General features: G+C 44.4%; 2 protein-coding genes across 3 annotated transcripts; one reads left to right on the forward strand and one right to left on the reverse strand.

Moving 5' to 3' along the window:
• The first annotated feature begins 7,487 nt into the window (after nucleotides 1–7,487).
• PTGR1 (prostaglandin reductase 1) lies at nucleotides 7,488–34,874 on the forward strand. Of its 2 annotated transcripts, none has more exons than XM_060237163.1 (10): nucleotides 7,488–7,654; nucleotides 14,454–14,569; nucleotides 15,129–15,174; nucleotides 15,816–15,875; nucleotides 24,811–24,978; nucleotides 25,909–26,026; nucleotides 27,902–28,057; nucleotides 30,158–30,263; nucleotides 33,557–33,675; nucleotides 34,619–34,874. In XM_060237163.1, exons 2-10 carry the CDS (start codon nucleotides 14,464–14,466, stop codon nucleotides 34,727–34,729), a joined length of 990 nt encoding a protein of 329 aa, XP_060093146.1. In that variant the 5' UTR covers nucleotides 7,488–7,654; nucleotides 14,454–14,463; the 3' UTR covers nucleotides 34,730–34,874. The 2 variants fall into 2 exon arrangements, with proteins under 2 accessions (XP_060093146.1, XP_060093147.1); XM_060237164.1 differs by lacking the exon at nucleotides 7,488–7,654 and adding an exon at nucleotides 7,983–8,094.
• A 6,980-nt stretch (nucleotides 34,875–41,854) lies between these two features.
• On the reverse strand, nucleotides 41,855–64,347 carry LOC132570504 (thioredoxin). The gene is made up of 5 exons (XM_060237165.1): nucleotides 64,163–64,347; nucleotides 48,380–48,484; nucleotides 46,237–46,296; nucleotides 42,914–42,979; nucleotides 41,855–42,071 (listed from the first exon to the last, which is right to left on the reverse strand). The coding sequence occupies exons 1-5, from the start codon at nucleotides 64,268–64,270 to the stop codon at nucleotides 42,009–42,011; spliced, it is 402 nt and encodes a 133-aa protein (XP_060093148.1). The 5' UTR covers nucleotides 64,271–64,347; the 3' UTR covers nucleotides 41,855–42,008.
• Nucleotides 64,348–71,249: the final 6,902 nt, after the last annotated feature.

Consider the following 71,249-nt stretch of genomic DNA (forward strand, 5'->3'; position numbering starts at 1 on the left):
GTTCCCATATTCTCGTTTCCAAGCATTGCTACATAACAAAGGAGAGGAGGGGGGGAGGGAGAGTTTAGCTAGCAGCATCTGAATGAAAAATGGCTTTTACCCAGGATCCTTTTCCTGAACCACTGTTTGGGACTAAACTACTCAAGCATTATAGCAGACTTGACACATAATCCATTAATCTTTTTTTCAAATTAGTTACAATGCCTTTTAAAAGTGTTTCCCAAGGAAGGCCAACAAATCGATGATTTTCTACAAAATCTATATTTTTGTAGCTTTCTGAAGTAATTAATTCATTAACTTTTTTTTCATATGGACCCTTTTCTTTTTCAAGCATTTCAAATGCTTTAATAGATCGTATCACAAGTTTTTCAGCCTTTATTATGTCTGTATTTCTTGCTTGCAGTGCATTGGAAAGCAGAGAAATTTCGTTTAAAATATCAATCATCAATGCCAAATCAGTAAGAAAAAAAATATTTTTAAGACGGGTAGCCATACCCAAGTACTTTGCATTTGAAGAAAAATAGTGATATAGCGCAGGATAAGCGCACCATACAGCCAGGGTTGACCTTAAACTACAGGCAGCCCATCTTGGTCCTAAAACTCTACCAATCTTTATAATTTCAATTCCAAGTTGTTCGGATATTTTGGTAAGTTCAATCTGGTTCTTATTGGATTGATGAAAAATAGTATATATCTTATCAAGGAATATTTTGAAATGATTTACTTGCTTTATTCCATAACTGAAGAACATATTGTCTCTGCATCTTGTTTTTCCAATTCAACTAGCTCAACAAAAATTGTTGGAGATGAAACTTTTAAGAAAAGTATAATAACTGGTTTGCAAGATATCGTTGAAGCTTCGTCAATAATCAAACATATTTTCTTATCATATTCAGTAATTTTAGAAAATATTTCTTTTTTAATTTCCTTTGCAATAAAATCAACTATTTTCACAGCAGTTTTACGTGAATGCAATCCTATTCCCATATCTAATCCATTTTTCATTTGCAGTTCAATCTCATCTTCTATGTCTGAAAATGGCTTACATCTTTTTGTCAGGCTGTAAACTGTATTAAATACTCTACAAGTAGCACTGAAATATTTTTTATTCATTGTATCTACTATGTTTGTTATAGTATCCTGCTCACGAATTTTGAAGTTGTCTTTACAAATGTTATGAGCCTTTGATGAAAAATGATCTTTCATTTTTTTCCTTAAAGAAGCTTGTTGTACCACTCTGTTTTTCCCTGATGGCTCAATCTGAAAACCTTTCCACTCTTTTGATGCATGAACACTTTTCTCTTTTATGAAATCATATTTTGCACAATATTCACAACCTAACTTTTTGTTAGAAATTCCCAGTCCTTCATATTTTTCTTTAAAATTTTTATATTGTTGCACTGACCAGCATTCAGGAAGACTATTTACAATATTGGAGTTGTTGTTATTTTCTATTTCAATTGACGTGCTGCTTTCTTCAGACTGGATTGGTTGTGGTAGTGACTGTGTTGAACCTTCCAAGGCCAATTCTGATACAACAAAAGAATCTGGCTTTGTTTTCTTATTGAAAAAATCTGTCAAACTGTGTTTCCTTTTCATCTTTAGTTTCAAGGGCTAAAATATAATAATGACTGTGACGGAACCGGCCCGATTCTGCCTTCAGACCCGGTCCCGTCAACTCCCTATTGAGTCACCAACTCCTGGAGGGAGTTATTTCTCCTCCTGCCACTTGGGCTTGCTGCCACCACCTGCTCAGTCTAGGGGTTCAGATTGAGAGGAACAGGACTCCCAATCCCCCTCTCCAGCTATGAGGCCAGGCCTCAGGGCCCTCTGCCACCCAGTACTTGGGTATCACAGAGACCACAGCACTTCTTCGGGGAACCCCTGGAGGATTGGTACCTTATCCTACTGCATGCCTTCCCCCTTCCCCGGGGCCCCCTTCTTAAAGCAGCGTGGTCTAAGGCGGTTGGGGATCTATGTGGTACAGAGATTGACTGCCAGCATTCAAAACAGCAAAAATATTTAATTAAAAGAGAAAAAGAAAAGAAGAACAAAACAAAACCAGTTGCATGTAAAAGGTTACACAGCACAGCACCCGCACAGCAAACAGCATGACAAAGAAAAGGAGGTTATAAACGCATCGTATTGTCCCTGGTCTAAACTTGCCCTGCCTTGAAAATGACTTACTTGGTCTGACTGCCTGGGGGCCTTCTTTTCCTGAGTAGGCCTATATTACAGTCAGGAGCCGCCATGCTCCCAACCTCCTCCTTTTAGCGCCAGTTGAGGACTGCCTTCTCTTCCTGCCGCTCTAGGAGGCTTTTCCCCCTAGAGTTGCTGGTTTGGCTCTGGAAGGGAGGGGGGGTTGGAGGGAGGCTAGGCCAAAGCCTGCTTATCAGTTTCATGTTCCCTCCCAACTAAGATGGCGTTTCTCCACAATGACATTTACTTACATGTTCATACTGCGCCATTTTGATGCCCCCCTCCCTCCTCCACCACTGCAGGCTAATTATGGCTCCTCTCCTCTCTGGCCGGCCCAGCAACCGAGTCCAGCCATACTGGCTCCTCTGAGTCATCTCTCAGTCTCTCCCCAACAGCTGCCTGGCAGCCCCTGAGCTACTCATCCTCGGCAAGCTAGCAGCAGCCTCCCTCCCCACATAACTGCGCCATTTTGATGCCCCTGGCGGGCCCGCCCGGCCCCTCACTTGCCACATTAAACACTGCAGTGACAGGCTCAGCACAGCAGAATAACTCACCCAGATGCCGACGGCCGGTGACCCAGTACTGTCCGTACTCCCGTCGCTGCCACGTGATGGCTGATGGTGGCTCCGCGGCCTCCGCCTCTGAGTCCTCTCTCCTCTGCACAGACGTTCAGAACACGTGTGCAGGAGGAGCCAATCCTTGCCAACAACAAGGGAGGCAGAGTGGGGCTTACACAGGCTGACTGACAGCTGGCCAGCCCAGCAGAGCCCAGCATAGCAGAGCCAGGCAAGCAGGCAGCCATTATATTAATTTATAATCATTGTCCAGACCAGGGCAAGCTGCGGTGGACAAAAAAAGTAATAAAAATTAACAGCAGGCGCCTGGCCAACAAACGGTTCTGCCGAACCAATAGCACATTAGGTATCGGTTTGGCAGAACTGGTGCGAACCGGCTGAATCCCACCACTGGTTCAATCTTATCTTTCTTGCCCTTAGTGATGCTAAGAGGTGTAGCTTTCTTTCCATCCAGACAAATGGCCAAAATACAGGTAACACGTGAACTTTCGTAACCAGTGGAGGGAATGTAGATTGAGGAGGCACCCCTCTGTTCAATTGTTGTTTGGGCTCCTTGACCCATAAACACTGCAGTTTCATCCATAGCAATCATGTTGCAAGGTTGATATTTAGAAAAGTCGATGCCATCAACAAAGGACTTGAATGCAAGTGCTTGCTTAATAACTTCTGCATCTTCCAACTTAAACAGTGTTGTTGATTTTCTTAGAGACAGTTCATATCGCTGAAGGAAGCCATCCAGCCAGTGTTGTGATGCTTTGAATTCTGGGGATATTTCGAACTTTAGTGCCATTGCAAGGGCAAATGCTTGAATGTCAGCTCTGCGCACAACCAAAGCCTTTGCTCTCCTGTCAGCAATCCATTCACAGATTATGTTTTCCAACTCAGGAAATAAAGGTTGCTGACCTGAACCACACTTGTGTTTCTTAGCATTTCCTCTGTCCACATGTAGACTGAGGTTATCGTATTCTGCCCGCCATTTTCGGACCATTCAGATATCCAACTTATCTTTGCAGAAAGCCGTGAGATTCTTGCCCTGGGAGTCCTCAACAATTCCTTTCTTGTACTCAACAGAATAGCTCTTTCTTTTTGCACTCATCTTGTCTAGGGGTACAGATACTCAGGAAAAGCAGAGATAGGCCATCAAAGCAGATGTGTAAGGGTTGAATTATTTTTTTTGGGATCCAGCAAGCACTGAGTCCAATCTGCACAGTGGAGCAGGGATGATCTCTCTGGACTCAGTAGCAGACTGCTTGCTGAAGCTTTTCCCCTATCCCCTGGTGTTTGTGGTGGGGGGTGAGAGAGGCCCACAGACTGTTGTTGATCGGTGCTGGGGAGCAGCAGCTTTACTGGTGTTTCTGTAGGGTGAGGAGAGGCCCACAGACTATTGCTGGACTGGTGCTGGGTAAAATAGCAGCCACAGCTTTTCTTCTTCCCCCTGGGGACACACAATATGGTTAAAAAGCAGAGCGTCCTGCTCCTCATTTCACTAAGGAGACTTTCACTGTAGAGACCTCCAGTCTCTATGTCTCCATCTCCACCTGAAGCCTCAGCGTGTATAGGATGGCCAGGACCTGACAGGGGGAGCCGACTTTGTTGGTGGGGCTGGTGCTAGTGATGTTTGAACTCCTTTCCCCTAGCCGTTCGCGCGTGTGCAATAGGATGCCTGCGACCGCAGTTACCACACGTGCACCCGCGCATGCGCTAACGGCTAGGAGAAAGGTGTGATGTGGTTGCCACCTGCGCAAGTGCGAACGGCTCGGAGAAAGGAGTTGTAGCAGATAAAAGGTATTTCAGTCTTCCTTACCACTCTGCGCCGAAATGCATGGCGTGGCTATGCAGATACGCTGCATAGCCACGCCCATCACTAGGTCTTATTATCGGGGTAGGGCTTATATTTAACAAATGCATAGAAATCCTGCTAGGGCTTATTTTTGGGGTAGGTCTTATTTTCAGGGAAACAGGGTATTTCGAACACTGTGTCTGTTACAGTAAGTTGTGATTGAGAGACCAGTAATGACAAGGCCTGTGCCATATGTTTAATGAAGTTGCCATATGCTCGCAGGTCTTCTGAGGGCAAGATGGGAGAATCTTCCAGTAGGTGCTATGGTGGGGATGGTTCCATGTCAGTATTGGAATGTGTGAACAAATGCCATTTTGGCTGGTCTTTTACTGGGACTTGGCTGAAGGAGTCTATTAAACTCTGGAAGCAGGCTTTGGGGCCTAGTCTCCTCCTCCCCCTCTCCCCTCCTGTTTGACAGCAGGAATTCTGAGGAGGCCTCCTAGAGAGACGGGAAGTCTTTCAAGCTGGTCTCCCAGAAGGCTGCAGGAGGGAAGACCAGTTCCTGGGCAGGAACTGGGTTTTATATTGGAGATTTTGGGCGGGAAGCCTTCAGTTTGAGTTCAGTCAGTTCAGTTGGTGAGTCTGTTCTGGAAGGGTATGGTCAGGGCAAGTATTAAAATAGGGAGAGGAGTGTTTTTTCCATAGTATGATTTGTTGCTTCTGTTCATTTTTTTAAAAATGCCTGTAAATAGTTATATAATGTAAATAAATATTTGTTTGTTATAATCTTGAGTCCCTCTGTGTCACATAGTTTCCCCAACCACCTTAGACTACGCTACTGTAAGAGAGGAGTCCAGGAAAGGGGGAAGGCATGCCGTTAGCAAGGTGCCAATACTCCAGGGGTCTCCCATAGAAGGACTTTGGTCTCTGTGATAACCAGGTGCTGGGTTGGCAGAGGACCTTAAGGCCAGACCTCAGAACTGGAAAAGGGGATTGGGAGTCCTGTTCCTCTCAGTCAGGAACCCCTAAACTGAGCAGGTGGTGGTAGCACGCCCAAGTGGCAGGAAGAAGATTAGCTTCCTCCAGGAGTTGCCAACCAAAAAGGGAGGTGACAGGACTGGGTCTGAAGGTTGAATTGGGCCAGTTCTGTCACAGGATGTTTGGAGCAGGATGCGTCAGACTCGGAGTCAGAGTGCCGATGAAACCGCTTCTCCTTCGGAAAGGTCCAGAGGGGGTCGGGGGGGGGGGTTGCAGCTTAGGCTGTGGTTTTTTCAGTGCCAGGATCCCTGGGGCTGGTCTCTTTGCAGGTTTTTCAGTGCCAAAGGCTCCAGAGTCTAGTGGCAGTCCCTATGGCAAGAACACTGACATCATGGAGCATGTATCCCAGTCTGGTGGATGGCATCCACGGGAATGAGGGCATGGGGTAAGCTCTGTACATGTAGGGCCAATGAGGTTGCTCCTGGTGCGGGGGAGGTGGTGGTCTCCAGTCATCAGGTAGTTTTGGTATTGAACAGTCCAGTGGTGGGATGGTCTGTCCTTCAGGGGTTGTCGACTGTTCCACCTGCATGGGAACTGGTTAGTCCTGAGGGTTGCTCTCCGCTCCTGAAGAGGGGGAGTGTGAGGTCTGTTGAGTAAGGTCAATCTCAAAGTCGGAGAGTGCAGTGTCCTGTGTTTAATCCTTCGATCCTGTGAGTTGAATGAGTTGGATAGATGGGATGATGCCTGGCTCTGGAACGTATCATGGGGTAGCTAGTTTATTGAGTTGACAGTGAGGACTTTTGTTGGAGTCCTTCTTGTGCCACTTTTCCTTGTCTTTCTTCTGCTCTTTAGCCTCCCTGCTTTTCTTTGCAGGAGTGGAGATGTCCAGATCGGATGCTGGGGTTGGGCATTTTGACATTGACTGGTCAGCGTTGGACCAAGTGATGGCCATTAGAGAGGGTGTCAATGTGGAAGGGGTCAACATAGAAGTGAGGCCCGAGTTGGCCTGCAATGTAGCCATGTTGGGAGAAGTGAGTGCGGCTTCCAAGAGGGCTTCTTTGAAGCCTAGCAGCGGTGTTTTTCTGGGTTTGTTTGGAGAACTTTGAACAGTGTGGGCAGGTCTCTGGGTGGTGTGACTCCTCAAGGCACAGGAGACAAAGGTTGTGGCCATTGGGTGGGGGAAGCTTGCTGTCACACCACTTGCAGAGCATGAAAAAGTCCCAAGGTTTTTCCATGAAGTGGATGAGGCTTTTTGCTCAAGGGGGGGGGGGGTTCTCTCCGGAGAAGGGAGGGAGTGGAGAAGAACTCACCTTGAGGTTGATTATAATCTTTTTCTTCTCCACAGAACAAAGTCCAGGCAAAGTTGGTAACAAAGATGAAGGTAAGTACCAATGAGGGAAGGAAAGGAGAACCGATCCACATGGTGGTCAGAAAGGAACCAACGGGATCCTCATGCCTGTCCCAATGGGCATGCGCAGTGGCACCCCTGCACATGGAGGCATGGAAGATATTTAGACAAGTGGCTGAATAAAGGCTGCCCCTGCCTTCTGCTCTGGTATTCCAAGGAAATCACCCTCCAAATACTTGCTAGAGTCAACCGTGCTTAGCTTTTGAGTTCTGGTGAGATTGGGCTTGCCTGGGCTATCCAGGTCAGGGCAACGCATTCTAAAGCTTAAAGATAAATTGCAGAGATGAATGGTGTTAGAAACATTAGAGCCATCACTAGTATCCATATCTCTCTGCTGCTCGCCTTGAAGATTCCCACCCTGGGGCAGACTTATTCAGGATGTTTGATGGGAACTGATCCCTGCCCCCAAATGCTTGTTGATTCAAAGTGCTGACTTGGCCCCTTTCAGGGCACAGGTTCTGTGGTTTGACATGTTGCTGCTGCTGCTGCCTTTGGCTACAGTCAGCAGGGATGTACTCCACCAAAAATAAAGTATAACAGCAAGACTGAGAATCCCCCAAGGCTTGGTGATGGCACTTCCTTATGAGGTAAATAGTTAACTAGAGTGGGAGAAAAGGAAGCAGAGGCAGCTGCCTAGAGCTTATTTGCCAGAACAGTAGGTGAGCTCCCACTTCCTGGTCACTTTGTTCTCCTGAACTCTGTTGTGCATTTGAGGTAGGTACAGAGAACTGTATGAACATGTACATTTTGCTTTTCAAGGGTTAAGCTGAATTAATAACGACTCAACAACTTTTCTTTTTTCCCTCCCATTCTTTTACTCTTTTTCTTTTCATGTAGTTCTCTACATAAATTTTAATGGTTCTCATTATCTGTTCTTGACATGGGAGGTCCAGGAAACATGTTTCCCTAGAAAAGTTTGTAGCTACATGCCCCAGTTTTCCAGCTGCTCTTTCTTTTGGCAGCTTTTTCTTGTAGTTTTGGCAGCTTTTACTTGCAGTTTTGCAAGGATTCAGTAGGTGGTAAGTGACGCAGCCTGCAAGTTATACAAATACAGAAACGTTCTTTTCGAACACAGAAGTGAAACGGAGCAACTTTGCTTTCCTAGCTGCCTGGCAGAATTCACAGCTATTGTACGGGTTTGAGGTGGTCAGAAGGTGAGTAGACAGTGGGAATAGAGAGTCATGGCATTTCCTTGGCATGCAAACCATTTAAGTCTGGACATTTTTTACTGCTGTTCCTTTGGAAATACATTTAACGTTGTAGGTCAAAGTTCAGGCTCTGCAGTGAAAAAAATGGATTCTGAACTAAATGACTTTCTTGAGCAATAATTTCTGCCAGGTTCTTGTAGCTGACAATTTCCATATTTAGCACTTGTTTGCCTATTTCTGCTTATGAAGGAGTTTTGGAGTGGCTGTCTTTTTAGCCTTTTTGTTAATTTCCAGGAGGATAAAAACACTGGGACAGCATTAATTCCAATGTATCTTCCTTACTTTAAACAGTAGTGCAGGTATTGGGTGAATCAATCTGTGTATGTCTAAACTGTTTTAACGTTCTGTTTTCTTTTATCCTTCGTGCAAATTGAATGTTGCTGTTTGCTATTGGATGGTCATTATGTATATTACCAGTTTTGGCAAGGGGGCAACAGCATCATTTTTATAGTCCATTCTTACCTTCCCCCAGTACACCCAAATCCTGGATTCTTTACCTTTCATTTCTAGAAGCACCAGCTGTATGAAAGTTGAATATTGTTGATTGTTGCTTCATCAGCACAGTAGTAAAGCTTTGCAACATTATGAGTGCTACAGTTCTGGCACCTTCATCTTATCGCATAGTCACAATTGCAGGTTCAGGCTTGGGGTGTTCAGGCTTGGGGTACTTAATGCATCAGAGCTTGAAATGGGCAGCTTCCTTCTTTGGAATATTGCGTCAAAAGGTGTTTATGGGTTTAAAACTGGGGAGTTAAACATTTAAATTCATGTGTGATGCTGATCTCTTCATCTGCTATCAGAACAGTTACTTCTGGCATACTGGTATTCTAATGTAGGTCAGAGTTAAAAGCACCTATAGCTTTTAGTGGTTTTATGTTTTGCACCATGAGAAGTTGTATGTGTTGGTAATAGGCACTGCACACACTTCCTCCTTGCATTGTCTTGATAATAAAAGAATTCTGATAATAGAATTGATTGCTTCCTTCTTGTCCAGAGTGAAAAATTACAGCTATGTAATGAGTACCCAGTTTCTGGGGGTAAACAGCAAACCACCCTGTAAAAGTCTGCCAAGAAAATGTCCTGATGTGATGTCCACCCCATGGCTCGATAACAACCCAATGCTTGCACAGTGGACTACCTTTACCTTTAATTTACAGGTTATATAATATGCAAGGGAAAGATTAAAATTTTAGAGTGAGTACCACAGGGGTTTTTTTTATTACAACCAGTAAAAAGGTCAAATAAAAGGTGCTAGGAGTTTGCAAGCCCTGCAGCTTGCCCAATTAAAAAAGGTGGTAGTTTACTGCCCATACATATTTTGTTCTAATGACCAGCATGTCTATCAGAATTTTTTAGATGGACACATTCAATTTAAGTGATATAGAAATTAGGATTCCTAAACCCCCATGAAGGGTTTTAGAGGTGGGGTTTGATGCAGTGTGCTGGAAGTGATATAGAGGAGTGAAGCTCAGGAAGTGACATCACTTGACCTTTGACTTGGAAGTGATGTCACTTCTTTGCTCCTGGCTCCACCCCCAAAGTCCCCAGATATTTCTTAAATTGGACTTGGCAACCCTAGCTCACCAGCAGCCACAGACCAACCAGGCCAGTGTGTCCCCCAGGCTGTTTCAGCACTGCAGTGGCCCCCAGGCTCTCTGGAAGCCACTGTTTGACCTGCTACTGACCCTAGGCCTCTTTACCACTGTCACTGCTGTTACTGGGGCTGCCACAGCTCCCAGGCTCCGCCATGCAGAGGTAGACAGGAAAGAGATAGACTGTTTTATGTTTCAGGGGATTTAACTCCTTTTTCAGTGGGTTTATTTGCATATTTCAGATTTTTCTGCAAATCTGGGGAATCCCCTAAGTTTGCTGGAAAAGTCTGTTTAGTGTCTGTGTGGCCGCCATCTGTGGATTTAGATGGGGGCTGCACTTCACTAATAGAGTATTGATATTAGCTAGAATGTTCTTTGGGAGCTCTCCTGTGGCCTATCCCACATTAAGAAAATCCACATTAGATGTAGCATTCTTGATTTGAAATGGAAGTAAATAGATGTTTATACTGAATATGGATTAATTATAATGGTGTCAGGCTTTTAAGAATCAGCAAAGGGCAGCATTTTGGTCTGTACTGTGTGGAGAGCACAGAAATCATGCTCAGCTGATATATAGGATCCAACCCAGCTTCCCCTCCTCACTTACTTTAGTGTGAGGTAAGTTAGGCTGGGAGAGACTGTTCAGGGTGGAATTCAAATCCAGTTTTCCCTGGTTCTAGTTTATCACTGTAACCACTAAGCTCACTGGCTCTTATTCTGACATTTCTGCTGCTTTATTTTTTATAACCTGCCTTTTTCCCCAGTGGGGACACACAAAGTAGCTTACATTATTCTCTGCTCTTCCATTTTATCCTCAGAAGTTAGGTTAGATGAGAGTGCATAACAGGCCCAAGGTCACCCAGTTTCCATGACAGAGTGGAGAAATGACCCTGAGTCTCCCATATCCTAGTGTAACCACTACACCAGAGCGGTTATCTGAAGTACTTTAAAATTTATATGTTCTCAGGGCAGCAGAAGGGTTTTCAAGTGTTCTGTGCTTAAAATCACATCTTCACCTTGAGTGTCACCAGATATGGCTGCTGGGGGGGGGGGGGGGGCAGCATCACAGGACAAAATCTTTTTAAAATGTAGCCTCATGTACTTACCAGAAAAGACAAAGGGTAGCTCTAGGAATTACGAGATACTCTGTGGTAAAACTGTGGTTTCTGGCAATTCCTAGAGCTATCCTTTGTCACCTGTGATAAAAATTTCTGATAATTGCAAAAGGTTACATTAAAAAAAAAATTCTGTCAATGCTTCAAAAGATGATGGGCGAAGGAATCTGGAACTGGGGGATCCCCTGCCCCCAACAGGAGATAGGAAAATCAGAGAATTAATAAGGCCAAGTAACTACTAGCCTAAAACACAAGGAATGGCATTTAATATGATGTAATTTAAATGCTGAATCACCATGATTCTTAATCAGCACCATTGCTTAGTAACAATGGTGTATAAATATTGTGCATGGGACTCTATTCCAGTACAAGCTGTATTTGCTCTCAATCTCTGATAAAAACAAGTTTCTGCCAGTCCTGCCAGTTGACTGTGAACCAAAATTTTGTATTTCAGCAGTTAAAATAAGACTGGTTTTAAACATCAAACCAGTCTTATTTTAACTGCTGAAATATCCCTGCTTGCAAACTTCTAGCTCTTAGGAGCAAACCAGTCAAATGAGATTGGCAGTTCTGTGTTTGGAGCTGTTTTCCACACCAGAAATTGTCCCATAGAGCTGCTGTTCCCTTCATTGGTCTTGATATAAGTGCCAACCTCTGCCTCACTTCACTGGCAGATCTCAAAGATCAGGAGAGCTCATTGAATTTAGATGTCAAAAAAGGAAAAGTAAACACCTTATTGTTGAATAGCATTCATATTTCTGTTTGTTCTCAGGGAAGTGTTTTATAGCTGTCTTGGATAGCTGCCTCCTGCGGATATGAGTATGATAAGGCCAAAGATACATTTGCCGGAAAAGGTGGAGACAAAGAGCTGAATAATTGTGGGCATTTTTGTGTAATATTTTAATCTTATCTCGCAAGCATTCCCCACTCCCACTTTGCCATATGAGCAAGCAGAGACTTGTTGCTTCAGAATTAGCAGGTTGCACGCACAGAGACACACTGGATTAGATACACAGAGTTTAAGAAGTTGAAGAAACTTAACCTGGTATCACGTGCTTGAAATAAACGGGAGAGCTGCAGATTACATATAAATGTGTGCAATTTTTTTTTAAATGAAAGACCATTTTGGGCAGTTGGCATTTAGAGCCCAGAACTCCATATCTGCCATTTCTTTGGTCCAGGTTACCACCAGTTAGTTTCCCTCCCCCCCAGTATGGGATGATGTATAGCAGGGGTGTCAAACTCATTTGTTAGGAGGGCCAGATCTGACAGAAATTGGACTTTGGGGGGCTGAGCCATGCATGATCTAAAATGTAATGCCAGATAGAGGAGATATTGACTTTATAAAAGACACAGGCAAACACAATTAATTGTATTATTTTAATTTAAAATACAAACATGCTTAAAACCCTTGCAATAATTTGTTTAAAATGGAAAGGTAGAGGAATAGTGGGTTTTTACAATGCAATTTTAAAAATAAAACATCAAAGAAAAGTATGAGGATCACACAGCAGAAAACTAAAAATAAAATGAAATGCTCTCAGCCTGGGAAAACATGAAATGGCAAGGCATTGCAAGCTCCCCCCCTCCCATCTACTCAGATTAGCAATGGCTCTTCTGTGTAATATCCCCTTGGCTGTGGGTTCCCAAGTTAGGGTACTCACTAGGCACTAGTTCTCACTGCACTGAGAAGAGACAAAGCTGACTCAGAACATCGACGCTTGATTTGCATCAACACAACTCTAGTAAGCTTCAGCTGGCCATAGGAACGCTGAGAAGTTAAACCTCTCAATTGAAATAAAGTTGCAAGGAAAACATGGAGTGGATTTCTCATTCCGGTCTACTCTGCCAATGGGCCGGAGTGGTAAATCCATTCCACATTTTCTTTGCCACTTTGCTCCTGCTTTAGCCTCTACCAAGAGAAGGTAGAAGGAGCTGGGAGTTGGCAGGTTTGGCGCTTCTCAGGGTGAGAACAGGAGGACGGGGAAGGGGAGGGCTGCACAGGCCTGATTGTGAAGCCCTCCAGGGGCCAGTTTGGCCCGTGGGCTGCACGTTTGACACCCTTGATGTAGAGCAAACAAATGGAAAGTTACCAACCAATGACAACTGCTGTGGGGCTAGTTTCAGCAGACAAGAGAAGTGCATGGGGAGGAGGGTCTTCAGCCTTCTCTCCCATGCCATTTTCTTAAGCTGAAAGAGCAATGAAGGGGCTGGTCGCCCAACTCTGTGGCTTCATGTGTTGCAATCAGTACATATTGAGCCTCAGAGCAGGGCAAACTGGCCCACTAGGGTCACTTCAGCTTAAGTAAATGGTATCGGAAGGAAAGCTGAAGCCCGTTTGCATATTAGGCCACACACCTTTGATGTAGCCAATCCTCCTGGAGCTTAAATAGGCCCTGTTCTAAGAGCCCTGTAAGCTCTTGGAGGATTGGCTACATCAGGGGTGTGTGGCCTAATATGCAAAGGAGTTCTACCAAAAAAAAAGCCCAGGGTACACTGTACTTGGGAACAGTAGTATACTGCACATTGGGTCAGGTGAGCTCCAACTTGAGACACACACAATGTTTAGTTGAGCCATCAACCTGCAGCAGAAGTAATGGGGGCACAATCTTCCTGTCCCCACTCTGGCTCTACAGTCACTTGATTTGTGTTAGGTCAGCTGCAGAATTTCCCTTCAGCTGCAAATTAAAAGACCCTGGAACAAACCAAAACCAGCCTCTGAAGCATGCAATTTTGAGTGAAGGAATGGTAGATGAGAGAGAAAGCAAGGGAGGAGGCGGCTGAAACTTTTCCCTGCCAGTTGTTTTTGTTGTTTAAAATTTCCCTCATCTGCTTGTGTTTACATCTGGAACTCTGCAAGGAGGAAAAGCAGTTTGATTAACTATTTTTATTAGAAAAACTGGTTACGAAAAGTTAAATGCCACTTTAACCTTGCGCCCCCCCCCCCCCCAGGTGTATTACTTCATTGCAAATTGTATGGCTCGCAAATGATGTTATACATATCCAAATGACCTTTGACAGAAAAAAGGTTCCCCACTCCTGGTTTATAGCTTTGTTGATTATGCATACAATGTTATATAATTTAATGATAAAACAAAAGGTTTTTTGTTTGTTTTTTTAAAGAAGTAGAAGCAAAAAACGTGCAGGGCAGCTGTTCTGAGTCCTGGGTAATTTGCTTTATCCATTAAGTGGAATTTAGCAGCAGAAATCCTAGATTTTAATCTCAGATCGCACAGTAGTAGCTCAGTCTCCTTTTCATGATGCACAAGTATTTGATCTTTGATGCAGTTTTCTCCATCTTAAGTGTCTTAATGTGACCAATTATTCAAGCCTTGTAAAGTCCTGGAAACACCTCTGAAGATCAGAGGCAATATTTCATAGCTGTTCAGTGTATTTTTTATTGTAGAAGGTGTTTATTTTTTATTTTTGTGTATTGTGTGGGTTTTATTCTGCAAAGAACACATTGGCAAGCAAATTTTCATCAAGCAGAGGGGGGAGACCACTTTGCCTCACAAATTAGTTCAGGAAACACTGCATTGGAAGTTTGTTGACTTTCTGATCAGTTTATAACATCAGATAATGCTTTATAATTATTCAGATTTTGAAACATGGTGCAGACATCATTTTGGGTTCTGAAGAAGCATTTTGAAGGCTTCCCTAAACTTAGTGATTTTGAGTTCAAAGGGGCAGAATTACCAGCACTGAAAAATGGAGGTAAGAGAAGCATCTGTCTTATTCTGATTTTATCTTTGTAGTGGGTGATTGCAGGAATAAAGCTGAGAAACAAACCAAACTATCTTTGTTCCACCCTTAAAGGAAGTCACATTGGCTAGGGAAAAGACCCTGGTTGATATCCCCCCCCCCAATTGAATTCTCTGCTCCCCGCAAAAAAAAAAAAAAAGTAACTCTAGCTGCTGAATAAGCAGATCTGATCAAACAGATTTTCCTCAAAAACTCTGAATTGTTCTTTTTCCCAAAGCTTGGTTCCTTTGTTAGATGTACTGGAAAAGATCCTTAGCCAGAGTAGCCAAGCTTGGGATACTTACCACTTATACACACACATGCAGACATACAACCTCTGGAAGCAGGCATCCATGTATTCCCTGAATTGGTTTGTGCACTAAATCAGATGATATGGTGGTGCAGGCCACTGGAGATGAGGTCAGTTTGCCGGGTGGGTCAGAAGGCAAGCAGCATTCCTTCTGCTTGTCGCTGTGACATGGTGCATTACTTCATTTCGAATTGGTCTAATTGGACACCCTTTCCATTTCAGATGTGCTGCTCGAATCTGTGTTCTTCAGCGTTGACCCTTACATGAGGTATAATTTTGAGGAAATATATTTGAACTGTAATTCTGAAAGCACTACTAATTGTATCCATCCAATTAACTCTTTGATTATGTAACCCATCCATGCCAGGGTTACAGTACATTGGTTTTTGTAGTTTGTGTAGGAGTAGTGTCACCACAAGGTTCATGATCCTAGCAATTCTGCCATAGTTAATGAGTCTATTATACTGTCATAAGATACAGTTGGCTAGCTGTAGGTAAGGAAATTCATAATTATGTTTCTAGTATAATGTACAGAGGCATATTTTAAAATAATTGTAGTAAGAAGGCATAGATTCACACATTAGTGCAATGCATTCAGCTGCTCGCTACAGGCTCTTAGTAACAGCTGGCCTGCAGTGTGTAACAGATTATGGTATTTACCCTCTTGTTGGGAAAAGTTTAATGATTCCTGCACAGACTGTTATCAATCAGGAATGAGAAGAATTGGGGGCGTTTTTTGTTTGTTTTCTTGGTTTTTAAATTGGCAATAAACATTATTATATCATTATTATTATTTTCCTTGGTCTAGGTCTAAAGACCATTGTAGCTAACCTTGACAAGAACAAATTGCCTTCATCTAAAGAGACATCTTCAGTCAAATGTTGTCCTTTTTTTTTTTGTTCTTTGCAGACCCTACAGCAAGACAATGATGAAGGAAGGGGATATAATGATAGGAAGCCAAGTGGCAAAGTAAGACTTGTTCCTGCACACTCCCAAGATGTGCACCATCATGTACTTCCATCACAAATTAGAGTTTTGCATTTGGCCTGCATTTAAAGAACCCTCTAGCAACAATTATTATGGAACTCTAGCAACAATTATTATGTTATTATGCTAATAGCAAGTGCACACACCTCAGTTCATTATCTGTTATGAAATAACATGTATTCCATTGAGGCATAGGGATGCATATGACATTCTGTCTTCCAAATTCTTCTCCGAATTCTGAGATTTAGAATTTTTTGACTACAGTTTCCAAAGTGAATATAACAATAAAAATTCACAGTTCCTCATTTAAAAGATAAATTTCTTCAGAGCATTCTGCATGCACAGTTTGTACACAGCTTTCAGTTGTTTCTAAGACATTATACTGCCATTCTGGAAGCAAGCCAAGCTCCAGCAGTGCCACTCAGTCAGGCTTGGCTGAGGCCTGGGTGGTAGCAGAGCATTGACCATGAGATTTCTGTAACAAATGGCAATAATAGCTTTTGCAACTTAAGCATCCCATTAAGTTGCATCCTTTAAGCATCCCATTAAGTTGAATAGCATCCTTAAGATGGCTACAGCACAGACATTATCTCCAGATTTTGATGCGATAATTCAGCGCAAGTGGTGTCAGTTATCACAGACAGTTAAATAAGCAAAATATTGCAAGAGAGCTAATGTTTTAAGCATGTTTTATTTTAAGTTTTTTTTTTTAAAAAAATTGTGTTTGTTTGTACTCTTTATAAAGTTTACAGCTCCGCCACTTGGCTTTACGTACTATGATGACACATATGGCCCGGCCTGACAAGGTCTTATGTCAGATCCTGCCCTCATAACAAATGAGTTCAACACCCCTGGGCTATAGGCTATGCCCCTTGCTTCCTCCTGCACCATGGCTAGCTGAGAACCCTAACCTTCTCTTGAGTATTACAACCAAGCTTCCCTTTAGCATGTGCTGGACTGTACCTGCGCACAAATTCTAAGAGTCCAGAACAGGAATTTTTCTCCCAGCACAGCTGCTCCAAGGAGTTGGTGGCCCTGCCCACCCACCAGCCTCCCTCTATCTCCCCTCTGGCCACCTTCCTGCTTCTGAACTGACCCGGTGGCTTGGCTATTCATCAGCCACCAAATTCAGTGGTCAGCATCACTGGAGGAAGGGGAGGGGTTGGAGGAAGCTGGCTGTTGGCTGTACTGTTTAAAGAGGCATCAGAAGAAAGGGGACCGCGTGGTCTGGTTGGAGCTGTCTCCTGAGTCGGGAGAGCGAGGGGTTCCCCTTCCCTCCCCCGAGGCTCTTAATGGGCCGCCCGCTGCCTATGCTGTCTTCAGGGATGCAGGGGAGGCCTCAGTGCAAGAGGGGGAGATAGAACCCCAGCCCCTTCACCCGCCTGCCCACGTGGTTCCTTTCCCCTTCCCAAATGCCCCTCTAAATGTAGTACTAGTGGTGAGTGTGGTGGAACCGGCCCGATTCTGCCTTCAGACCCGGTCCCGTCAACTCCCTATTGAGTCGCCAACTCCTGGAGGGAGCTATTTCTCCTCCTGCCACTTGGGCTCGCTGCCACCACCTGCTCAGTCTAGGGGTTCAGATTGAGAGGAACAGGACTCCCAATCCCCCTCTCCAGCTATGAGGCCAGGCCTCAAGGTCCTCTGCCACCCTGTACTTGGGTATCTCAGAGACCTCAGCACTTCTTTGGGGAACCCCTGGAGGATTGGCACCTTATCCAACTGCATGCCTTCTCTCTTCCCCGGGGCCCCCTTCATACAGCAGCGTGGTCTAAATGGTCGGGAATCTATGTGGTACAGAGATTGACTGCCAGCATTCAAAACAGTAAAAATATTTAATTAAAAGAGAAAAAGAAAAGAAAAGAAGAACAAAACAAAAACAGTTGCTTGTAAAAGGTTACACAGCACAGCACCCGCACAGCAAACAGCATGACAAAGAAAAGGTGGTTATAAACGCATCGTATTGTCCCTGGTCTAAACTTGCCCTGCCTTGAGAATGACTTACTTGGTCTGACTGCCTGGGGGCCTTCTTTTCCTGAGTCAGCCTATATTACAGTCAGGAGCCGCCATGCCCCCAACCTCCTCCTCTGAGCGCCAGCTGAGGACTGCCTTCTCTTCCTGCTAACTCCAATACAAAGAACAAAAGAACTTCCTGCCTCTCCAGGAGACTTTCCCCCTAGAGTTGTTGGTTTGGCTCTGGAAGGGAGGGGGGGGGGGGTTGGAGGGAGGCTAGGCCAAAGCCTGCTTAGGAGTTTAATGATCCCTCCCAATGAAGCACCAACATTGACTAAGATGGCGTTTCTCCACAGTGAGTAGCCAATGAAGAGCCCCGCCGCCATGTGCTTTTTAAAGAGACATTGGTGTGTGTGGGGGGGGGGGGGAGGAAGGAACTGTGCAGTCGGGAGAGAGTGTGATTCCCTTTCCTCCCCCACCCCTGTCCCTTTTAAAAGCATGGTGGCAGCGAGGCTCTTCATGGGCTATTGCCAGTACCGCCATGGGGGGGGGGGGACGGTGGAGGGGGAAGGCCTCAGTTGGGGGAGGGGAGCGAGAGAGAGGGTTCCAACCAGCTGCGCCTTAGTGTGTATTTGTGGTGTTTTGGGTGTAGGGGCTGTTTGTGTTTTGGGTGTAGGGGCTGTGTTTTTGTGTTTTGGATGTAGGGGCTGTGTGTGTGTGTGTGTGTGTGTGTAGGGGCTATGTGTGAGTTTTGAGGGTTTGGGCTCTGTGTGTGTTGTAGGGGCTCTGTAGAGGGGCTGTGTGTGTTTTGAGTGTAGGGGCTGTGTGTGTGTTTTCAGTGTTGGAGCTGTGTGTGTAGGTGATGTGTATGTGTGTTTTGGGGTTTAGGGGATGTGCGTGTGTGTTTGGGGTGCAGGGGATGTGTGTGTGTGTGTTTGGGGTGTTGGGGATGAACCTAGGGGACATAGCTTGGAGGTGGGGCTTTCCTCAGTTGCTTCTCACTTCTTCAGAAGGTCTCTCATCTTTTCAGAAGTGAGCAGTGACTCATAATAATAATAATAATAATAATAATAAATTTATTTTTATATCCCGCCCTCCCCCGCCAAAGGCAGGCTCAAGGTGGCTAACAAGACATGGCATGCACCATGATTACAGTAAAATACAATAATTACTATAAAACAATTAAAATAGTTAAATTACATTCATAAATTAAGTTCAAATTAGATAGACAGTTAAACCATTATAAGTTATATAAGTATGAAAGCTCATACCCTGTTACAAGTTTTGTTAGTCCTCAGGGTGCTACTGGCTACTTGTTTTGAAAAAGGTATCTCTGTTATATGCTGTTATTCTCTAAACCAGGAGTGTCAAACTCATTTGTTATGAGGGCTGGATCTGACATGAAGGAGACCTTGTCGGGCCGGGCCATGTTGGACCAGGCCATATGTGTTCCTATTTAAGATTACGTAACAGAAATAGAAACTTTATAAAGGACACCGACAAACACAATTAAATATATTTTAAGCAAACTTAAAACATGCTTAAAACATTAGCACTTGTTGGTCTTAAAGGTGCTTTCTTTGTATTTCTCCCATGGGATCCAGGGAACTGGTCCTTCCTTCTACAGGGGACCAGGAATGGGAGGAGCCTCAGACAATAGAAGGAAGAGAGGCTTGGCTCAGCAGCTCTGCTGTGTGATTGAGGGAGCCTGGCAAAGCAAATTCCCTCTCCCCCCAAGGAGGTTCACTCAGTGGAGAAAATAGGGGTTTTGTGCTGAGCAAGCCTTGCAAAGCAAGCTGTCATGCAGAAGGAAGCAAGAGAGAGGGAGTAGGAAACAAATTATGGTCAGTTGCTTGGGGGCCTGATTGGAACCCTCTGTGGGCCTGATTTGGCCCTCAAGCCACATGTCTGACACCCCTGCTCTAGACCAGGGGTCCCCAACTCCTGGGCCCTGGACCGGTGCCGGTCTGTGGCCTGTTTCACCGTTTGTATAAATAGGGAGTGATTTCACCGTTTGTATAAATAGGGAGTGATTTCACCGTTTGTATAAATAGGGAGTGATTTCACTGTTTGTATAAATGGGGAGTTGCCCAAAAAGACCGCCACAACCACGTTTAACTTTAAAAGGGTTAAATACACTGAGATGAGGAGGCATGTGAGGAGGAAACTGAAAGGAAAGGTAAATACGGTCAAAACCCTTGGGGAAGCTTGGAGACTATTTAAAACTATAATCCTAGAAGCTCAGATAAAATATATACCACAAGTTAGGAAAGGCACAAACAGGCATAAGAAAAGGCCTGCATGGTTAACAAACAAAGTAATGGAAGCTGTAAAAGGTAAGAAGGACTCCTTTAAGCGGTGGAAAACCAGTCCAAGTGAGATTAGTAAAAGGGAACACAGGCTGTGGCAAATCAAATGCAAGACTGTGATCAGGCAGGCAAAAAGCGACTATGAGGAGCATATTGCAAAAAACATAAAGACCAAAAATAAAAATTTCTTCAAATATATTAGAAGTAGGAAACCATCCAGGGACGCAGTGGGGCCCTTGGATGACCATGGGGTAAAAGGATTACTGAAGGAAGATAGGGAAATGGCTGAGAAGCTAAATGAATTCTTTGCCTCCGTCTTCACTGTGGAAGATGAGAACTTTTTGCCCGCCTCAGAACCACTAATTTTGGAAGGGGTGTTGAAAGACCTGAGTCAGATTGAGGTGACAAAAGAGGAGGTCCTACAACTGATAAACAAATTAAAAACTAATAAGTCACCGGGTCCGGATGGCATACATCCGAGAGTTCTGAAAGAACTCAAAGTTGAACTTGTGGCTCTTCTGACAAAAATCTGTAATCTTTCATTGAAATCTGCCTCCGTTCCTGAGGACTGGAAGGTAGCAAATGTCACCCCCATCTTTAAAAAGGGTTCCAGAGGAGATCCAGGAAATTACAGGCCAGTCAGTCTGACTTCAATACCGGGAAAGTTGGTAGAAAGCATTATCAAGGACAGAATGAGTAGGCACATTGATGAACACGGGTTATTGAGGAAGACTCAGCATGGGTTCTGCAAGGGAAGATCTTGCCTCACTAACCTGTTACATTTCTTTGAGGGGGTGAACAAAGATGTGGACAAAGGCGACCCGATAGATGTTGTTTACCTTGACTTCCAGAAAGCTTTTGATAAAGTTCCTCATCAAAGCCTCCTTAGAAAGCTTGAGAGTCATGGAGTAAAAGGACAGGTCCTCTTGTGGATCAAAAACTGGCTGAGTAATAGGAAGCAGAGAGTGAGTATAAATGGGCAGTCTTCGCAGTGGAGGACGGTAAGCAGTGGAGTGCCACAGGGCTCGGTACTGGGTCCCATGCTCTTTAACTTGTTCATAAATGATTTAGAGTTGGGAGTGAGCAGTGAAGTGGCCAAGTTTGCGGATGACACTAAATTGTTCAGGGTGGTGAGAACCAGAGAGGATTGTGAGGCACTCCAAAGGGATCTGTTGAGGCTGGGTGAGTGGGTGTCAACGTGGAGATGCGGTTCCATGTGGCCAAGTGCAAAGTAATGCACATTGGGGCCAAGAATCCCAGCTACAAATACAAGTTGATGGGGTGTGAACTGGCAGAGACTGACCAAGAGAGAGATCTTGGGGTCATGGTAGATAACTCACTGAAAATGACAAGACAGTGTACATTTGCAATAAAAAAGGCCAACGCCATGCTGGGAATTATTAGGAAGGGAATTGAAAACAAATCAGCCAGTATCATAATGCCCCTGTATAAATCGATGGTGCGGTCTCATTTGGAGTACTGTGTGCAGTTCTGGTCGCCGCACCTCAAAAAGGATATTATAGCATTGGAGAAAGTCCAGAAAAGGGCAACTAGAATGATTAAAGGGCTGGAACACTTTCCCTATGAAGAAAGGTTGAAACGCTTGGGACTCTTTAGCTTGGAGAAACGTTAGGGTTGCCAAGTCCAATCCCAGAAATATCTGGGGACTTTGGGGGTGGAGCCAGGAGACACTGGGGTGGAGCTAGGGGGGAGGGGGGAGAAATGGCGCCGGGGAGCGTGGCGAGCCGCCCCGTCTCGGAGCGGGCGACACCGCTGCGCGGCTGCCACCTCTTCTCTGCTCGCAGTGGCTGCTCCTCCGAGATGGGCTAAGGCTGAGCCCATCTCGAAGGAGCAGCTGTGGTGGGGCGGGGGGGGGCGGCGGCAGCGGTGCAGCGGCCTCGCCCACTCTGCTCCGCCTCTGGGGTGGAATCGGAGGGGGGGTGGAGGTGGGCAGGGGGCGTGGCGAGTCCGGGTCCTAGAAGGGCCCGGATTTGCGGCTCGCCATGCTCCTGGCCTGCCTCCGCCCTCTCCTTCTCTGGTTTTGCCTCGCTGGTTTTGCCTGCGCTGCTGCCGCCTCTTGGCTGCTCCTCTGAGATGGGCTCAGCCTGGGCCCATCTCGGAGGAGCAGCTGCGGTGGGTGGGAAGGGGGCGGCAGCGGCGCGGTGGCCTCGCGCGCTCCAGGATCGGGCAGCTCGCCATGCTCCCCGGCGCCGTTTCCCCCCTCCCCCCGCTTCCGTTTTTTGGGGGAGCGGAGGAAAAGGGTGGAAATTCTGGGGTCCCCCGTCAGGGCGGGAGGGTTGGGAAGCCTAAGAAACATCGACTGCGGGTGACATGATAGAGGTTTACAAGATAATGCATGGGATGGAGAAAGTAGAGAAAGAAGTACTTTTCTCCCTTTCTCACAATACTAGAACTCGTGGGCATTCGATGAAATTGCTGAGCAGACAGGTTAAAACGGATAAAAGGAAGTACTTCTTCACCCAAAGGGTGATTAACATGTGGAATTCACTGCCACAGGAGGTGGTGGCGGCCACAAGCATAGCCACCTTCAAGAGGGGGTTAGATAAAAATATGGAGCAGAGGTCCATCAGTGGCTATTAGCCACAGTGTGTGTGTGTGTGTGTATATATATAAAATTTTTGCCACTGTGTGACACAGAGTGTTGGACTGGATGGGCCATTGGCCTGATCTAACATGGCTTCTCTTATATTCTTAAGTTTCTAAGTGGGCTGCGCAGCCGCCTGCGTCCCCCTCCCCCATGCAGCCTCGTTGTCCTCTTTATACCACTTTAAGGCCAGGGAAGGTGCCATGAAGCGCTTTCCAGGCCGGCCTCCCCTGCCCCCTGCTGATCAGCTGATCCAATCAGTGGGGAAAACCGCTGCAGCGGTGGCAACTGACCGCTGAAACAGCCGTGCTGCCAGATCAGCTGATCGGTGGGGGGGTGGGGAGAGGTCGGTCTGGAAGGCGCTTCTCCTCAAAGTGATAAAGTGGCCTTAAAGTAAAAACAGAAGGCGGTGAGGCTGCGTGGGGGGAGAGGCAGAGGAAGGAACAGGGGGAGGAGGGGGCGCCGCAGGGGGGCAGCTACTGGCTCTGGGGCTGCGGTGGGCTGGCCAGCCCTGGGGCCAGTCCCTGGGATAAAAAAGGTTGGGGGCCTCTGCTCTAGACCCTTCTGCTCACAGTTTTAAAACTCATAGGAAAAAAATTCTGCTCACAAGGCTGCAACCCGAACATGCAAAATGGGGGAGGTAACTCAGCTCCAGCAAATTGGGAGGGGGGGGGAGCAGGAGCCTCATGTCACAGTTTCAAGCCAAAGTGGGCCAAGCACCAAGAATACAGAGCATCACTGCCCCAGACAGAGAGTTCCAACAATATGCTGTGGCTAATAGCCAGTGATGAACCTCTGCGCCATATGTTTATCCATAAGAAATGTTCTACCACTGAGCCATAGCTCTGCCCTTCATTGGAGGATGTCTTGAATAATGGAGCATGTGGTTGCCATTGATATCTGGCCATTGACTGCCATTATCCCTTGAGCTTTATAAGGTAGCTTCGTGCCAAAGAAGACAGGTGCTATGAAACAATAGGGGATTCCACACTGTTTTCCTCTAACGAGGATCTATTCTTGACAAGTTTGCAATCCCCAACAGGAGCGGATTCACACCTCAGTCCATGCTTTCAGTTGAAGAGACACAAGTGGGCTCTCGCCAATTTTTAAAATGGCATTCTCTGTGACTGCTGTGGGGCTGAGGGAAAATTAGTTAGATCTGGGTGGGGAGGGGGATTATTTTGTAGTTAGGCTGTAATCCTTCTATGTCAATCTCAACACCCACCGTTGCTTGGGAAAGTAGTTTCCAGGAGTTGTCATCTGACTGGAGAATGAGAGTTGAGTCAGGAAACACCTGACCAAACTTGTTTTAAAAAGTGACATTTGGTTTATACCCAAGATTGCAATCTTGTGTACTCATTACTTCTGAATAAGCCCCATTGAATCCATTAAGACTTGCTTTGACTAGATCTGTGCAGGACAAGGACACATTTTCTGTGTTCCATGCTGGAGAATGGTCCTGTAGCACAGTGGCTCCCAACCTTTTTGGCACCAGGGACTGTTTTCGTGGAAGGCAATTTTTTCACGGACCGGTGGTGGTGGTGCTGAGGGTTTTGCCACTCCAAGCTGCCCCCCCACCAGGGTAGGTGAAAGTTGCTGCCACATTGCCCCTTCTGCCCGCCCAGGACCCAGGCAGATGAAAGAGGTGGTACTTCAGAGCAAGGCTGCGCTGCCTCTTTCATCTGCCTGGGTCCTGGGTGGGCGGAAAGGGCAGTGGAGCTGCTCTGCCTCGCTGCAAGGCTGCCTCTCCTGCAAGGGGAGATAGCCTCGGAGCGAGGCCTCACTGCCTCTTTCATCTGCCCAGGTCCCAGGTGGATGAAAGGGGTGGTGCGGTGCCTCTGCCTTACTCTGTGGCCTGGTTGCTAACAGGCCACAAACTGGCACCAGTCCATGGCCCAGGGGTTGGGGACCCCTGCTGTAGCACATCCTAACAGTTCAGTGTAAGAAGTCCAGCAATCTCTTTGTGCACACAAAAAGTATGCGATGTTCAAGTGTTCAGATAAAGACGTCTGATGTTTTTAGTCTGTAACTTTTAGGGTGCGTTCTGTTACAGGGTTCTGGAAAGCAAGGATCCTAAATTTCCTGTAGGAACCTATGTTGTGGCTTCTGCAGGCTGGGTTACTCACTTTGTTTCCAGTGGCAGAGATTTACAGCCAATGACCCATGACTGGCCAAATGAACTTCCCAGATCTCTGGCTCTTGGAGCAGTTGGCATGCCTGGGTGAGTAGGACTTCTGTATAATTAAGTGGCTGCTGTTGTGTGTGCAAGTGGTGGTTTGGGGGATTTTGCTACACCACACCTCAGTATAATCTTTAAGAACTTTGGGATCCTGGTTCCAACATATTGTGGGATTCACAGGCAAAGGGCCCCAGACACCAAGGATTGTGAGAAATGCCATTTTCCTTCGATATACCTGAGAACCTTATAATGAATACCAGATTCCCTGGGAGCCACTCATCCCAGAATTCCTTGTAGCTGGTACACTGCTGGAGCACGGGGTCACAAAGAGCACTGCTGGAGCAGTGTTCAAGTTGCTGGGTGGTGGGAGGAGGAATCTTTCATCCTGTAGCCATAGAAGCCACAGCAAGGTTGGGGTGGGGGCTTAGAAAGGGTTTCTGAAGCTCAAAATTAGTTTCAGAACCCTGAAACAGTTTCTAATTGAGGTGGTTAACTTCCAAAAGAGCTGGAGAAGATTCATCCATCGCTGGCAGTAAGGCAAAAGAGAGGTTTAAGGAAGAACCATGTTATTATGGGCTCCTTGGAAGAAGGGGGAGATAAAAATGAACTGACAGATAGGTAATTTTTCATCTCAGAAACAGTTGTATCAGTCAGTCCTGGATAATTCTTGCTGTTTTGTAGCATGATTTACTGGGGAGCAGTCAAAGGCTGAGGTGCAGGTACCTTTCAAGAGCTGGATAGAAGAAGGACTTTCAGCAGCTTATAAAGCAAAAGGAAGTAAAGCTGCACCAACCAAAATTCCCTCTTCTCTGCAGCTCTTAAAGGTACAGATGCCCCGTCCTTCTGTACCACTGTGGCTGATCTTTCATTCCTCCCTCGGGCCATTTTGATTTCATCATTTGGGTCTATGCCGAGCATAACTTTGCATCAGGATTTTGCTGAACATGCCTTTTTCCTTCCCCTTGTCTACAGGCTTACTGCGTACTTCGGCCTTTTTGAAGTTTGCAAGCTGAAAGCAGGAGAGACTATTTTGATCAATTCTGCAGCTGGTGCAGTGGGCAGCATAGCTGGGCAAATTGCTAAAATAGCAGTAAGTGATAACAACAGGACATCCCAGTCATAAAGACCTGTAAGGAAGAACAGGGTCACGTACCCCTTGAGCACATGAAGTTGCCACATATTGAAACAGACCTTTCAGTTATCAGAGTCAGTATTATGCGCTCAGCTTGGCAGTAGCTCTTCAGGTATTTGGGACAAGGTGTTTCGCATCACCTTCTACCTGATTCTTTTAACTGGAAGTGCTGTGGATTTAACCAGTGACTTCTATATGTCAAGCATAAGAGAAGTCATGTTGGATCAGGCCAGTGGCCCATCCAGTCCAACACTCTGTGTCACACAGTGGCCAAAAAACCCCTAGTGCCATCAGGAGGTTCATCAGGACACTAGAAGCCATCCCACTGTTCCACACACACACACACACACACACACACACACACACACACACACACACACTTGTTTGCTTTATATGCAGATCCCAGGTTAAATCCTTAGCATCTCCAGTTTAAAAAAAATCAGGTAGTAGGTGATGTACAAGATCTCCACATAAGCCCCTGGAGAGCAAGTGCCAGTTAGAGCAGCTAATATTACTTTGATTGGCCAATGGTCTGATTCAGTAGAAGGCAGCTTTATGTGTCTTCACATTAGCAGACTTTTGTTGGTGTACCAACTGCAACCCTTCCATGAGCAATGCTGTTTGGTTCTGGTCAAATTCAAGGTTGGATATTACAAAGTGGGGCTTCTTCCTGCTAAAAATCAAGAGTCTAGTTACTACTTGCAAAGCTTTAGACCAGAGGTGGCCAAACTGTGGCTCAAGAGCTACGTGTGTCTCTTTCACACATATTGTGTGGCTTTCAAAGCCTCCACTGGCTTGGAGAAGGCATTTGTCTCTTTAAATCACTTCGCCAAGCCAAGTCAGTCGCTTGGCAAATACATATAAAGTTGCTTTCTTTCCACCTCTCTGTTCCCCATCTATTTTCTTTCCTTCCTGCTCTCAAACATCTGACATTCATGTCGTGCAGCTCTCAAACATCTGATATTTATTCTATGTGGCTCTTACATTAAGCAAGTTTGGCCACCCTCTCGCCTTAGACAATCTGGGACCAGGGTATTTAAAGGACTGTCTCCTCCTAGGTGATTTGCAAGACAGTGAGATCTGCACAGGTTCTCATATTTGCCCCAGATTTGATGCTGTTGGGAAGCAGGTGTTTTCACCACAGCCTCATTTGTGCACCTCCTGGGGTTCCCCCAGCTTTTCTCCAATCTTTCTAAATGTAAATGGGAAAATAAAATGCAGTTATTTTGAAAAAAACAAAATAAAAAGCTGGGGAAGAAGTCGCTGCCACAAGGGAAAAATAGCTGCAATGTATGTGGGAAAATCCAAACTTTCCTACTCACACAGCAGCCATTCAGGCTTTACTGAGATCTTTCTTAAAACTTCATAGTGAAGTGAGAAAGACTGGAGAAAAGCTGGAGAACCGCAGGAGATTCACAAATGATGCTGTGGTGAAAACATCTTCCCCTTAAGTATGCCGAGATCATTTCCACTCAAGTGGATCAGCGGCACATGAAGCGGAGGACCTGTCCTTTCCTCAAACAACAGTGGGTGGCATCCTGACCCATCACAGGCCCCAACACCCCAACCAGTCCACCTTGGGAGATAGTCTCAATCATATGTGCCAGGCATATATATTTTGTCTAGACAGATAAACTCACCTTCCTTGTAGCAGTAGGATTCTGGATATTCTGCAGGAATTTTCGGAAAAGATGAACAAGCATGAGATACGGCAAAGTTATGTTTGCAGTCCTGTCTTGTAAGAAGCATTATGCTTGAGATGTGTAAAACCTCTTTTGTGCTGCAACTGCTAGATGTGGATTATCTATGTTTAATCCTGTTTTAATCTTTCAGGGTTGCAAAGTGGTGGGCTCTGCAGGTTCGGATGAAAAAGTGGCCTTTCTAAAAAGTCTTGGCTTTGATGTTGCCTTTAACTACAAGACTGTCGGATCCCTGGCAGAGGCTCTGAAGAAAGCATCTCCCGATGGTTACGACTGCTACTTTGATAATGTAAGTTAACAGTTTGGGGATATAGAATATTTTGCCAGCATCATAAACTTTTTTCAGGGGCCAGATTGGACAAACATCACAGATCCATCCTGATCTGAAATTGTGAATTGTGTGCAGATGTAGCCTTGATTTGAACTGGGGGAGGGATGAGAAGATCAATTTAACCCATCAGCCTCTGCTCGATTTCACTAATTGAAAAGAAGCTGCCCCACGGCAGTGTTCAAAATAAAACAAGACATGACCATTAAAAGACCGTCTTTTGTTCCTTTTGCAGTAAAAGTGCAGGGATCCCAGTTTTGAACAGCAAATCCAAGCTGGAGTTGAAGAGTTAAATATCTTCATGCACACCTTTTTCCAAACAGTCGCTGCTGGCCCAATTTACCTTTTATAGACAGACAAAAATCTGTTGTCTTTTTCATGTCCATTTGTGCCTTTTCTTGTTTAGTCATCCTTGCTGTGCTTGAGCAAAGACTTCGCTGTTGTGAAGAAAATGTCTGCCTGTCTATCTGCTTCTCTGTTTATCTATCTACCATATCTGTCCTCCAAGGAGTTAAGGGCAACAAACAAGATTCTTCCCAGTTTCTTCCTCTGCAAGATGTTTTCAGCTGAGAGATGCTGACTGGCTCAAGGTAACCGAGAAAGCTTCAATGCACAATGAGGGTTTGTACCAGGTCTCCTAAATCCTAGGCCAGCACTCAAGTCAATACCGCCCACCAGTTCTAGCTATCTCTTACATCTTTGGAAAAGCAGTACAGTTCCCAGGTCTACTAAGAGACCAGGGTGATAGTGGTGGGGAAATGAGAGGGGGAGGGTTTTACTGGAGTGTTCCCAGCTGTTCTATGAGACGTGTGATATCACTTCCAGGCTTTTCTGGAAGTGACATTACACCATGATCTTGACAGCCTTTTGACCACAGAAGTGTTGTGAAAGTGTACACATAATCAATTTTCTTTGTTTTGGTTGTTTTTTTTTTTTAAGCCATTTGGCAGATAAAGAGTCTCCACTTTTGGACTCAGGGAAGGCATCCCCACTGCAGACTCTTACTTTGACCTCTTTCCACACAGTGAAATCACAGTTCTCTTGTGAAAGAGGCGGTAAAGCATTGCCCATTGAAAACTGATGCAAAGTTATGTTCTGGTTACTCTGCCAAAGTGCTTAAACCTCTTTCCAAAGAGGTTGGCTATGGAGAAATACTTAAAAATGCTTTCCCAGAAGCGGACAAACATTAGCACAGCTGGATCAAGTCAGAATGAAGCAAAGCATGTTAAATAGTTCTGTTTTGTTTTCAGTATAAGGATTATAAAACTTTAAAAGTTAGCCTATAGTAGTTCAAGGCCTTGAGTTCATCCTAATAGCTTTCTATTAGATTACTGTACAGTAAACCAACAGCTATAGCTGTTTGAAAGCATGACTTAGGGAATGACAAGTGGGAAACCAACGTATGGAAGGGAAATCCCTGGCCCCCACTGCCACTTTCCCTCCCTTCTTGCTCCTCCTCCACTACCATTTCCTCACTTTTCTGAACCTTCATTGTTGCTTTCTCTCCTTTTTCTTGACACTGTTCTGTCACTGTTTCCTCTCCTTTCTTCATGTGATGGTTCTAAGTTCGCTAGCATCATAAGGTTTACAGGTAGTTCAGTTGCAGCGCCTGTTTTGGAGGGTTTCTTAGACCCTCCCCCTTAGCCCTCCATTTTAAAAAATGTTTTGGAATAACCCACAGGGCTTGCAGAAGTATCCTGTGTATACCTGGCTCCACTGTGTGGGTTTTGTGATCCACAATCTGGGGTCCTGCTTCAGAATTCAGTAGAAGATGTTCTGTCTGAACCAGCAAATGTGGGGTACTGGGAGACGCCAGTCTGGATGGAACCAGTAAAAAGGAACAAGGCTCAAGGTTGAATTTTATTAGATCTTCTAGATCCCTACACGTTTTGCTAATTGCTTCACCAGGGTTTTTGTATAAAGACTTCTCAGCTCCCACTTTGAACAATTGGAAGTAGAAAAGCCAGATTTAAATAATAGTTCCTTCTCTTTCATTGTTCTTGCATGTAACTCTGGTGTTCAACTCTGGGTTTATTTTCTCTCTTTAATTGCTGTGTCAAGGTGGGAGGCGAGTTCAGCAGTGTTGTTCTGCAGCAAATGAAGAAATACGGGAGAATTGCAGTGTGTGGTGCTATTTCGTTGTACAATGACCAGGAAGCCCAAAAAGGTAGGAACCTTTTTACTTTTGGGGGAAGGGGAGTGTCTGTTGGTGGTGGGAAGTGCCATCAAGTCACAGCTGAGTTTTGGTGACCCTGCAGAGTTTTCAAAGCAAAAGATGAACACAGGTGGTTTGCCATTGCCTGCCTCCACATCACGATGCTGGTCAGGGCCAGCCCTCGCCCTTCTGGGCAGCACAACTCCGTCCCAAGTCACTGGGCCTGCCACCTACTCATGAGCAGCAGGTGCGGGGCTACTTGCGAGTAGGTGGCAGGTGCAGAGCTACTCGCAGGAAGGGGCAGCAGCAGGGAGGGAGAGGCAGGCAGGCAAACTAGGGGCCCCCCACAGAGCACGGTACAACTTGGCCCGGCTCTACCGGCTTCAACGCGACTGGCATCTTATCCTTCTTTGATGAACACACTGGAGGAGGCTTCTCCCCGCTCTCCCTTCCGGAATTGATGTGGACGTTGTTCACCAAGAAAGAGTCAGTAGGAATGAGAGTGACTTGTCGTGGATGATGATTTGTTGTATGATTTCTCATTATTTGTATGGACACATTATTTATACTGAATTTTGAATTAATACTGAATATGGAGTGTTGATGTATACTGGTCTAGTTGCCTTTGATTTTTTGCACGGAGATTTTCTGTTGTGCTACAAAAAAGTGAGCTGAGGCATCACCTCTTAACAATATACAGGAATCCTGAGACAAACAAGGGAAATTTGAAGAGTTGCAGAATTCGCTGTCATGTAACCTGATGGGAGCAATTTGGTGGTGTGCAGCAATTCAATGCAGTTCATTTAATGAGTGGAGCAGAGCAGTTGCATACCACCAGAGGGCAGTAGATGATTAGCAGACACTTGTTTTCTTCTTGCCAACCAACAGTTTGAATAGTTTTCAGTGTTGAGTAATCGTAGAGGTTTTCTTTACTTGGTGACATTTATTCTTTCTGTTAAACTACTGCCAACTCAGAGCTGCCACTCCCAAATTCTCTGAAGTCACGGAGCTGTTGGAAAAAACGGATTTATTATCTTTCTCTATTGTCTAATACAGGGGTGTCAAACATGCAGCATGGGGGTCGAATCAGGCTCCTGGAGGGCCCCCAAGCAACTGGCTGCCATCTGCTTCCTTCTTTCTATATCTTGCTTGCTTCTGCAGAACAGCTTGCTTTGCAAGACTTGATCAGTCACACAGGAGCTACAGAGCAAAACCTCTATTTTCTCCATTGGATGAGGAAGGGGAGGAGGCAAAACTTGCTTTGCCATGCTCTCTCAATCACACAGCAGAGCTACTGAGCCAAGCCTCTCTTTCTTCTATTGGCTGAGGCCAAGCCTGAGTTACTTAGCCAAGCCTCTCTTCCTTTCCTTGGTTCCTCATCATCTTTGTCTCCAGGTAAAGTTGCCAGGTCTTTGTGCAAAGTAAGAGTCCTGAAGGTCTTTTGAGTCACAATAGCTATGGGAAATTGGCTGCTTTTCGTGAGCTTTGGTGGTGGTGTAGACAGATCCAGAAGTTCAGCTGATACCAGTTGAATGTTGGCTTTTGATCTCCATCTCCAAACTTCTTAATAGGTAGGCCCCCGCAAGGCGGGAACTCCAAAAGAAGTTTAAGAGACAGTTTTTGTTTGGAAGTCATTCAAGCTGTTCATTGGGAACAGATTGGGTGATCGGTTCACCTGTGTTTGGGACAGCCAAGCATACTGTATCTGGCTGTCAAACAGGTCCATTATGAAATTCACAACATCTCTAGTCCAGAGTGACATCTCCTCCCAGAAAATTCATGACTAAGTATGGATATGAACTCATATTTTCAGGTCCAGATCATGTCCCCTAGCTATGGAATTCCTTTAATCTCTCCCTTTCTTTGACATTTTATTTGCTTTCAAATTATATAGGTTGGTTTTAAAAAGTTTTTAAAAAGTGTCATCGGTTGCTATCCACAGACTACAATTCACACACAGTTTTTAAGGGTCCCAGAACTGGTTGCCTAGACAAGATGTGGATTAGTGACCTCAGTTTGGTAATATATTAACTAGCAGTGTTACCAGTCTAAAGTTCAAAGATCTTGCCATTAATTTTTCATAGGACTTGTACAAGAAAACCTCCTGGTGGATTGGGCTCTGTACATTACAAGACATAAACATTTCATCTTAATTTTGAGAAACTTTTTACTTTATCCCGCTTCATTCCATGTTGTTCAGAAATCTGTCCACTTTCCTTGTTTTCAGGTAGAAGTAGTGTTGGGGGAAGGGGTAAGGTTAAATTAAGAGCTTGATAAAAATTTAAAAAGATAGGTAGGGAAAACCAATATGGAAGGGGAAAGGAAGAGATGAAATTAATAGTGCAGGTGAAAACTCTTGTTTGCATATTTAAGTCTGTGGGGTGGATCCAAAGCAAGCAGAAGAAAGCTTATGAAACAGGATGTGCTTACCTCTAACCCATGGAGCCACCAAAAATTCTCCTTGTGGACCCCTGAATTGTGAGGTCTGGGAATGGGGAATCAGCAAAAGCCAACTCCTCCAACAGCCTTGCTGTTCCATGGACATGAGCTTTAATCCTGACAAGCATGCCTTTTTTTGTAGCAGGAACTCCTTTGCTTATTAGGCCACACACCCCTGATGTAGCCAGTCCTCCAAGAGCTTACAGGGCTCTTAGTACAGGGCCTACTGTAAGCTCCAGGAGGACTGGCTACATCAGAGGTGTGTGGCCTAATATGCAAAGGAATTCTTGCTACAAAAAAAGCCTTGCTGACAAGAGTAACTTTGGATCTAACCCAGTGTGTGAGAGCCAGTGTGGTGCTGTGGTTAGAGCATCGGACTGGGGTTTCGGAGACCCAGGTTCGAATGCCCACTCATGCCATGGAAGGCAAGTGGGTGTCCTTGGGCCAGTCACACACTTTCAACCTAGCCCACAGTCTCACAAGGTTGTATGTTGTGAGAATAAAACGGAAGAAGAGAGGCCAATGTTGTGAGTCACTCCAGGTCCCCATGGGGAACAAAACTGGAGTATAATTGGAATAAATGAATAAAATATGTGAAGTTAAAGTTCATAAACTAAAAGACACCAGATTATTATGGATTGGTTGTGAAGGGGTAATGGCCAAGGGAGGAAGGATATTGGCTAAAAAAAGCCATAATACATTTTTCCCCCTTGATCAAATAATAAAAAAAGAAACTAGAAAATAAAGCTTTGGTAGAAATAGTTCTTAGGATAGTGAGAATGTCCCTAAATACCGTCTAGGTCCTGGAACAAACATAGTCCTTGGCAGGAGATATTTCACCTGTGTTTTCTTGATGTATCTTACAGGACCTTATATCCAGTTTCCTATGATCCGTAAAGAGCTCCGCATGGAAGGCTTCCTGGTAACACGGTGGGAAAACAGGAAGGATGAAGGTGTGAAAGCTCTGTTGAAATGGATCATGGAGGTAAGGAGGAGAGGCCTGACTGCCCTGTGTTTTCTTTGGACCTGCAAGTGGATGAGGACAGCTATCTATCATAATATGCATTTAGTCATAGGGGGTGGGGTGGGGGTAGTTGTGAATTTCCTGCATTGTGCAGGAGGTTGGACAAGATGACCCTGGAGGTCCCTTATAATTCTATGATTCTATATCAAGCCTAGAACAGAGAATAAAATTGTGACTCTTGGTGTGACCTGTACCCAGTTGCCAAAATGCCGCTGTTTGGATTTCTTCTTTTTAAAAGGATCATGTAGGATGAATACTAGACATCAGAGGCTGTGGAGCAGAAATAACCACTTTAATACTATTTTACAGGCTTCTTTTCTTTCTCATCCACAAACATTGTAAGGTAGTTGAGGCTGATAAAGTTATCTGAACATGGGAGGAGAGTGGGTACTTGAGGGAGGAGAGGTGTATCAATACTTACTAGACGTGACTAAAAGAAACCCCCTCCCCTCATGTTTAGAGGCAGTAAACCTCTGAATACCAGTGCTGGGAGGCAGCGTCAGGGGAAGGTCTCTGTGCCCTGTTGTCGGAGCTCCAGAGGAACTGGTTGACCACTGTGTGAGACAGGATGCTGGACCACTGGTCTGATCCAGCAGAGCTCTTCTTATGTTTTTAGAAATTCCTTCATATGCAACAGGTCAAGATCCTTCCATGTTGCTTACATTGATGATATGGAAACAGATTATTGTGAGATATAAAGTGAGAGCATGAGGCTCTAGAAGCACACTGCCTTTTTATCCTTGACTATATCCACGCATGAACCTTTAAGCCTTGATCAGTGTGTTCTTCTCCTTGCTAAAGTCTGATGGGCATTGTAACTTAAAAACAGAAATCAGGCATGAGGAGAAATTGCCCAACATTATTAATTACTTTTCAATCTCTCTCTCTCTCTCTTTTTGCACAGAGGAAAATTAAGTGGCAAGAACATGTCACCGAAGGATTTATGAACATGCCAGCAGCATTTTTAGGAATGCTAAAGGGAGACAACACTGGCAAGGCAATCATAAAAGCATAAAAGGCACATGGCTCTTCTTTCCATTAAATTTAGCACGCTGAATTCCTACCCGCACCTTCTTTAATTGCACACTGTCTTCTGGCCAGAGCTCATTCATAAACATGTGTGATTTTGTAATAAAACAGACGTAAGCTAATATAACACAGTTATATTTAGTTAGTTTATTGCGTCAAAGCCAACAGCCAAACTCGATACAGTGGAAGCTGATGGGTGCGTTTAAATGTGAATCCACTGTGGTCACCTGAGTCCCCCTTGTAACTTTCTATGGCTGCTGTCTGCATGGAAAACAGGAAGCTCCCACATTAATGGTGCTCATTCCAAGACCAACTTGGGGTGGTCCCAGGTAGGGATGCCAGCCTCCAGGTGGGACTCAGGGATCCCCTGGAATTTCAGCTCATCTCCAGTTTCCAGTGATTAGTTCCCACACAGAAAACAAATGCTTTGTGGCACTGAACCCTACTGAGGTCTCTGTCCTCCCCAGGCTCCATCCCCAAATCTCCAGAAGTTTTACAACTAGAATCTGGTATCCCCACCACCAATTCCCTCCCAGTGGCCAGGGGGACCTGGCAACCCTAGTACCAGATTTTTCTCTCTTAAAAACTGGATTAAAAATAAGCCTTGGATAAATAATCCATCCCAAACGGGTGTGGCTGTGGAGGAGAGACCATGAGGATAGTCTCTTCCTCGCCACTACTGAGTTGGGGGATGGAGCTAAGTTACTGCATGTCATTGTCTAGTTTTTAACCAACTGAAGAGCTTTCTCCTCTTTCCCTGCCAAGCCATGTGTTAGCAGTGCAGCATAGCTCAGTAGGGAAAGTGAGGGTAAAAGAGGGATTATGCACTTTGGAGCATCCCGATAAAATAACATCACACTTGTGCTTTTGGGTAGATTCAGTAGGAAAGGGGGGGGCAGGTGTTAGCAAGCAGCAGCTATTTCTATCTGTTCCTCTGCCACTTGCTGCTATGGTGAAGGTGTGTAGAGAGGACTGCAGACTCCCCAAGTGCTTGCTTTGCCAAAACTTAATTACTCCAACCTTGTGCAGCAAATTACACTTTGGTTTCATCAGAAGCAAGAAGTGTTTTTTTCCCCCAGTTGTGAATTACTCTGGTTTTTAATAAATGGGTGGACAGAAACTGAGAGGCTGCAGTAAGGAAAGGAAAGTACACACCCCACACCTTACCTCTGCGTTGATTGGCCTCTCTTAGATCCATTGACTGCTTCAAGAAGGTAGGTGGGCCTATATTACTGAGCTGAATATCTCCCTTGTGCACCATAGCTAGAAATGGTCATTGCAGACTACAGTAGTACGGAGAGAAAACAACATCTCCCTGCCTAGCAGCAGAGTAGATCTTTGGAACAGATTTCTGTATAGCATGTCACACATGCCAGTGCAAATCTTTAGGGGTAGGATCCTAGAGCAAAGTTTGTATCAGGAGTTGGTGAAATTGATCTTCCTTGCCTTGCTAGTCCTCTGTCAGCCCCGCCCCCCCAAACCCTCTGCAAATAAAACACATGGTGAGGGGTGGTGGGATTGCTGCTGCTTCCGCTGTTCCACCATTTGCAGCTGAAGCCTTTGACCCCAGGAGATTTTCAGGATGGGGGTGTGGTGTGCCGGGAGACAGCTGCAGAGCAGAGGTTTTGTTCCATTCCTTCCCCTTCGGCTGGCATTTCCTACCTCACATTGGTAGCAAAGTAAATAGACTTTTTGGCAATGTTGATGCTGCATTTGGATGTTGGGTTAACAAAGCACACACACATCCCCTCTTCTGTGATTCTATATACCAGAAGTGTTAGGCGCAGAAAACAGGAAGGGCTTCATTGGAAAGTTTGCATGGAGAACTGCCCCTCCCTTTCTTTTGCTTTCGTTTTCACAGCAAGTAGAGTTTTGCAGGAAGAAGATCTAGTAAGTATTTGTGTGTGAGAGAGAGGGAGGGGGCAGGGGATTCCCTGGTTTGGAGGCCTCCCCCCCCCTTTAGAAAGCGTGGGGGGGAGGGAAATGTCTACTGGGCACTCTTATTCCCTATGGAGAACAATTCTCATAGGGAATAATAGGGAATTGATCCGTGGGTATTGGGGGCTCTGGGGGAGCTATTTTTTGAGGTAGAGGCACCAAATTTTTAGTATAGCATCTAGTGCCTCTCCCCAAAATACCCCCAAGTTTCAAAACGATTGGACCAGAGGGTCCAATTCTATGAGCCCCAAAAGATGGTGCCCCTATCCTTAATTATTTCCTATGGAAGGCAGGCATTTTAAAAAGTGTGCTGTCCCTTTAAATGTGATGGCCAGAACTCCCTTGGAGTTCAGTTTTGCTTGTTACACCCTTGTTCCTGGCTCCACCCCCAAAGCCCCCAGATTTTTCTTTAATTGGACTTGGCAACCCTACTTGGGTCATATGAGGGGGTCACTCCCAAGCCTGCTTTCTGCCACCACCAAAGTTGGTTTCAGCCATTCCCTGCAAACCGGCTTCCTGTGGATGCTGGAGAAGACCGCAGGCTAATGACTCTCGGGTGTGTACCTTTTCTTAGCAGGCAGGGCTGTGCCCTAAACCAGCAGGGGCTCTTTCCTATAGCACAGGGGTGGCCAAACTTGCTTATCGCAAGAGCCACACAGAGAGCTGCAAGACGTGAACATCAGATGTTTGAGAGCCACAAGGAAGGATGGCAGGCAGGCAGGCAAATAGATGGTGGAAGGAGAGGTGGAAAGAAAGCAACTTTTAATTTAAAATGCATTCTCCAAGCTGCCAGCTGGCTTGGTGAAGTGATTTAAAGAGACAAATGCCATCACTCAGCTAACTGATGGGGGCTTCAAGAGCCACACAATGTGTGTGAAAGCCACATGTGGCTCTGGAGCCACAGTTTGGCCACCCTGGCTCTAGCACAATCGCTCCTGCTGTGTAACATGAGTGGCAGCCAGAATTGCCAGCCCTGGTTGGGAAATATCTGGCAATTTTGGAGGTGGAACCTGAGGACAGACTTCAACAGAGTCTAATGCTGTTGATTCCATTTTCCAAAGTGGCCATTTCCCCCCACAGGTGAGCTGATCTCTCACCTAGAGATCAGTTGTAATCCCAGATCTCCAGCTACCACCTGGAGGTTGGCAACCCTAGACTGGCAGCTGTTCTTAGTCATGTCGCATTTTTCATGCCTACTTGTGTGTGTTCTCTGCACAAGCAGAGCTGACTTCTGGAACCTGTGTGAACTTCTACATAATGTTTGCACAGTCTTTTATTTGGTAAATTACTCAAAAGTGAAGCACAATGGAGGACAGTTCCGTGAGCACTTCCTCCCTCCCCCCCCCACACCAATCACTATAAATCTTATTCAGCAGGCCTGTCTGGCTGAGACTTTATTGCTTCATGCAAAATACCCTTTGGGCACAGATACACCTTGAACTGAGAGTTGTTCCAGCAGGCATGCCATGCAGATGAAACAGTGTGTGTGTGGGGGGGGGGTGCTGTTTGTTCCTTTTTTAAAGGAGACACGTGATACAGTAAGTTGTACCTCAATGGGAGTTTTGCCCACAGAAGTCAACAGTTCAATTCCAAGCTTGTCCAATTAAATATTGACTTCTGTTTACATACCACTTTCTCCATGGGGGTGGGAGGGAGAGTTTTACATTGTTATGTTTGCCTTCATTTTATCTTAAGAAGTCTGTGAGGTGGGTTTGGCTGAGTGCTTGTGACTGGCCCAAGGTCACCCAGCAAGCTTCAATGGCAGAGTGAGAATCTGAACCTGGGCTTCACAAAGTCACACACTTTGACCACCACAGGCTCTCAACAGGCAGCAGGTGACTCAAGCAATTCATAACTGAAACCCTGAAAAAAGCTGCTGCGAATCAGAGTTGGCAATACTAACCTTGCTAGAACAATGGTCAGATTTAGTAAAAGAAACATACACTGTCTCAGAACAACCAGCAAATTCCACAGAACAATCAGCACAGTCAACAACCATCTTCCTTATCCTCATACCCCTTCCAACCCTCCCAGCAATTAACACGGAACAATGGTCACATTCAACAGCCAGTTTCCTTATCACTACCCTTCCAGGAAGCCCCACCAAACAATGGGCAAATCCACAAACTAATTGCCCTTTCATCACATCCCCTCCAGCCTAGAAATAGCAGCTCTCCAGCAGCCCTGGCCCCACTCAATGCACAGCAGCCAAGAAGGTCTGAGTGCCTGCTCCGGCTGCAACGCCACTGAGGATGTTCTCTGCAGCTGAGAACGAAACGTCTGGAAGGAAAACTTTCTCCAGTAGAACACGGCACTTGATCCCGAAAGATTCTACAAACCCTAATAAACATACACTGTGTTTCCCTTTAGAAGGAAGTCACACCCCATTAAAAATAGAATTAATACTGTATTTCTTGTCTAAGATTAAATGTAATATTGTAATTGTGCCGTCCCATTTTTCCCAATAAAAACATGAGAATCAAATTTGGTGACATTTTTGGTCAGTCTAGTTTATCTGTTCCTTCTCTGACAAGCAGCAAGTCTCCATGATCTCAGACTAGGGAAAGTCTTTCCTTAACATCCCCGAGGTCTCATTTTGGGCAGGAGCAGAGCTCCAGAACCTCTTTCTTTCCCCCCAATACTTGCTTCCGGGCTCCGTTGTTTAAGTCCCCTGTGAGAATTTTTAACTCATAAGATTTGACAAATTTTCTAATACTTTCCCCACAAAAAATGGGAAAATAACCAAAACATATCAAGCAAACAGACAGAAATCTTCATTGTGCCACTGTGGACACATGAGAGAAACTATTTTAAAAGTATGATGGAGTGAGGTTTTATTATGACAATTATAAGTCAATAAGCATTTTAAGGTAGATGCTGAGCTGATATAATTTAGCATACCTTCCGGTGATGCAGGGGCATATGCAAATGAGTTGTGCTAATGAGCTCTGGCACCTCTTTTTCTACAAAATGACCCCTGACACCTGCCATGCAATATCTTTCAGGACAAAATTCCAGGCAGTGATCTAGAGCAACAGCTTCTTTTTGCACATACTTAGAAGGAATCTTGTGTAGTATTTTTTTTTTCGCTTGTGATCATTCACACCAGCCAGCCTTCTAAAAACAGGTTTTAGATCAGATAAAAGGGGTTGTACGTTCAGAAACAAGCTTTGTAACTTTTAATAGGCTTCCACAACAACACTGATCCTGAAGAACAAGTGCAAGAACGTGTTCCTTGTAAAAGGTGCAAGTACTTCATACCATGAAATGTATTTAGAGCACAACCTTTCTCAAGCCACCCAGTGTGGCAGTGCCCAAGTTCTACCACCGCTTGAGTCAACTGCTGCATCTTAGTTGCCTATTCCTCCCTGCCCCAAACTATGCAAACTCCCCATTGCTATGCACAGAATACATATGTTAGGAGAAGCATGCTGCTGGCAACAAATAGGAAAAGCTTTAAAAAACAAAAGTGTAGCTTTACATGCTTAATGTAACAGTACACCTGGCTTGGTCAAGTGACTCTCCCCTATGGAATTTCCAATAATTGTAACATTATATGTAGAGGTTTCTAGTGCATAACTCTCATATTCACAGCCCCATGGAGATGAAATCTGCTCAGGTTGATGATTATTTGGTGCTGGCTGAGCAAGTTCTGTTTTTGAAGAGCTGAGCAAACATTAACCTTTCTTCACTGGTCCTCCTCAAACATCCCTAGTATCTGCTAAAAGATTCAAATGAAGAATAGCTCCAGGTGGGACAGGTGAAGCAGAAGGGGTTGGGAAGCACAAAGGTCATGGCAAATCATTTTCACACTAGAACTAGCCAAGCAGGGCAGACACAAGCCACCCCCATAAACTGATGGGTAGAAGAAACTGAAAGGTTTGGAAAGATCTATTGCTGATGACGGACTGACCCTACACTTTTTACACATTGATGGTACATTATGAAGGAAAAGCTTGCCAATACCGTCTCCAATGCACACCTTGATCAGAATATGTATGTACAGAACTACATTTAAGGGTAGGCAGGGCACAATATGAGAGCCCCGTAGCACAGAGTGATAGCTGCAGTACTGCAGTCAAAGCCCTCTGCTCACGACCTGAGTTCGATCCCAGCAGAAGCTGTTTCAGGTAGCCGGCTCCAGGTTGACTCAGCCTTCCATCCTTCCGAGGTTGGTAAAATGAGTACCCAGCTTGCTGGGGGGGGAAGTGTAGATGACTGGGGAAGGCAATGGCAAACCACCCTATAAAAAGTCTGCCGTGAAAACATGAAAGCAACGTCACCCCAGAGTCGAAAACGACTGGTGCTTGCACAGGGGACTACCTTTACCTTTTTTTAGGGCACAATATTGTGGCCAGCAAAGGAAATTTGAGGCTCTAACCCAGGGCTGCTTTCTTGGCTTACTGGAATCTGTTGCATGCCAAGTATATTGGGGAGGGTGGGGGGTGTTGCAATGGGTATTTGTGCGTGTGTGTGTGGGGGGGCACATGCCTGGAAGTCATGGCTGACTAGTGGGCTTCTGACCTTTCAGAGAGGTGGTTTGCTTGCCTTCCTCCGTGTCCTGGACCTCCTATTCCTTGGTGTGTGGGGGGGGTTTCTCCCACCCAAGTACTTGCCAGGGATTGCCTTGCTCTGATGAGACTGGGCCTGCCTGGGCTATCCAGGTCAGGGGCTCATGCCAAATATATTTTGAAAGATTCCCTCTTAATTATTACTATGTTCAGTGCTTTTTTTGTAGTAGGAACACCTTTGCCACACACTCCTGATGTAGCCTATCCTCCAAGAGCTTGCATGGATTACTGTAAACTCCAGGAGGATTGGCTACATTAGGGGTGTGTGGCCTAATATACAAAGGAGTTCCTGCTACAAAAAAAGCCCTGACTATGTTCATGAAAGTGTATTTGCACCACCAGGCAATGTGGGCTCTTGAAACACAGAGAGGCTTATTCCTTGCAAGTGAGGAGGACCCTGTTCACTTCTGGTTGAAGTAAAGTTCATTGTGAGGTCAGTGGATAACAGGAAACTGCAACTACCTTAGCAGGATGTGGTAATAGAGCTTGAGCTTGTCCTTATGTGTCTACTGCAACTTGGCCTTTCTAGGAATGCCTTTGTCTGATCCAAAGGCAACACCAGATTACTGTCATAACCAAAGGCAACATACAATGAGCTGCAGTTAAAGTTACAAACCTGTTTATACATTTTTATTGTTTTCATTTACAGTAGGAGACAAAGAATTCGGACACATATTCTAACTTGATCACTTTGCTGTGTAGAAAAGGCTATAATTTATAACAGTCAGCACTTCATTAACAGGAAAAGCCCCACGGTTACTTCAGATTCTTAATAGTTTCTTCCAGCTTCTCTTTGTTTGCACCAGAAAACTCATGCACCTAGAATAGAGGAATTAGTCATTTTAAAAACATGCACACAAGTTTTATTTCAAGACAATTTGGAAGACATTTTAGTAGCAAAGAAATTCGAGAGCCCTTTAATTTTTTTGTTCAAGGACTTTTATATCCTTGTTTAAAACAAGGATAGGGCAGTAGGAGGATATTCATGCACACCCCCACACACCCCAATCCTCTTGTTATGGCTCTGGACAGGACATGCCAGCTTACTGGTGATCCCAAGCATTCATTCTAGTACCAAATTCTCACACCAGTGCTGCGTCTTTTATGACTAGATGGCAAGGCAGGGAGTCTCCATTGCAGCATGAAAGTTGTCCTACAAGCCACACTCAGAGCAGAGGCAGTTTCTCACTGGTCTCTGCAGTTGTTGTTTTTGTCATGCATGTTCCAGCTCTGGAGAAAGAGGCAGAACAAGAGTGGTGATAGAGAAGATGTCCTGCTTCATGGGCTTCCCAAGAATGCCCAGACCCAAATGAATCCATGAAGCTACCTTATAGGCAGCGGTATACAGATCTTTCACATCACCCAAACCTTTTAAGCTGGGGTGTGTTTGGGAGTGAACATGGGACCTTCTGCATGCAAAATCAAGGCCCCTCTTCATGGCAGGGAGTCTCCCTCAGGGTGGGGGAAGAAGAGATGAAAAGTTATAGGAGGACTGACAACCTGAATTTTGTAACCCACTGCTCATTGAATGCAGGGTTGTATCATATTGAAAAATATTACACATGCACCAGCTTTGTCTTTTTTTAAAAGCAACAACAAAAAGAACAGGTCAGTTTTAGCACCGTAAGCTCCATTTTGCCAGAAATGTGGGAACAGTATACCTTTTCATTATTCTTGTAGAACTGGAATGTCGGCATGCACTTCACATCACAGTGTGAGGCCACATCCTAGAAGAGATAAAAGGGCTAGATTAGTCCTGCAGAACACCTACAGTAGTGAACAAGGAAAGAGGGGAAAGCGCCTTAAGAAAGCCAAGCAACTTGTTAAACTGGTATTGTTTGGGGCCTACACATCACACAGATTTAACAAGGCAGACACAGAAGTCCCTTTTGCATAAAGTATATGTTATACCAGGGGTGTCAAACATCCGGCCCCAGAGCCAAATCAGGCCCCCGGAGGCCTCCTATCAGGCCTGTGAGCTAGTCTGCTTTCTTCTCCCTCTCTTGCTTCCTACAGTTATCAGAGACTGTTAAATAAAATATTGCAAGAGTTCTAATCTTTTAAGCTTGTTTTATTTAAAGTTTTTTTTTAAAAAAAACTTCAATTGTGTTTGTCTGTGTACTTTATGAAGTTTGTCTCTCTGCTACCTGGCATTACATTTTATGATGCAAATGGCCTGGCCTGACATTCATGTCAGATCCATCCCTCATAGCAAATGAGTTTGACATCCCTGTGTTATACAGTAGTTTCTTTTAGTAAGAGCAGAAACCACTGAAGTTGTAACAGCCTTTGGTTTGGAAACCTCTCCAATATATACACTGGTTTCATACCACTTGAATCATCTTGACTTCTGCCTACACACCCTCATGAATCCTTAAAACCGTATTTTGGAAAATGGCAAAGAACTGCCATGTGGGATTCCTAGCCAAGCAGAATGAAAATCATCAAACTTCAGTAGCACCTTGAAGACCAACAAATTTTTTCTAGGATATAAGCTTCCATGAGTCAAAGCTCACTTAGCCACAGTTATCCCACCAAAAGCCACAGTTATCAGGGGTCTATAGCAAGCCAGAAACATTCAACTAGTTTTACAACACAGATTTTTCAGTCCTCTCCACAAACCAGTAAGTTCAGCCACATTTTGAAACAATTCAAGACTCTCAGAAGGACCAACTTTGTGCTAAGACATGTGGTGGTGGCTTTACCATGTGAGCTCCTAAAGTGGACTTCCCCCTTTCGCTGACCAGCCAGGAAGAGGAGTCTTGGCCTTCCCATTTTTGTTTCAATATCTACTTCAGATGTTTCTGTACTTCTCAAGTCACATCTGGGACCAACCACAGTGCCACTGGGTATAATTTTGAGAGCAAGAATAGAGATGTCCAACAAGCAGTACACTGAGTGGTACCTCAGAGGCTGGTGTTTACCTAGAAGGAACCATAGCCATTACCCTGAATTTAATGAATGGCCCCAGGCCTATTTACCAAGTTCAAAGTACTCACTACTAAATATGTACTTATGGGGACATCAGAAGCCAAGCAGGTCTGTGACAAAAGGAAATTACTATACTCAGTATTTCTAGAAAAGCAGGCACACTCATTAAGTAGAAGATAATTTTGTAAACAAGTTTTCAGAAGTGAGAGATCTTGCTTGACCAGATACTTGAATACTTCCAAAGATGCATCATGCTGGATTTCTTTCTCATTACTTGAAAGTCTTCCAAGCACAAGCATCAGGCAGACCAAAGCCCAGAAAACTGCTGCATTTATCCACTTACCTTTCTGCCCAGAAGGTGAAAGGTGAGCCCTTGACTATGTTAGTCTAGAAGCCGCCCCCACACACAAAGAAATTAATGTGTAAAGAATATTAAATACCATCTTTCAGCAACACAAGACATCATTTCCTGCTTTACTGATAATTAAAAATGAGTGTTGAATCATTCTAGGAGATTTGGTATTTAATTCAAGACGAACCCTCAGCATTTTTACAAGCTTCCAGTTCAACAGTAAGTCAGTGTGGAGTTAGCAGAGTGGTACATCAGCTCTGAAGTTTTTTGGAACTCAGGTATGTCAACAGTATCATTAAAGCCAGGTCAAACATGCATGATTTCTGGTGCTTCACTGTATCACTGAAACCCTTTGGTCATTAGCTTTTGTTGTTACTGATGGGTCTACTTCTACCTGAGTGAATGGCAGCTGCCTTCTTATGTATTCGGGGAGGGGGGGGAGAAGAGATGGCTTTGAATGCATTGTGAGAACAGGCTGACCAAAATATCCATGGCAAGTGAGTCTTCAATAGCTCTGTAGAAGAGAAGATCTGAGAAGCTAAAGCCAGCTGTGACAAGCAAACGGATGTCAACCTTACTCACAGTTCCCTTTCCAACCTCAGCTCATCTTCCACCAAAGGAGAAAGACATAAAGTTTCAGTTCTCCCTGCCAACTACCACTAAAAATATCAACAGCTTTTTTTGACTAAAACCATTTCTGGTACAGACTTTCTCCCCCATGATCCAGTAGGACTGCAAATTGTAACCATCCCAAACTGTAAAATGCCACAACTGACAGGCCAGGTATTTGATTTCCATGTATGCTGAAGGGAATCCTACTGTTCCAAAGAACTTCAGCAAGGATTCCTCAATAAGGAAGTCTAATATGGCAGACTCCCTGTATGCCCACCAATACCAGTTTTGCCTGCAATGGACAGCCACAAGCAAGTTCCAGGAGCATTCTATGGCATGCTCTTGAATAAGGTAATAGCAGGATCCTTCAGTAGGCTTAAGCCCAGTACTGTGCAGCAAGCAGAAATGAAGGAAGATACTGCCAGCTTGAAGACCACTAGGCCAAGTGTTTTCTCTTTCCAGCTGAAGGGATTTATAGCCTGGGCATGGCTTGGGGCGGAAGTCTGGATTACAGCCCATGGCCTTAGCCAATTTGGACTGATCTGGTGGACATCAGCCCACGATACCTTGTTTATCCTGTGTGTGTAAATGTGTTTAATATATGCTATGTAAACTGTTTTGGGTCTCTATCTGGGAGAAAAGCAAAGTAAAAATACACCAAACAAAAAAAATGTATGCACCATGTACTCCCTGGAATCATGCACAAGCATATAGGGCTGCTCAAGAAACCAACTTGAGTAGCAATAGCAGATGAAGAAGAAGACCATAGATTTATACCCTGCCCTTCTTTCTCAGAGCAGCTTACAACCTCCTTTATATTCTTCCCTCACAAAAGACACCCTGTGAGGCAGGTGGGGCTGAAAGAGCTCTCACAGAAACTGCCATTTCAAGGACAACTCCTGAGAGAGCTATGGCTAACCCAAGGCCATCCCAGCAGCTGAAAGCGGAGGAGTGGGGAATCAAACCCAGTTCTCCCAGATAAGAGTCTGCACACTTAACCACTATACCAAACTGACTCTCCTTATGAACATTAAGCCTTACTAGATTTCCTTTAGTCTTAAGTTTGATCACTTTAGGTCTAGAACTTACCTGAGCATCATCCACGTCAATTTCAATAAATACTACATCTGGGTACTTTTCAGCAAGACTCTGGGGAAAAATGAAAAAAGAATTAAAGTCTATGAATTTATATCCCTACGACCATGACGTAAGAAGTTGCTAGCAGCACAAAACAGATGTCACTTTGCTACACAGTCCTATGTGAACCTATCAGTAGGTTAGGGGCCTTCAGCCCATGAGTTGCATCCTCAGGTGGGTCAGGGAGTCCTTCCTATGTGTCTGTTTTGAAGGACTTGCCACCAATGTTGAAGAAGTGAGCAGTGACTCATGAAAGCTCAGACTCTGCCACAAGTTTTGTTAATCTTTAAGGCAGGGGTGTCAAACTCATTTGTTAGAAGGGCTGGATCTGAAACAAATGGGACTTTGAGTGTCATAAAATATAATGCCAGGTAGTGGAGATATAAAATTATAATGGACACAGACAAACCCGATTAAAGATTTTTTTTTAAAATTAAAAATACAAACATGCTTAAAACTCTTACAATAATAAACATTAAAAAAACCCAAAACTCTTTCAATAGTTTAAATTGGAAAGGTGGGGAACTAGTGGAATTTGACAATGCAATTTTTAAAATAAAACATCAAGAAAAAGCACAAGGGTCTGTGGAAATAATGAAATGGCAATGTAAACTTCTCCCCACCAGTCTACTCAGATTGGCAAAGTCTTTCCAGTATAATATCCCCCTTTGGCTGTGGGCTCCCACATTAGAGTACTCACTAGATTAGGTCCATTCAGGAGAGAGAAGCTGGCTGAAAGCATCAACCCTTGTTTGCAAGGACACGACTGCAGCAAGCATGAGTTTCAGCTAGCTATAGAAAAGCTGAAAATGTAACCATCTCCACTCCATTTGAAACCATTGCAGAGTACAGAAAAAGCTGCAAGGAAAATGTGGAATGGATCTTAAAATCCACCCCACATTTTCCTTGCAGCAGCCAGCAAAGAAAGGCAGGAAGAGCCTGGGACTTATCCTGCAAGCTTCAAAGGGTGCTTCAAAGAGCCTTTGAAGTTCCCAGGCTGAAACTGACTCAGCCTGGGAGCTTCAAAAAGCCTGCCAGCTTCAAAGGGTAAGGATAGGAGGGGAGAGAACAAGAGTCCACCAGCATCTTAAAGCAAGGGTGTGAAACACCGCCCAGAGGCTGGATGCAGTCCATCCAAAGCTTTGATCAGGCGCGCAGGGCTCTTTTCTTTTCTATTGCCCCATTGTATATGCATGCAGAGCCTCCCATTCTTTAGCATAAACAAAGGAGTCGGTGAACACCTAGACAAGATTCAAGGACTACCTGCTTTTGGTTGCTTTAGCTATCCAGTCCCAGTCAACTGAGAGCGGGAACTTTAGCCTAGAAGCCAAGTGTGCACCTTTAAGTCAGTTCATCAGGAAACAAGACAACCCTGGACATACCCACAATTCCACACAACTCTTTCTGTAAAGGTATTCCAGGTGGTCTGCTCCTTTGTCTCCTGTTGTCTGATGGAATTTTAAAAGGATATCTGGCTCCCCTGAACCTTTCACAGGTCAGGTAGAAAAGAGCAAGTGAGCAGTGACTCATGAAAGTTCATACCTTTCCAAAAATTTTGTTAGACTTTAAGGTGCTACTGGACTCTTGCTCTTTTCTCCTGCTACAGGCAGACTAACACAGCCATCCATTTTGATCCTTCACAGATTGCTGCACTTCAATGCAGAATCCAAGCAGCAATTTTATTGTGTTTTCCTTAACACATGCTTACACAGGAGCAGGAACGCAGTTCCAGCTGGGTTGGTGGCCTGATAAGCAAATGAGTTCCTGCTGGGCTTTTTCCTAACAAAAAAGCCATGTGTGCATCCATACTTAATATACAGCTAATACAGACTGCCAGACAGCTCAAATTTCTTGCTCTGATTTACTATTGTGGGAAAAATACACAGCACAAGGAACAATGTTAAACCATGGAAAAGTGAGGATGCCATCTTCTGGATTGCCCAAACACTTAAGCATCTCTTTACAACAATAAGGGATAGAATTGGTCAATAGAAAAACAGACATCTAATTTACAGTGATCACATTCCAGGCACTTATGGAACTAGAGTCTCATTATGGGATATACTTAGGGGAGAAGCACCTTCTGCTAACTTACATGGTAGAAAGGCTTAATCATTTTGCATGGCCCACACCAGGTGGCAGAGAAGTCAACAACAATAAGCTTTGAAGCAGCATTCGCCAATTCTAAACTGAATTCCTCCTGCAAGGAAAGAGAGAGAGAGACAAGGTTAGAGTTGTGAAGGAACAGACTTGCATGCATGTCCCTGCTTTCAGGTTTATACCCTGAGAAGGGCAGAAAACTGCTGGCATCCTCAAACTTCTGCTTGACCAGGCCTCCCTTTTTCCTTGCTCCTCAAGGTTGCCAAACACAGACCGGGCAACAGCCACCGCCACCCGTACCTGAGTGCCACCCATATCTCCTGCTACATGGAGTTGTACATCTCGCATTCTGTACCTGCACTGTTATTTAGAGGCACCACCCAGTTGTCACACCTCTCATTTCACTCCTACAAGCTAAGGAGAAGCGATGTACCACAACTTTGACCTGCCACACTCCAGGGATGGTGAATTTGCTCCCTTTTCTGTTACCACACTTCAAAAGCACTCAGTCATCTTTCCTTGCACTCAGTCATTATCCTAAATGATGTTCACACAAGAGGCTAGTATTGCTTGAAATTACAGTAATTCAGCATTACTTTAGTTGTGACTTCTCCTCAATATCCCTCCCCACAGGGGCAAGACAGAGTCCCTTGGTAAAAGCTTAGTCCTTCATGGCTTGCATCCATCCAAGGCGAGCAAGATGGAAGAAAGATTCTTATAATCTCCCCTGGGGAATTGGTCCCACCTTGGGGTCATTGATCTTCCTGTTTAAAGAGGATGAGAGTACATTTCAACCATTTGCCTCTTCCCTCTCTGTACCTCTGGGTATCTTCCAGCAGGGTTCAAGGCAGTAAACTATTGTCCTGCATCAGCCAGAACCACCAGCATAACCTGGGCTTTTTTTGTATCAGGAACTTCTTTGCATATTAGGTCACACATCCCTGAGGTAGTCAATCCTCCAAGGGCTTACAAGGCTCTTACAGAACCTACTGTAAGCTCTTGGAGGATTGACTACATCAGGGATGTGTGGCCTAATATGCAAAGGATTTCCTGATACAAAAAAACCCCTGAGCATAACCAAGAGCTTGAGTGATCTGTGTCTGAGGCCTGATAACTCCTTCTCCTAACCTCTTTCCTTTCTGTCAGATATGAGTTTGCAACTCAGCTCCTACTCACACACAGTGCAATCACAATGGCCAAACTACTGGGGAGAATTCTTGGGCTCATAACATCTCTCTACAGTGTGATCAGTAGATTGTAAGAGTTCAGTTTTCCAAAACTACATTACTGTGCCATGAAGCATACAAAACCCCACTGACCCTACCCCAAAGGCCTGGCAATAATCTTTTCAGGTACCCATCTACTCTGCCCTGGGTTTACAATGCAATTCAGGAAAGATTTGGCATTATATAAAAAGAGACATGTGCTTGATCTTCCTTGCTAGCATCCTATCCTGCTAGCATAACCGCAGTTCATCCCTGCAATCCACAATGCTTTTTACCAGCCTTCCTGGTGGTGGAAAGTGTCGTCAAGGTGACTTACGGCAACCCCATAGGGTCTTCAAAGCAAGAAATGTTCAGAGATGGTTTACCACTGCCTGCCCTCACATCTTGGCCCTGGTATTTCTTGGTCTCCCATCCAAATACTAAACAGGGCCAACTCTGATTAGCTTCCAAGAACTGACAACATTGGGCTAGCTGGGATGATCCAGGTCAGGTCAGCCCTCCTGCCAAGCCATAAATGAACAGCATAACAAGAGCAAGCAATAGATCATCTCTTTCTGTATTTGAGAAAGCCTCTTGCTCGGACTCAAGAACATTTAACACCATGTTCTGTGTGCGCTACAAGGCATACAGCTTAAGGCAACTCTATGAATTAATGCCCCCAAATGGCCCCCTACCATTAACAGCTTTGCTCAGGTCTTATAAACCGACTGAGTCCATACTGTGTGATTGCTACAATATTTGTGCCTTGATAGGCACTCCTAATTGAGAACTATTAAGTTGGGTTTGCAAGCTACTTTTTCCTTATTTCTTGCAGCAATGCTCATAAAAAAGAAAAAAGGAAAGGTACCATGTAACTGCCAAAAACACACTTCAGTATGTTGAAAGTATTAGAAATTCTTATTGTCATTCAAGGGCTTCTTTATTTTGGAGGTCTTCAGAAGGTATTCCCAGTACTATAGCTCAGAAACTATGAAGAATCCCTGCCCTCCCAAATATTGTCAGTACCTTGCAGATGTTTCCCAAAGCCAAGAACAGGAATCCTAAATCAGAAAAGCTGGAGTCAATGTAATGCTGGTCCAGTTAGGTCCTACTTAGGTCCCACTGAAGTCCATACAATTTGCATTCTGTTAAGCAAGTCCTAATGTATAGCATTGTCCGTATGTGCTGCTCTGAGCTTTGTCTATTCTTTATTCCCCACACCCCTGCAAGGCTGGTTATGCCAAGAGCAAAGCTATTCTTTATGGCCACAGGACAACTAGAAAGCAGCTCTCTCCAGTTCTAGCCTGACCTGCTACCCACTCTAGTTCTCAGAAGGCCAAGTATAAACAGAAGAGTCCCTTGTTTAAATCTTGCACTCTATGACCTGTCTGTCATAGCTTTAAGGAAGTCCCTATTTCTTCCCCCACATGCCCCATCTCAGAGCTCACTTCTACAAGACTGATGGGTCTGATCCAGATTAAAATCAGCATTTTCCAAAAATGCCCTTGCAGGGGCAGATTTTCCCCATTCCTGTTGTCCCTCTCCTAGGAACAGCAATGTACAGAAATTGGGGGAGGGTGGATGGAAAAGCTAGTCATTCTAAACTTATCTGTTTAGGATTGGCAAGAAGGTAACAAAAAATACTCTGGACACTTTAAGACAGTCTATAAAGAAGCCGTGTTATTCTTACAAAGTTCACATACTCTTGATGGCAGTGGTGGGGCCATGCTTTGCCCATAGGAGCTTTTCATGTAGCCCTTGAGCTACTCAGTTTGTCCAGCATGTCATCCACTGGATTTGTTGTTGTTGTTCAGTCGCACAGTCGTGTCCAACTCTTTGCGACCCATGGACAAAGTCACATCAGGCCCTCCTGTCTTCCACCATCCTCCAAAGTCTGCTCAAATTCGTGTTTGTTACATTAGTAACGCTTTCCAGCCATCTCATCTTTTGCCTTTTGTCTTTTCCAGCATCAGGGTCTTCACCAGTGAGTGCTCCTTTCTCATTTGGTGGCCAAAGTATTTGAGCTTCAGCATCTGACCTTCCAGGGAACAGTCTGGTTTGATTTCTCTTAGGACTGACTGATTTGATCTTCTTGCAGTCCAAGGGACTCTTAAGAGTCTTCTCCAGCACCACAGCTCAAAAGCATCTATTCTTCTGCGCTCGACCTTCCTTATGGTCCATCTTTCACCGTCATACATTACTACTGGGAATACCATCGCTTTGACTATACAGACTTCTGTTGGCAGGGTGATGTCTCTACTTTTATTATACTGCCCAGGTTCGCCATAGCTGTCCTCCCAAGGAGCAAACGCCTTTTAATTTCATGGTTACAGTCGCCAACTGCAGTGATCTTGGATCTCAGAAATGTGAAGTCTGTCACTACTTCCATGTCTGCCCCTTCTATTTGCCAAGGTGTGATGGGGCCAGATGCCATGATCTTAGTTTTTTAGTTTTTTTGATGTTGAGTTTCAAGTCTACTTTTGTGCTCTCCTCTATCAACCTCAACAAGAGGTTCTTTAGGTCCTCCTCACTTTCTGCAATTAGAGTGGTGTCATCTGCTTCATCCAGGCCAGCATACCGCATTATGTACTCTGCATATAAATTAAACAAGCAGGGTGACAATATACATCCTTGTCGAACTCCTTTTCCTATTTTAAACTAATCAGTTGTTCCATATCCCGTTCTTCTTGTCCCTTATACAGGTTTCTCAGGAGACATGTGAGGTGGTCTGGTACTCCCATCTCTTTAAGGACTTGCCACAGTTTGTTGTGATCCACACAATCAAAGGATTTAGCGTAGTCAATGAAAAAGAAATAGACGTTTTTCTGATACTCCCATGCTTTCTCCATAATCCAGTGAATGTTGGCAATTTGATCTCTAATCCCTCTACCTCTCTGAAACCCAGCTTGAACTTCTGGTAGTTCCCGATCTACATACTGCTGAAGCCTAGCTTGTAGGATCTTTAACATGACCTTGCTGGCATGTGAAATGAGTGCAATGGTGCGATAGTTTGAACATTCCTTGGCATTGCCCTTCTTTGGGACTGGAATATAAACTGATCTTTTCCAATCCCGTGGCGACTGTTGCGTTTTCCAGATTTGTAATCCCACTGGATTACAGTAGACCAATCCCCACCCCCCCCACAAAACCAACCTGGGAAGCAGCAGAGTAGGCCACATGTGGTCTCCACTCACAGTAAACACTTCCTTATCAGTGCTGTGATGCATTAAGCTTTCCAATGTTACATTGTTCCATGGAAATTTTACACCCCACATATGTAAATATTGTCTATCCAAATCAATGACTTTAGATGGCTAAATGTTGGATGCAAAGCTAGGAGAAGACACCCCCCAGTGTTTTTACATGGCATGTTTGTCTTTGTCATCAAATGTAAAAATTTGCATCAGTAAGTTTCACCAGAAAACCTATACCCCTGCTCCCTAGCACCACTTGCTTGTCCAAAATGGATGAATGTTAGAAGTTACATAAGACCTTCAGAACTAGAGAGGAAAACTGAGAATCCGTCTAAAACCAAACACCAGCTGTACATTTCAGGCCCCCAAATTTACCTATTTCTCACCTAAGCAATGTGTGTGTGTCTGGGGGGGTGGGGAGGCAGCCATATCACTTGTCAGGAAGTTGGTGCAGGGAGGAAATGGTGTCACATTCCCCCATGTATTGCATTCCTAGTACTTTGATGCCTTCTCTTACAAGCAAATGGGAAAGAGGCGCCTTGGATTTCAGAACAGTCTTCAAAAACAAGATGGGAAAAGGAATTAGGAAGTAGTGAGCAGAAGAGAAATTTCCCCCAGACCGGGAAAATAAGATATTGGGGCAAGGAATATCCCTAATTAAAAATCATCAAGAGGGTTTGTTTTATTTACATTTCTTATGCTGTCTTTGCACCTTATCAGGGTTCACAAGTTGGTGAACTTAAAAAGCATTAACACATCAGCAACTAAAAAGTTAAAATCATAAAATAATTTAATTAAAATACTAACAAAAAATGCTAGGAGGAGAGGCCAATAATAACCGGGGGGGGGGGGTTACACCAGAAGAAACAAAAAAGAAATGCATCCAATCCTACTGGTTTGAGAGCAAGAATTTGTGGAGGATGCAGTTCAGCAGACTGCTGTGGGGGGCCATTGCTAACAAAGAGGCTGCAGAGGAATGGATCCAGGGCCAATTGTGACTGCCATGCATTCTCAACCAGGCCATCCTCATGCTCCGTGGACTTGCTAGGCAATAGGCAAGGAAGATTTGCACTGCAGGAGCTGTGAGGAATAGTTAGGAAGAAACCTAAGGCAGCCCTAGTGCCAATGTAGACTGCCACCCACCTGCCTTCTCCTTGGGCCATAGTTGCATTTGAAAGCTTGCTAACAGGTTTCTGGTTACGTTCCCAAGGGCTGCCTTTAAGTGCCTACACTTTGATTTCACAAGCTTCCTAGCATACACCCTTATGTCAATATCTATTTGTACTACATTCTGGTCAGCACTCTAATCCATTTCCCTGAAGACTATGAAGTCAGCATAATCTCATCTTCCCGGACTAGTTCAGCTATCCAAAACTCACCACATCCAAATGGAGGCTAATTCAGCATGCTTACCAGAAGGATCATTAACACCAAGAGCCCCCAAGTGTTCCACTAAACGTTCTTAGTGCTCAGTGAGAGCTCCCCGAAAACTTCCAGAGCTTATGTTACCTCATGTTTCCCCTTGTAATACTACAATTTAATAAACAATGTGTGTATTGTCACATTGCCAACTCACCTTGCCCTCTGTCCTTCACACATCTGTTTGGGAGCTATGCTGTGGTAAATCACAGCCATATTGCCACCCCAGGATTCCTTTCACTTTTGACCAATCACTGTCATTTTGCTATCCCAGGATTCCTATTATCTGACCAAGGTGGCATCCAATGACACTAGTGGCTACAATTATGTAGTATGAAAACCATAAAATACTTTTTGTTCTAGCAGTTAATATGAATGCACAGTCATGCAAACATGAATATCTGAACACAATAATTTTGACTGGACCTGTCTTTGATTAATTCATTTGGTTATATGAAAGGGTGGGCCTATATAAAATTGTAATTGTTGGAACTGTTGCAATAAAATGCCATTTTAGAATTCGTATAGAAACATACATTTGGAAAGCATAGAAGTGAGCACCTTTTGTACATATTCTTTTCACAGAGCAATTCAAAAGTGCAAAACCCATCTTTGCCCCTCCCCCCCCCACCGAAAAAGCTATCTCTGCAATATATGCACAAAATCTAATGAAAACAAATAATGGAAACTAACTGGTAGGGTAATGTTTCACCACTCTGAAACAAAACACCTGGTACAGGAAAGCCAAGCCATAGATCGATCAACACAGTGACTTCCATGGTGATGATGCTTCATCATGGAAAGCTTGTACATCCTCGGGGGACACAGTTAAACAGGGCACACTCAGCTCATGTACAGAAAAGATGCAAGGGAGGGGCCACATGAAGATGCAGCTGAGTTACAGGACTGTTCCCTATGCTCGGGGCGACTTGCTGTAACATAAATGGCAAGAGAAACATATGGATTGCTGCTCAGCTATTTAACAGGGCAGTAAATTTTATACTATACAACCCCAGCTCTTAATGTTTCTAGGATGCACACGTCTAAAGATGTGGGTAACTTGCACAACATTCAAAAATCTAATTGATCAATACTTTCAGCTTCAGGCATTCAGCGTTTGATTTGCGATACTGTGGGCAATACAGTCTACACTGCAGGACTGTTGCCTGTGTTACCAAGAATACATGTGAAGCACTTACATTTAGTTGCATTGTGTAAAACTATACTAGGAATCAATAGTCACCAGTAGCAACCACTGAAGTCATTCTATAAGATATTCTGCTTACATGTAATTTTTTTTTTAAATTCACACAAGTAATGGCAATATGGAGAAATAGAAGATGGCACTTTTGAAAGAGTTACAAGGCAGCATCTCACACAACAACACCAGGGGAGGGATGGTGGCTCAGTGGTAGAGCATCTGCTTGGTAAGCAGAAGGTCTCAGGTTCAATCCCCGGCATCTCCAACTAAAAAGGTCCAGGCAAATAGGTGTGAAAAACCTCAGCGTGAGACCCTGGAGAGCCGCTGCCAGTCTGAGTAGACAGTACTGACATGATGGAACAAGTGTCTGATTCAGTACAAGGCATGTTCATATGTTCACCATATTGTGGTTTGGAGACTGCTGACCCCAAGAAAGGAAGAGCAGAGAGTGTGCTGCATAACCTCTTGCTGGGCAAAAGACGCAATTGCTGAACACCATGTGGACTATTAGAAACCATGGCCGGCCAACAAGTTTTGCCAGAGTTGACTGATTTCTGTTAATGGCACAAAAGCCAACTTCTTCATGAAATGTGGATCTGGTTGCCAAGTATGTTCAGTTGCTGAACTACAATTCAAACTTCCTGGAATGGTGTAAGGCGAATCTGGACTTTTTTGTATGATGAATGACTAACATGAAACTTCACCTAACTTTTTTTTTGGTCATCAAACAGTAGCTGACCAGATGTGGCTGGCCATTGCCTGCCTCTGTGCCGCAGCCTTAGACTTCCTTTGTGGCCTCCCATTCAAGTACTAACCAGGACTAACTCTGCTGAGCTTCCAAGATCTCAGGCAACCCAGGTCAAAGTCAGCTGACATAGAAGCTTAGAAATTCAGCTACAATTGAACAGCAGAGTGGATTGTAAGAAAAAAGCCATCAAGAAGTACACATTCCTAAGGAGAACAACTCTGGTCAAGAAAGCCCTTCGGAATATTACAATCTGGAGTGCAATTAGGAATAAGACGACAACCTTCTCTTTCCAGCCAACTTTGCCATTAGCATTATGAACCGTCTGCTGCAGAGCAGCATGACACGTGCCCTTTTGTTGTTGGCTGAACATTATGTATCTCCATCAAGAAAATCACCTTAGTATGAAGTTTCAAGAATACTCAATTTTAAGTATTTACTAAGCCAGCAGTTATTAAGTTTAAGAAATGCTAAAAGGCAGTGTTTAAGTTTTTACCTAAGGAGTTTTCAATTTAACATGAGCGATCCAAGTATTAGAACTTGATCAAGACGAAGAGTTGGTTTTATACCCTGCTTTTCTCTACCCTAAAGAGTCTCAAAGCAGTTTACAATCACCTTCCCTTTCTTTGATAACAACAGGTGACTTGTTAGGTAGATTGGGCTGAGAGAGTTCTGAGAGAACTGTGACTGGCCCAAGGTCACCCAGCAGGCCTCATGTGAAGAAACAGAAAATCAAACCCAGTTCTCCAGATTAGAGTCTAGAGTCCAGGAGTCTTAACCACTACACCATATTGGTTCTCAATACAAAAGGATTATAAGACAACACATCAGGGGAATCTCATTTTCTCTTTTCTACTATTTCTTCTTTCCCTTCCCCAAAAGCCCCATAACTACCTCCTTCTCTCCTTCCCACCTACCAGCCAATCTACATTTTATCTGCACCCACCCCCCAGCATCAGCTATATCGGGGTGGCCAAACCTGCTTAACCTGAAAGTCCCAAGACATGAATGTCAGATGTTTGAGGGGAGAGAGGGAAGGAGAAAATAGATGGGGAGGGAGGAGAGAGGGAAAGGTGGAAAGAAAGCAACTTGAACTTTAAATGCATTCTCCAAGCCACCGACTTTAAATGCCATCTCCATGCTGGTCAATGGGGTGGTGGGGGCTTCAAGAGCCACACAGTGTGTCTGAAAGAGACACATGTGCCTCCCATGCCACAGTTTGGTCAACCCATCTTTCTTTATTCCCCATCTTTCTCCATGATAGGTAATCAAAGCATGTCATTCTCCTCTCCTCCATTCCATCATTACAACCAACAAGCAAGGTAAATTAGGGCAAGAATGTGTAATTAGCTTAGGGTCATGCAGTGACCTTCCACAACAAAGAGGGAACTATGAACCAAGATCTCACATCTTAATGTGAAATTCTAACCACTCTACAACATTGGGTTTCATATGGTGACTGCTACTGCAAGCAGCCAGGCCTGAGTGAGTCATGGAAGCTGTGACGTGAAAGAACTCAGCCTAAGACCTTGGAGAGCCACTGCCAATTTGAGTGGACAATACTGACCTTGGTAGAGGTCACAGCTTCCACATCATCTACTACCTGATTATTTTCACTGGAGATGCCAGGAATTGAACCTGGGACTCTCTGCATGCTTTACCCCTTTCCTTATTTAAACAACTAAGGCCATGCTCTAAGGCCATACCAGTGTGGCCCTGGCCCTGATAAGGCCAAAATAGCCCTGAGAAAGGACTCTGCTCCTCCTGCTGCCCTTTACTGGCAGAAGGGAAGCCCTGAAGGCCAGGAACACTACTGTGGTTGCCTAGCAATAGCAACTAATGGCATCTATTTCTTAAAAATACAGGCACTCCTTCAATCGTTTCCGGGGGTTAACTTCCAATGATTTGTTGGGGGTTTTATTTTTATTTCAGGTTTTTTTTCTGCAAGCATAGGGCTTTTTCAGGTTTGTAGGAAGAGCTGTCTTAATTCTTAATGGACTCCAGTCTCCAAACTTAAGTATCCACTGATGACACCTTACTGAGAATCAAATACACAAATGGGAAGAGGGGGACGGACCCATGAGACTTTTTTTTGGGGGGGGGAGAATCCCATCTCCCCCTCACCATCCAGCCCTGTGTTCCTCCAGGCCCCATCACCCACCTTTGGGCCTGGCTGCAGCGTCAGTGTCTGGGAGCCATTCGAAGCCCAGAGTAGCCCCTGCAATCTTGTGGGTGGGCCCAGAGTGGCTCTCAGACTGTGACCCCCAGTTCTGCAGAATCAAGATTTGAGCAGGTTTTATCTGCAGAATCCAATTTTGTGTTCAGGAAAATTGAAATTTATTTATTTTTAAGATTTCAGATTTTCATGCAAACCCGGGGTTCCCCCAAGTTTGCAAGAAAATCTGTTTCATGCCAATGTGGTCCCAGTCCATGGTTAAGGGCCACACACTGCTATTAGATATAGATTAAAATGAAGCTGAATTATGCCAACCAGTGCTCTACCAAGGTCAGTATTGTCCCCTCAATTTGGCAGTGGCTCTCCAGGGTCTCAGGCTGAGTTCTTTCACATCATCTACTACCAGATTCTTTTCACTGAAGATGCCAGGAATTGAACCTGGGACTCTCTGCATGCTTTACCCCTTTCCTTATTTAAACAACTAAGGCCGTGCTCTATTGTAAAGGCCTTTGACCTGTTCAATATTCTCTCCTGTAGTTCTCTCCCCAGCACCAATAATATGCCTATTAGGAAGTCCAGCTAATTCAAAAGCTAACAGCAATATCTTCTCAAGTATCTGGGGACTGGAAATTCAGGGTTTCTGGGTTTCAAAAAAACCCTGAATTATAGCACTTTATCCCCACCTCACTCAATTATATGCCACATGTAAAGCACTCTTAGAATCTCCACACAGGAATGTTTCAGGGTAGTCAGCAAAGAGGAAATGGCTAATCTGTCAAGAATGAAAAGAAGCTCAAGTAACTTGCCTCCGGTCCCACCATGAAAAAGGAAGGGAGATCACATGGACTGCCTCAATTTCAGAATTCCCATGGCAGCAGTTACTAAGAATTTGCATGTACATGTTTTTGTATGGGATGTGAGAACCTATTTATGTTGTTAAATGCCACAGCCACCGTATGGAGCCTCCACCAAGAACATGTCCTATGTCCTTCATATAGCAGATGTCATGACTCTGTAAGAAAGCCCAATTGCAAGGGTGTGCTATAGTACAATTGGAGCATGATATCCAACAAAGCATTTCTGCTTTTAAAAACTCTTTTAGAAGTACAATTCTTAAATTACCGCCTGTTGACTTACAGGTCATTCTAGCCACAGCCAGGTGGAAAGAGCTAAACTGACTGAAATGGAACTCTGAAGGGAAGGCAGGCATAGAAAGAGGGAAAGCAAGCACTGCGGAACATCCAGCCAACATTTTAAAAATGAAATTTCATTAAGCACGGAAGCAGTCCGATCCATAATTTGGATGATTGTACAATTAGAGGCACAGGAGGCATAATAGGAAGGAACTGCAAGCTAACCAAACAAACAACACAGTCTGAAAACATTCTGAAAACAGGAGATCAAGTATGCCTAGAACAGAGTCCAGAGTTGTAGCAGACAGGGCCATGACACAGTCAATTCAGGTCATATGCTGCCAATTATGGTCAAATTAAATGTGGTAGCTTTCCTACTGCATGGGGGAGCACATCAGATTAATATACTGAACATCTTAAGGACCATGGAGAAGAGCAGAGTACAAGTAAGTGTGATCAGAAAAGTGGGGAACAGCATGTTTGAGGAATATTAACACATTACAAGCCTGGAAAAGAAAAAAAGCTGGGGGGAAATATTTCTCCCAATTTTTTTTCTGAAGCTATTCCCCCCCCCCCCCCCCGGACAAACTGAAAAAATGATTATGGAATATTTTCTTTTACAATGATAAAACACATGTTTATGAGAAAGTGTTTATATTTAATTCTCCAATATGATTTCTAAAAACTATGTAACAGGAAGACTTTTATGTATGACTAAGTATCAAATATTGCAATTTCTTTGGTTCTTGTAGATTTTCTGGGCGGTGTGGCTGTGGTCTTGGCATTGTGAGACCTAACGTTTCACCATTAGCTGTGACTGGCATCCTTAGACGTGTAAGCCGGAAAACTGTTGTTCTCACCCAGGATACAATTCAAATACTGAGAAAATATTGAAAATATAATTCTCAAATGAAGGAGAAAGACGTTGTGATGGACTGTCATGGGATAATGCTTCACAGAGACTGAGAATGGGTTGTTCAAACAGAATTCTGTTGAGTGTGTCAGTTTAAAAATAGTTGGGAACTGACAGCTGACAAGACAGTTTAGGACTAAGGACTGGGAAGGAGGCAAAGAGGAGTGAGAGGATCACAGAATAAGAAGAATTGCAGATTTATACCCCGCCCTTCTCTTTGAATCAGAAAGGCTTACAGTCTCCTTTATCTTCCCCCACAACAGTCACCCCGTGAGGTGGGTGGGGCTAAGAGAACTCTTACAGCAGCTGCCCTTTCAAGGACAGTTCTGTGAGAGCTATGGCTGATCCAAGGCCATTCCCCATTCAAGCCAAAAAGGGTCAGAGTTTCTACTCAAGAGAAATAATCCCTGCCCAGCGGAAAGGGAGATGACTCTTAAAAGAGGACTGAACCTTGGTCTGTATATATAGAAGGATTTTAAGAATGGTTGTATGTTACGTTCCCCACCCCCCAATTTTCCAAAAAGTCACTTTTCCTGGAAATTTTACTTTTCTAAACTTGGGCCAGTCACACACAGCCTAAACTACTTCACTGGGTTGTTGTGAGGCTGACGGGGGGGGGGGGGGGGAGAGAATTTGCTGTAAACCACTATGGGAAGAAAAAGCTGTTCACTGCTAACAGACCAAACAGCAATAGATTGCATGAAAGAGAAATTCAGAGCATAGATTAGGAGACCAAGAGGGAGTAAGTACTAGAAACCCTGCCTTGACAAATGATGCTATTCAAGAGTGCAAGGCAGACAGCTATAAAAAGTGCAATGGAGCAAAAAACTCAATTTTTAAACTGAAGTGGAATCCATGGCCCTCCAACACTGACCAATTCCAATGCTGTATTGCTACTCCCAGATGTCTTTTGCCTGCCATATAGTGTTTACCAAGAACACTGGAACCCAAGCGCTATATAAATATGGAGTAATTGCTCAGACCTCCAACTTAGCAAGCCAACAAGCCCCATTTTGATTAATATTCAGGCCTCTGAAGTCCTCCTCTTCCTACCACACCCCCCCTTACTCAAGCATATACAGTAAGCAGCCCTGTTCCTACTGAAAACATGTTCCTACTGAAAGCATGCATCCTCTCATGTTGTCAACACAGTAAGAGCCATGCAAGCTTCTCTTTTCCAAGCCAAGGACAACAAAGTGCTATGTGGCACCAAAAAGGTCTGATCTTTAAGGGCAGACAGTTCTCTTGGCTACTCAAATTCTAATCAATATTACGCCTTGATCACAAAGGACTTTACACAAGCCAGAGGCATCCAGCCCTTTCCTTACTGGCTAACATCTAGTTAGATGCCAGCTGGAAACAGGTTTTGAAAAAAATTCAAGCAGCTCTTAGAAACAGGAAGGGCAGCATCACACAAACCACCATTATTCAACCAAAAACAGCCATCAGTAATCATCCACAGATGATTACTAAAATCTCTGTGATAAAATCTTTTTCACTGGAAGATAAGGCAACAAGCCAATACGATTTTACACCAGAAGTAAATATGTCTGCTTTAGGACTATCTCCTAGGTGCCACTCATGCAATAAGAGTTCCAAGCAAAGTTATTGGTTCCCAGCAGCTGATCAGCCAGGGAGGGCAGGCTAGAGCCTGGGGCATCAGCACCTGTGAGTGGCAAAAGCTCTAGGAGCTCCTGCCCTTCCAAAAAGAGGGAAGCCTGTTTTATCCCCTTCTCCAGCTGTGAAGAATTCCAGTTGCCATTCCTAGGAAATGGGGAAGTGGTTCATCTTCACAGATGTTACAAGAAAGGATTCCCCTCTGCCCCAGAATACACTCACAAATCCTAAATATTGCCACATCAGCCATCTCTACTGCCTGATTTGCAGATGAGAGGCAGGTGCAGAAGCATTCTATGCCATCCTTCATTTGTACTCCAGCACTGTAATGGGTTACTGGACATTATCTGCAGTGAGCACAAGAGAAAGATGCAAACATGTCATTCCCATTTTCCTTAGGGCACGTGAAGCCTAAAGATGAAGCTAGCCAGAATGAATTTCTTCAGCTTAGTAAAGAGATAGCTAAGAGGGAGAATGAAAGGCAGATCAAGGGAGACAAGTTTATCATTTATGTAGCGATAGGGTTGGAGAGGGTCCGGTGAAATTGACAAGAAGAGTTCTCCATACATAATGCAAGAATCCATGCCTACAGCAAACAAGAGCATAACTGGATTCAGCAAACAGCAAGCACATGAAAGGCTGATTCTCTGGCAAGGATGATCAGTTTAACTCAGACCCCATCCTACAAGCCACAATCGCTTGAAATGAGTTCTGGGTATTTTGGCATCCACAAAGAACTCTGTGCTCCAGTAGGTCCATACGCCAAGTTTCTCACCTTGCTCTGTGCATACAGGTAAGATAATGCAGTTCACCAACTGGTCAGAGTTTCAGCTCTCATTAAAAAGCGTCCATTACCATTTCTGTCAAGAGGTGTACGTATGTGAAAGCTCAAACAATTCTGAACTTGCTTAAGAAATATCTGTTTCCGGTAGCAGTCTTCCCAGGATAAACACAAGCGTTCATGGGATGAGGCAGAATACTCCTGAAACTAACCCTCTCTCCAAGACAGCGGAAGTCTGGCAGAGAGCCCTTGCAAATGAGCCACTCCCCATTCAACAACTAAAGTAATCATGGCCTGCAGAAGGATTATACCATAACAGTGAACATGTACATTCCACACTCCACACTGCAAAGACATCATTCCTACCTACTACAGATAAACAGACAAGGAACAACCTGCAAAAGGCTCCAGCATTAGATTTAATACTGCAGGTTTGCAACTGCTGTCTCTGTTCCCTTCTTCCGGGTACAGAAACCAGTGAAGATTAAAGTGTGTTGCAATGGGGGAAAACAAACAGAAGAGCAATAAAATGGCTCAAGCCAAGGTCTTCGCAAGGGCAAGGGAATTAAAGATACTTCTTACTTCTCAAGATACAGAACAAGAATGACCCTCATCCACTAATCTGACCTATGAAGGTTTCTCCTATGCAGTAAGAGGGGCACTGCCATATCTTAAAGGAGGAGCCACACCCCAGTTTTACTTGGCGAAGTCACTGGAATACTAAGAAGAGCCACTCATTTCTGGTTCACCAGCCAAACCGAGAGCTGCTGTTGCCCACATGACGGGTCAAGTTCAATCAAGCGTGTAGAAGTTTAATGAGGTCTAGGGGGAAGAGGAAGCGCTGGAATCAGGGCGGCTGTTTCCACAGGAGACAGAAAGGAGTTGTAAGACCAGCCATCCAAGGAACCCGAAGAAGGGAGCACGCAAATCTCCCTTCCCACGATCTGAGTAACACATGCTCAGCCCAAGGCTGATGCAACAACTTGAGCCGCATCCCCCCCCCCCCGCCCCTCGTGTATGTTGTTGTTTTTTTCAGGCACACCAAACACGGCATCATTTCCCTAGCAAGACTGGGGTGAAAGGGGGCGCTCTCATGTCGATAGAATACTAGCCTTGCGCTGGGGGGAGAGAGAGGGGAGACAAGCCAGAAGCTTTTGCAAACCAGAAAAGCCACCAAGCCTACGGCGCTCGACAACAGCCAGAAAAACATCCAGACCTGCAAAGGGTTAACCAGCCGAGTCGAACAGCCGCAACCCCAACAAGTGCCCCCTAAGGCGGAGACCGCTCCACAATCATTCCAAAGGCACCCTGCAGGCAGCGCTTGGAGGCCTGCCAGAGCCAACCTGGAGGGCTCCCATCCCAAAGCCCCACCTAACCCCCAACCTCTCACTTACCATGTTTCCTACGGTCTTCACCATCTTTGCAGCCGCTCCTTGTTCACTCGTGGAACCGACAACCGCGATGGCTGCTGAAGCGTTCTGATTAGCACCGCCTTCCTCCATGGCTTTATGGATGGCGAAGCATCCGCCCAGGAGGATGCTCCGCGCAGGCGTCCTACAGGCTGGCGGCCGCCGGGATCAGGGCGCGTGCGCAGACGCTGTTCCCCGCCTCTTGTTTGCTCTGAATTCGCAAGGACTGCAGCCTCATTCAGTGTTGCCTTCAGTATTGCAAAGGGATGAGCAAATAGGAATATTTTGAAGGCACTTATCGACCCAGCACATGCAGCTATAGTGACCAAAAGGCCTGCAAAAAAAACCAAACAAACCTTGTATAAGAAGTTTAATGGCTAAATGGATAGCTGAAGCTTTACGCGGCATGGACGTAACTAATATCACGTTGAGCCCCCGTTGAAGGGACAGGAGTTTTTTACCCCTCTAGGCAGTTTGGTAAGCATACTTATATCACGAGATTCAGGTCATTTATTCAGAAATGAGACCCTTTGGTTTAAATGGAGTTTTCTTTCAGGCTGCCGTCTGACGTGAATTTATTGCGGAGAGCTAAATAGTGCAGTGGCGCTTGGAGTTTGTGTGTGTGTTTTAATCCCAGTATAAATTTTTGTAGATTTCACTTCTTCACATGTTGAGACTGAATCCTCCGACGGAGGACCTCCCTACATAGTCGTCTCAGTTCGGTGTACCGACTGCAGTGTTGGAACAAAACCTGCAAGATTTACAATGCACACACACCTCAGCAGAGTTAAGCTGTTCTAAATCCATTTAAATCAGTGGGCCTAGAGGGGGTGCCATCTGTATGAAATTGTACTGTTAGGTGTGAATTCCCACTCACCATGAAATTCACTGTTCGACTTTGGGCCAAGCACACTACCGGGTAGCCTTTTGTTAACCTTTAAAGTACCATTAGATTGTTTAGTTTCATAAAAGTTGTTATGCTGCTACCCCTTAAGAATTAGTAGGGAGAAAAAGTAATCCTGAGAAGTAAATCGTAATTTATTCAGCGTTGGTATTCCAAGGAAACTATCACAGATTTTTAATTAAGTTGGACTTCCCTTTGAGTAAAACATGTTTAGGATGGGGCTGCACATATTTTGTTTTTTGATTGCACCTTTTGCCTAATTTAAGAGCCCCGTGGCGCAGAGTGGTAAAGCTGCAGTACTGCAGTCGGAGCCCTCTGCTCACGACCTGAGTTCGATCCCAGCAAAAGCTGGTTCAGGTAGCCGTCTCCAGGTTGACTCAGCCTTCCATCCTTCCAAGGTCGGTAAAATGAGTACCCAGCTTGCTGGAGGGGAAGTGTAGATGACTAGGGAAGGCAATAGCAAACCACCCTGTAAAAAAGTCTGCCGTGAAAATGTTGTGAAAGCAACGTCACCCCAGAGTCGAAAACGACTGGTGCTTGCACAGGGGACTGCCTTTAAGAGCCCCTTGGCACAGAGTGTTAAAGCTGCAGTACTGCAGTCCTAAGCTCTGCTCATGACCTGAGTTCAATTCCTGATGGAAGCTGGGTTTTCAGGTAGCCAGCTTGAGATTGACTCAGCCTTCCATCCTTCCAAGGTCGGTAAAATGCGTACCCAGCTTGCTGGGGGGAAAGCGTAGATGACTGGGGAAGGCAATGGCAAACCACCCCGTAAAAAGTCTGCCGTGAAAGCAACGTCAGAAACGACTTGCACAGGGGACCTTTCCTTTCTTTGCCTGATTTGCACCTCCATTCTGTATGGATCACAGCTTTGGGAAATTTTCAGCCTTCAAATGGCACTTCTAATTTCCTCACCCTACATTTACTTAGATACAATATGGTGTATCTCAGCAGGACTTGTTCTCCTTTAAATGTCTGGCCACTTTTTGTTTCCTGAAGTGCTTCAGACCTTTAAGAATTGCACGACAGCCAGAAATTCAACACCTGGAACAGACTCTGGTCAGTGCATTTCCTAGTTGCAAAAGCAGTACCTGTTGACATCCTGCTTATTGATGGCAGAGAACCATGCAAGGTATGAGGAGATGATGAGCCAAGAGTTCCCTCTGGCACTGCAACACCCTCCAAAATTGGGCTCCTCTGGAAGAGTCAGCCTCAATGTTAGCAGAGCAAGTGTGAGGGGACAGTTTCAGTCACTCCCCTTTAACTCTTCTCGGCTCTCCTCCTGATTTGATGTCTCTTCACTGTCAGAGACCATCCAGCCACCCACATACTCCTTCAGCTCCCTTTTTAGAGTCCCTGCCTGTAATGGCGTGGACATTGTGGCATTGTAACAAGTGACATCACCTGGGAAACTCCCTGGAAGGGAAAGCCCTGCCTTTGCTAATGTGAAAATCCCCAACGCTCTGCCAGCATAATGTGTTGCAGCCAATGTCCCCCACCACAACCCGAGTTTAGCAGTTCATATCCTGAGCAGAATATAACTGCTGTAAATTAATCTTGAGTTTTAACAATTTATTGATAACATATGGTTACAAACCTTAATTATAAATTTTCTGTACTAACCCATATGATATTTCAATCCCCCCTCCCTCCAATGTTGACTTCCCCAAAGTTATAGATTTAAGTTCAACACTAAAGGTACTGCTAACCGATCAAAGTTCAATATATATTTTTTCTCATTAATACTAAGAAATTGTCCAATGTCTTTTTGCATTCCACTCTTTCTCCATATATCCTTTACATTTCTTCCACTCCTTTTTGAATATATCTAAATCATAGTCTCTTAGAGTTCTAGTTAGTTTGTCCATCTCACTCCACGATAAAACTTTCATAATCCAGTCCCATTTCTCTGGTATTTTTTCTTGTTTCCACAGCTGCGCATACAATGTCCTAGCAGCTGAGAGCAAGTACCAAATTAAAGTCCTGTCTTCCTTTGGAAATTTTTCTAATTGTAATCCAAGCAAAAAAGTCTCTGCAGTTTTCTACTGCTGTAAATTAATCTTAAAATGGGCAATGGGGAGTGCAAGGTCCTGTGCAGCTCAAGACTGCTGCTGAATGCTTCTTGTGTTAATGAGCGGCCACTCACAGGCACAGCTCAGAGAGAACACTGGCCAAAGCTTGCCTCATCACTAGTGATTATACGTCTTTTGCCATCTAGATAGAAGCAGCCTCTTGGGGATGAAAGCAGGGTCAGGCCTGTTTGGAGACTCCATGCTTGTCCCAAGAGTCCATACTCTCTTGAGGAGGCCTTAATGTCGAGTGTATCCTTATCTCCCTAATGCTGCTTCAATAAGTCCAGGAGGTGGACTCAGGACACAGGAAAGTGATCTTTCAAAGGGGGAATTTTGTACATTTTGATTTTAGTGAGTACAATCCTGAATCCAGAAAAGTTAAAAGTAGATTGTGCTAGCAGGGTAATCTAGGGATCGAGCAGGGTAATCTTGGGATCCTCTTATTTACGTATTTTTCCGCTCATGTGAAAATGGGCAGACTGTATGTGAAGTGTGCTGTTAGTTTTGTCTGTAATTAATTTTGTTGACATTGATTTGCTTAAAACTAAAGTTCATCACTAAACAAAGCTAATTCTATAAAAATGCAAATACATCTCAGTTGCAACAGATCTGAACAAATGTAAGCTATAGCAAGAGAATCTGTAAGATTATCGTTTTATAATAGTCACCATGACAAGGTACTACAACTGATCACAGATACTTGTAATCTCCCTCCCAAAAAACAGCAAATTTCATAAATTACTTTATAAATTACTTAGCACTCTCAAGTTGATCTATTCAGAAGTAAGTTCCATTATATTCAGTGGAATTTACTCCCAAGAAAATGTTTTTAGGATTGCAGCCATAGGAATCTAAATGAGCTTGTGAGTACAAATCCCTGCTATGGTCTATAAAACTGGGAAATGGTAATAAAGTTCAAAAGGACTCTTTATCAGTTACAGTTCAGTTTATTATGATCAAAGATGAGTTGCATGTCAAAAATTCTTAGCTAAAATACAGTAGAATTAAAATTGGAGCTAAATCGAATACATATAATAAATATAAGTAAAATACATTCATTAGAATAAGTACACAACAGGACTCTATCTATAAGAACATAAGAGAAGCCATGTTGGATCAGGCCAACGGCCCATCAAGTCCAACACTCTGTGTCACACAGTGGCAAAAAATTTTATATACACACATACACTGTGGCTAATAGCCACTGATGGACCTGTGCTCCATATATTTATCTAAACCCTTCTTGAAGGTGGCTATACTTGTGGCCGCCACCACCTCCTGTGGCAGTGAATTCCACATGTTAATCACCCTTTGGGTGAGGAAGTACTTCCTTTTATCCGTTTTAACCTTTCTGCTCAGCAATTTCATCGAATGCCCACGAGTTCTTGTATTGTGAGAAAGGGAGAAAAGTACTTCTCTCTCTACTTTCTCCATCCCATGCATTATCTTGTAAACCTCTATCATGTCACCCCGCAGTCGACGTTTCTCCAAGCTAAAGAGTCCCAAGCGTTTCAACCTTTCTTCATAGGGAAAGTGCTCCAGCCCTTTAATCATTCTAGTTGCCCTTCTCTGGACTTTCTCCAATGCTATAATATCCTTTTTGAGGTGCGGCGACCAGAACTGCACACAGTACTCCAAATGAGACCACACCATCGATTTATACAGGGGCATTATGATACTGGCTGATTTGTTTTCAATTCCCTTCCTAATAATTCCCAGCATGGCGTTGCCCTTTTTTATTGCAGACGCACACTGTCTTGACATTTTCAGTGAGTTATCTACCACGACCCCAAGATCTCTCTCTTGGTCAGTCTCTGCCAGTTCACACCCCATCAACTTGTATTTGTAGCTGGGATTCTTGGCCCCAATGTGCATTACTTTGCACTTGGCCACATTGAACCGCATCTGCCACGTTGACGCCCACTCACCCAGCCTCAACAGATCTCTTTGGAGTTCCTCACAATCCTCTCTGGTTCTCACCACCCTGAACAATTTAGTGTCATCCGCAAACTTGGCCACTTCACTGCTCACTCCCAACTCTAAATCATTTATGAACAAGTTAAAGAGCATGGGACCCAGTACCGAGCCCTGCGGCACCCCACTGCTTACCGTCCTCCACTGCGAAGACTGTCCATTTATACTCACTCTCTGCTTCCTATTACTAAGCCAGTTTTTGATCCACAAGAGGACCTGTCCTTTTACTCCATGACTCTCAAGTTTTCTAAGGAGCCTTTGATGAGGAACTTTATCAAAAGCTTTCTGGAAGTCAAGGTAAACAACATCTATCGGGTCTCCTTTGTCCACATGTTTGTTCACCCCCTCAAAGAAATGTAACAGGTTAGTGAGGCAAGATCTTCCCTTGCAGAACCCATGCTGAGTCTTCCTCAATAACCCGTGTTCATCAATGTGCCTACTCATTCTGTCCTTGATAATGGTTTCTACCAACTTTCCCGGTATTGAAGTCAGACTGACTGGCCTGTAATTTCCCGGATCTCCTCTGGAACCCTTTTTAAAGATGGGGGTGACATTTGCTACCTTCCAGTCCTCAGGAACGGAGGCAGATTTCAATGAAAGATTACAGATTTTTGTTAGAAGATCCACAAGTTCAACTTTGAGTTCTTTCAGAACTCTCGGATGTATGCCATCCGGACCCGGTGACTTATTAGTTTTCAATTTGTCTATCAGTTGTAGGACCTCCTCTTTTGTCACCTCAATCTGACTCAGGTCTTTCAACACCCCTTCCAAAATTAGTGGTTCTGGGGAGGGCAAAAAGTTCTCGTCTTCCACAGTGAAGACGGAGGCAAAAAATTCATTTAGCTTCTCAGCCATTTCCCTATCCTCCTTCAGTGATCCTTTTACCCCATGGTCATCCAAGGGCCCCACTGCCTCCCTGGCTGGTTTCCTACTTCTAATATATTTGAAGAAAGTTTTATTGTTGGTCTTTATGTTTTTTGCAATATGCTCCTCATAGTCCCTTTTTGCCTGCCTGATCACAGTCTTGCATTTGATTTGCCACAGCCTGTGTTCCCTTTTACTAATCTCACTTGGACTGGTTTTCCACCGCTTAAAGGAGTCCTTCTTACCTTTTACAGCTTCCATTACTTTGTTTGTTAACCATGCAGGTCTTTTCTTATGCCTGTTTGTGCCTTTCCTAACTTGTGGTATGTATTTTATCTGAGCTTCTAGGATTATACTTTTAAATAGCGTCCAAGCTTCCCCGAGGGTTTTGACCGTATGTACCTTTCCTTTCAGTTTCCTCCTCACATGCCTCCTCATCTCAGTGTATTTACCCCTTTTAAAGTTAAATGTGGTTGTGGCGGTCTTTTTGGATAACTCCCTATTTATACAAACGGTGAAATCAATAACATTATGGTCACTGCTTCCAAGCGGCGCAATCACTTTTACATCTCTCACCAAGTCTTGGGCATTACTTAGGACCAAATCCAGGATCGCCCCATCCCTGGTAGGTTCTGAGACCATCTGCTCCATAGCACATCTATAATCATCCCTTTTCATTTATTATGTTTTTTGGGGGGGATCCACACTTCTGGTGCTACCTGTGAACCTCCTCATACATGAGGCTGCCATTTTATTTGAAACATACCACTCATACTTTCTGCTTCAAAACAAACTAAACAAAGCTAATTTATACAAATGCAAATACATCTCAGTTGCAGGAGATCTGAACAAAGGCAAGCTATAGCAAGAGAAGGGGGGGAAACTTCTGTAAGATGATCCTCTTGTAATAGACAGTCACCATGAGAAGGTACTACAACTTCAAAAAGCAGAAAATACGTCAGTGTCTATTTCAGACACTGTTGCATGTACTGGGGAGACTGCAGGCAACCTGCCTTTCTAATCATGGTTACCAACCTCCAGCTGGAGCTTGAAGATCTCTTGGAATTACAACTGATCTTCAGACCATTTCCCCTGGAGCAAATGGCAGCTTTGGGAGGTATGATATTATGTCTGGCTTTGTCCCACCCCAAGCTTCACCCTCAAATCTCCAGGAACTTCCCAACCTGGAGTTGGCAACCCTAGTTCCAATACACAAAGTAGTTTAGTTCTTAGTACAAATGATCATAATATCTGAGAAAGG

The sequence above is a fragment of the Heteronotia binoei genome, chromosome 4, assembly GCF_032191835.1.
Source record: "Heteronotia binoei isolate CCM8104 ecotype False Entrance Well chromosome 4, APGP_CSIRO_Hbin_v1, whole genome shotgun sequence".
In the NCBI taxonomy this organism is placed as follows: Eukaryota; Metazoa; Chordata; class Lepidosauria; order Squamata; family Gekkonidae; genus Heteronotia; species Heteronotia binoei.

Bases quoted from the DNA above. Each gene is read 5' to 3' on its own strand.
- PTGR1 (XM_060237163.1), top strand. From the start codon at position 14,464: ATGGTGCAGACATCATTTTGGGTTCTGAAGAAGCATTTTGAAGGCTTC. The intron at 15,876-24,810 runs GTAAGACTTGTT...GTTCTGTTACAG, and splicing joins ATAGGAAGCCAAGTGGCAAA to GGTTCTGGAAAGCAAGGATC. The intron at 33,676-34,618 runs GTAAGGAGGAGA...CTTTTTGCACAG, and splicing joins TGTTGAAATGGATCATGGAG to AGGAAAATTAAGTGGCAAGA.
- LOC132570504 (XM_060237165.1), bottom strand. From the start codon at position 64,270: ATGGAGGAAGGCGGTGCTAATCAGAACGCTTCAGCAGCCATCGCGGTT. The intron at 46,297-48,379 runs GTAAGTTAGCAG...ATTTTTCCCCAG, and splicing joins TGATTAAGCCTTTCTACCAT to AGTCTTGCTGAAAAGTACCC. The intron at 42,072-42,913 runs GTATACTGTTCC...CCTCTATTCTAG, and splicing joins TCTACAAGAATAATGAAAAG to GTGCATGAGTTTTCTGGTGC.